Source organism: Hyalella azteca, unplaced genomic scaffold (assembly GCF_000764305.2).
Source record: "Hyalella azteca isolate HAZT.00-mixed unplaced genomic scaffold, Hazt_2.0.2 contig5630, whole genome shotgun sequence".
NCBI lineage: Eukaryota > Metazoa > Arthropoda > Malacostraca > Amphipoda > Hyalellidae > Hyalella > Hyalella azteca.
This window is the reverse complement of record NW_025935813.1, coordinates 1-71,484: the sequence shown is the minus strand read 5'-3', so window position 1 is coordinate 71,484 and position 71,484 is coordinate 1. Positions and strand designations below refer to the sequence as shown.

General features: G+C 38.1%; 4 protein-coding genes across 6 annotated transcripts; 3 read left to right on the top strand and 1 right to left on the bottom strand.

The window, feature by feature from the left end:
- Nucleotides 1-3,413: 3,413 nt before the first annotated feature.
- Nucleotides 3,414-23,821, top strand: LOC125177917 (probable G-protein coupled receptor 158; the record flags this gene model as incomplete). Its single annotated transcript, XM_047880584.1, has 11 exons — nucleotides 3,414-3,534; nucleotides 8,264-8,404; nucleotides 11,560-11,628; nucleotides 15,248-15,393; nucleotides 15,440-15,637; nucleotides 16,582-16,718; nucleotides 17,326-17,630; nucleotides 18,568-18,717; nucleotides 21,941-21,964; nucleotides 22,450-22,476; nucleotides 23,014-23,821. Coding segments are annotated over 11 exons (1,483 nt in total), but the record flags the coding sequence as incomplete, so codon positions are not given.
- A 5,647-nt stretch (nucleotides 23,822-29,468) lies between these two features.
- LOC108668325 (mesencephalic astrocyte-derived neurotrophic factor homolog) lies at nucleotides 29,469-36,714 on the top strand. The gene is made up of 5 exons (XM_018155515.2): nucleotides 29,469-29,643; nucleotides 32,669-32,767; nucleotides 33,677-33,784; nucleotides 34,820-34,978; nucleotides 35,814-36,714. Exons 2-5 carry the CDS (start codon nucleotides 32,671-32,673, stop codon nucleotides 35,978-35,980), a joined length of 531 nt encoding a protein of 176 aa, XP_018011004.1. The 5' UTR covers nucleotides 29,469-29,643; nucleotides 32,669-32,670; the 3' UTR covers nucleotides 35,981-36,714.
- Nucleotides 36,715-37,005: 291 nt separating this feature from the next.
- Nucleotides 37,006-54,835, bottom strand: LOC108668323 (serine/arginine repetitive matrix protein 1). Of its 3 annotated transcripts, XM_018155511.2 has the most exons (16): nucleotides 54,555-54,835; nucleotides 51,081-51,170; nucleotides 49,025-49,150; nucleotides 47,074-47,244; nucleotides 46,355-46,434; nucleotides 45,810-45,989; nucleotides 44,988-45,398; nucleotides 43,691-44,473; nucleotides 42,819-42,966; nucleotides 41,686-42,014; nucleotides 40,688-40,762; nucleotides 40,116-40,181; nucleotides 39,576-39,725; nucleotides 38,921-39,206; nucleotides 38,443-38,550; nucleotides 37,006-37,615 (listed from the first exon to the last, which is right to left on the bottom strand). In XM_018155511.2, exons 1-16 carry the CDS (start codon nucleotides 54,576-54,578, stop codon nucleotides 37,472-37,474), a joined length of 3,171 nt encoding a protein of 1,056 aa, XP_018011000.1. In that variant the 5' UTR covers nucleotides 54,579-54,835; the 3' UTR covers nucleotides 37,006-37,471. The 3 variants fall into 3 exon arrangements, with proteins under 3 accessions (XP_018011000.1, XP_047736541.1, XP_018011001.1); XM_047880585.1 differs by lacking the exons at nucleotides 51,081-51,170; nucleotides 54,555-54,835 and adding an exon at nucleotides 50,825-50,840; XM_018155512.2 differs by lacking the exons at nucleotides 49,025-49,150; nucleotides 51,081-51,170; nucleotides 54,555-54,835 and adding an exon at nucleotides 47,933-49,015.
- A 3,011-nt stretch (nucleotides 54,836-57,846) lies between these two features.
- On the top strand, nucleotides 57,847-63,259 carry LOC108668324. Its single transcript, XM_018155514.2, has 5 exons — nucleotides 57,847-57,870; nucleotides 58,788-58,859; nucleotides 60,361-60,483; nucleotides 61,176-62,836; nucleotides 63,115-63,259. The coding sequence occupies exons 4-5, from the start codon at nucleotides 61,239-61,241 to the stop codon at nucleotides 63,215-63,217; spliced, it is 1,701 nt and encodes a 566-aa protein (XP_018011003.1). The 5' UTR covers nucleotides 57,847-57,870; nucleotides 58,788-58,859; nucleotides 60,361-60,483; nucleotides 61,176-61,238; the 3' UTR covers nucleotides 63,218-63,259.
- Nucleotides 63,260-71,484: the final 8,225 nt, after the last annotated feature.

The following is a 71,484-nucleotide window of genomic DNA, read 5'->3' as shown; positions in this document are numbered from 1 at the left end:
CCTCTCCTCTCCTCTCCTCTCCTCTGCGTAGTAATCAATAAAGAGAGCAGCGCGCACGGCCGAGGGAGAGGGGCACAGCAGCGGCCACGGGCTGCAGTCACAAATAATAAACATGATCGTAACTTTGCTGATGATTAAAATTTATTATTTGATGTTGATCAGTGAAAATAATATTTAACTTAAAGCGAAACCGCATTTGTTTTTCAATGAGCTTGAACAATGATCGCTCACAGTAACTTTCTCTATGTCGTCATCGGCAGAGCGTCTTTGATGCCTGTTTATAACTGGGTTAATAATTAATCTTAGGGATAAATTATGCCTAATTTTTCACAGTAAAAAATTTCACTGTAAGTTAAAAATGTCCCTGCTAGCTGGTACGAGACGTGGTTGAAGCAAATTTCAGATCCTGTAGTGAATATTAGAATAATATCTAGATTCTGTAAAATATTTAGGCAAAACACTTCATCACCGTGATTCTGTCTCATTATAATGATAGTGTTCGAATGTCTCATATAATGTCATTTATATGTATGTTATTTATATATAATGTTAATGTTATGTTATGTGTTATAATGTTAATGTAATGTAAATAATGTTATTTATATATAAGCCTGTTTAGAGTTTCCCCAGCTGTGGCCTCAATGGAAACGTGCAAATTTTTTTACATAATTTAAAATTTTTACATAATTCATTTTTTCTAATAAAATTTTTTCAAGTAACCTGGAAACGAAGGTTATAGTAAATTTTTACAAAATATTCTATCATGTCTTATTCGTATAATTGGTTGTCTTCTTAACTGTACATTTCGGGCCGTGAGCTGTCTTTGCGTGCAAATGTTTACTTCTAGCTCCAACTGAACGATATTCCTATATAATATATAATATATTGAATATATATGTGAATTATATATAATATAATTCATATTCTATTGCTATATTAACTATTGCTATATTAACTATTGCTGTTCTGACTATTGCTCTATTGCTGTTTCAATATTAACTATTGCTATATTAACTATTGTTGTTCTGACTATTGCTCTATTTCTGTTTCAATATTAACTATTGCTATATTAACTATTGCTGTTCTGTAGCGCTGCATATATACGAGTGTTTGGCAGCTGTAGAATAAATTGCAACATAGTGTGCAATATTATAGTATTATTTGGTATCTTATGCTAGGATTATAACCGTGTTCAATATTCATATTATAAAAAATTTAATATTGTAAGTAATGTTACATTTTACTTGTGTGATATTCCATGGAGAAACGATTATCGAATTAACTGAAAAAAAAGATTATTTTCTATACTTTTCTTACGAGCAATTTTCTTTATAAACTAATAATCACAATAATTTATGAAAAAAAAGCGGGCGAAACACAATTTTCCAGCTCTCCACTGAAGTTTCATACACGTTTATTCGTGAACGATTCTCATTCGTTCAAAGCATTTATTCTATATTTGGTAAATTTCCTTTGAAGCGCCAATAGTTTAAAAGCGAAGTTCGCAGCTTAATTTTCGTCCCAACGAACATACGAGACTTGCCCCGTCTCTCCATCATTGCATTTTAACCTTATCATTAACCTTAATCATCATTAACCTTAATTTACTCTTTGTCAGACACAATAGTAGTCTGCCCAGTTCCTCTTTCCTTGCCGCATGCAGTATGCACCCGAGTTTTTTCCAATTATTTTATTCCTATGAAGCGTTTATTTTAGTAATTTTGTACTAAATACGCTTTAAATAATGTGAAAATGTATTTTAAAAGTGCAAGAATTGAGCTTGAAATAGCATATTTTCGGAGATGATGATGAGGTTGTAAGATGCGTGTTCCTACGAATTACCAATGATAAAGTGAACTTCTCATTGGGATCTCAAAGTTAATTTTGTTTGACCAGCCGATTGGTGCTGGTAAAAAATCTCATCTAATGGAACCATCGATTAATTCAAATCATCTTCCTTGTTAATTTAACATTATTTCAGTGGCTGCTACTTAAATGCTAGTAGTCAATACCGTATACTTTCATTCACTTTTTTAATCAAGTCCTTTCATAATAATGAAAGTCGGACATTTCCACTCGTGACTAAATGTTCTCTTCCTGCAATAGTTTAACCTACAACTATTACTTTCATAGAGGTGACATTAGTGTTCTCTGATCACCAGTAGCGACTCTCATCAAAGTTGTGACCTGCTATGTCGAGCTCTTGTATAGACGATAGGGGCCATACGTTCAAAACTCGCTAAGTGAACGTAAGTACTTACGCTCTATTTTCTTATCTAGGATTGGTGAATTTTGCTTGAAAGGACGTCAATGATTGGCGGATGAACTTACGTTCTCTTAACTTTTTCTGAAAGTATAGGCCTAAGTCATCAACACGTCCAAGTATAGTGACGAAAACTGTTAGAAATGCCGCACTGACCACGTGATGACCTGGGCCTATACTTTCAAAAAAAAAAAAAGTTAAGAGATCGGAAGTTCATCAGCCAATCATTGACGGCCTTTAAGCAAAATCCACCAATCATAGACAAGAAATTAGAGCGTAAGTACTTACGAACACTTAGCGAGTTTTGAAAGTATGGCCCCTTGTCCCTAAAAAGACGTGACCATCGAGTGAATGAGCAGCTTAAAAACGCGACTGTAAATTTATTTCACACAAGCGGCACTCGTTTGCAAGTTCCATTATTCGTTCAATTAAACCAAGACAATGCAACCTAAAGTGAAAACTGTACCTGCATGGCCAATATCCAACTGAAAAATGTGAAAAAGTGACATATTATTTTATGGATGCAGATTATACGTCTTAAATATATTGCTCACTTTTTGTTGTACAAGGGAGTTGAATGATTTTTTATGAAGAACGAGTTTGAGATGGCCTGGTAGTAGCTGAAAATGCGATTTACAGCTTAGGCATAGGCCTATAATCTCTGATGGGCTGCATTGTCATGGCAATTGAGAGACAACTAGGGTAGAATTGGTCTACTGAGCTCTGTTGGTGGTCGCTGCGTATTGGGCTTATTGTATTATATTTATTTGTAATGTAATTATAGAAATTATTTAGTGGCGGGACTCAATGTACGATGGCTATCTATATTGCATTATTAACTTTCTTGATACCACATGGCCGCGCTTCTGCTTTACGAATGTCCGGTGATGGCGAAGAATATTCTGATAAATTGTGTGCACTGATATTTTCTGTAATTAAAATAACCCTCCCATTCGTGGCTGCCACTCCTAGCTGCAGGTACACATTGTGCTGAAAACTCATCTAATTCTAAGTCATTAGATTTCTGTCTTTTTAGTAACTGCAGGAGCGATTGTGGAGGTTTAATGGCAACAGCCTATCACTTATTTAACAAAACTTAGCAATGTTACTTTGTTATAAATAATAATTTTCTTCATTATGATTGTCGCAGGGGCGTTGTGGTGACAACCTACCCCCTTCGGCTGGTGGACATCAACCAATGTGATGCTGCGGAGGAGCTGGGGAGCTTACCCCCCTTCACAGGCACCCACACTTGCCCCTCCACCACCCAGGTGACATGTAGCTCTTAGCTGCTGTTCCCTTTACTCTTTTGAAAGAACTTCCTTACTGGCGGGAAATTTAAAGTTTGAGGTTCCATACTCCTTTGAAAGAAATTCCTTACTGGCGGGAAATTTGAAGTTTGAGGTTCCTCATCCACGTTGAGTTCATGTGAGTCTCTAATAATTTTGATGTTCCTTGTCTGCGAAATAATAGAATATCATGTAGAAAGTTTGTGCAATCTTTGGAACCATGTTAATGAGATCCTGGGCCATACTCTCAAAACTGAAAGTCGTACATTTTCACTCGTGACTAAATGTTCTCTTCTTGCGATAGCGTAACCTACAACTATCGCTCTCGTTATGGTGACATAAGTGTTCTCTGATCACCAGTAGCAACTCTCATCAAAGTTGTGACCTGCTATGTCGAGCTCTTGTAGACGAGGGTCCATACTTTAAAAACTCGCTAAGTGAACGTAAGTACTTACGCTCTATTTTCTTGTCTATGATTGGTGGATTTTGCTTGAAAGGCCGTCAATGATTGGCTGATGAACTTACGATCTCTTAACTTTTTTTGAAAGTATAGTGAACGTAAGTACTTACGCTTTATTTTCTTGTCTATGATTGGTGGATTTTGCTTGAAAGGCCGTCAATGATTGGCTGATGAACTTACGATCTCTTAACTTTTTTTGAAAGTATGTTCCCCGGTTATTCATCGCGTTCGCATTACGTTCAACAAGGTATTCGCAACTTACCGTTTATATGTCTCGGCTCAATTTTAAGCGTTTAAACGATAACTTTTATTTCCGCTGATGTAAGTTATAGGCAGCGCTGTAATTTTTCTGGAATTCAAAATTTAGAATTACTCTCTAACGAAATTTTTTCATCAGCCAGAAAGTCACGCAATCCAAATAGAATCCGTTTGAAGCTTTCAGTGCTAATATGATTGTCGTAGTAGGGGAAAAATTCTATTGATAGTATAAGTTTAATCTATTTTATATTTAATATTGTCTCGCTGATCTTTTGAGTGACATGTGAGCACGGATAATTGAACAATGCCGATAAATCTAAAAAAATTAGATTATTATAAAAATTAGTTGTTTTATAAAATTTTAGGTAAAAATTAGGTTTAGCAATAAAATGCTTGAACCACACGAGCTCATTGCAGTAAAATTGAAATGGAAATCCTCTATATTTTTGTGAGAGTAAATTCCCCTGCACAGACTCCAGTAGAATTCTTCGCTGCAGCACTTCAAACAACAGAAGTGGCGCGTCTTCTATTAGTTTGGACGCTAAACTCTGATTAAAACTTGGCGAAAGTTTCAATAGCTGAGATGACTTGCAACAGGAATATCTCATTTCTGATGGCTGGACAGCTATGTTCGATGATGTTCCTGTATGTGACGACAACTTTGGTGCAAGTTATGATAAATTTTGTTCTAAGAAGTTTGTGAAGGTGAGAAGCCTAAGGTGATAGTTGATGAAACTTTACCTCCGTAGTCCGTATGTTATGTTTTGCAAGTTGGAGTCGAACTGTGCAAGTTCATATAAAATGCAAAATGATCAATTTCTCCGTGGTACTATTGATATGTATATCTATTACGCTCAAGATATATAGTGGTACATTAATAATAGTCTGTACAACACCATATTACGTATTTAAGACTATTTTACGACAGGAGAAGGGCAATGCATATTGTGTTACTATTGACTATTAGATCGATGTTGCTATATATATGCTGCACTGCCATTCCGTACGAATAAGGAACGAGATGAATGTTTTTGATGCAATGACTTTATTAATGAGGATGATGCCTCGGTTGGTATTATAAATGAATAGTAATGGAGGAGCAACGAACTTACCGACATAAAGTTTCATTCATGTCCGTAATTGTGATAGAGTGTGCCGTTCAAACACCGTCAAATCCTAGCCTCAGGGGTACACGTATATATGACAGTCCTTGCTTTGGTCTCTTGCTGCCTCCTTCCGCAGATCAGGGGCAATACTTTCAAAATTCGCTAAGTGAACGTAAGTACTTACGCTCTATTTTCTTGTCTATGATTGGTGGATTTTGCTTGAAAGACCGTCAATGATTGGCTGATGAACTTACGATCTCTCAACTTTTTTTGAAAGTATGGGCCCAGATATCGTATCGAGGCACGTATGATACGATACGATATTTGATCATATCGAATGATCGCTATACGAAGCCTGATATCGATCAGGCTTCGTATCGTGGCTGGTCGGACATTACATTATACGCAATTTTTCCCAAAAACTCTAATTAATCAGATATTGATTCCGGTGCCAAGGCTCTCATCTCAGTTCAATTCTGCATCACAATGAAATTGTAATGATAGTGGCAATCATAGTTAAGTAGGTAGATCGAATTATGTTTTAAAACATCATTCCTTAAAAAAGTCTCTCCTGAGGAATGAAGTTTTCATCTAAAATTGAGATTCTTTCGAATTGAGTCATTTTGAATGAATGAATACATTTATATTCAACTTATAATCGAAGATGGAATGAACAAATCCATTTAATTTTTTATTTAATCTTAGGTCTCTTCAAGGGATTTGCCATTCTGGAAATATGGGTCGATATACTCACCTTTGACAAATTTATTTGATTTAAATAACATTCTGATGCGGACACTTTACGCTCCAGTTTGGCATAATTTAGCCAAAATGTCTACACGAGTAAAATAAAATATTCTAAGCATATGTACTTTTTAATTTTTTAATAGACAAAAAATTAAATTAAAAATTAATTAAATTAATCAATTAAAAAAATATGTTTTTTATTGACGACTTCAAATGGATCCTAACCCAAGTCCAGGGCCTATACTTTCAAAATTCGCTAAGTGAACGTAAGTATTTACGCTCTATTTTCTTGTCTATGATTGGTGGATTTTGCCTGAAAGACCGTCAATGATTGGCTGATGAACTTACGATCTCTTAACTTTTTTTGAAAGTATGGGCCCAGGCTCACTGACCGGGCAGCGCGCCTGGCTGTCTCGTGGCTGGCGATCAATGCTGTCCGTATATACGTGTGATATTTCCCGGCTATTCTGACCGAGACCGGTCCGGCGACCAGAATAGCTTCTATGATTCGGCTAATTAAGTCAGGTCATTTATCAGGCTTTGCTGAAGAACGACGGTCTCGTCCTGACGCTGATTACTCCACAAACACGAGTGATGAGCACAGTTTGTTGCTCCTAAATGTTAGGATCGTTTGTTGCTATGCTTGTTGTGCGTGATGATCACAGTTTGTTGCCCCTAAATGTTAAAATCGTTTGTTGCTATGCTTGTTATGCGTGATGATCACAGTTTGTTGCTCCTACATGTTAGGATTGTTTGTTGCTATGCTTGTTGTGCGTGATGATCACAGTTTGTTGCCCCTAAATGTTAAAATCGTTTGTTGCTATGCTTTTTGTGCGTGATGCATCATGTGTTAGTGTACATATATAGTGTCATGTGTTGTGCACTGTTCGAAATTATAACGAGAAAACGGTCTGACAGCCGTTCTAATGGCTGACCGGCCTATTAAAATATACCGTTTTGACCGTTTTTTTACAAATGCAGTACAGGCTTATGGTGTTAAATTAAAAAAAACGCAACACGGCGTTTTTTCACGTGATGGCTGGGCAAAAAAAATGTCCTTACGACTTTTACAACTACTTTTCGAAGAGAGTGCGTGCGGTGTCTATGCGGCTTCAGGTGTTATTGTACACATTAATGTCATGTGTTGTGCGTGCTATATTTGTTTATGTCATTACATATTAATGTATTGTGCGTCGTCACCAAACTGCATACGAAATAGCTTGGATATTTTGAAATTTCAGACAAGTGGTGTGAAATTGAATGGTGTGGTTAAGTCTTTAAATGCTGCAGGAGTTCAACAAGGCAAGTTCAGTAGGTTCTGCGGAGGATTGAAACGTTTGGGCTTGAGCTGCCTTATAGGACTCACTACTCAACTGTTAGCTTATCATTTATAGATGTGTGTTGTGTGCACTACCATACACGTGTGTTGGTAGTTATCATGCAGCACATGTGTGCCTAGTTCGTTACCATACATTAGGTTTGCTATTCAAGTTTTATCCATGAACAATGCGATATTTGTTAATATTTTTAAGACATTCGTATTCGGTTGTTCATGGAGACGGTCAATGTACGTAAATATGTAAATGAAATAGTTGCTGCATAAAGGTTTTACCGCCCATTGGCCTCAGTAATCCAGAGTCCATATATAGGCGTTCTCTCCTTAATTTTGTCTTCAATTGCGCTATGAGGTCATGACCGGAGGACTTCTCTCATATTATAGAAACAGAATCCAACTAATTAACCATTATATAACCTTACCGTTGACTCCTATGGTGGACAGTGTGAGACGGTGGTCAGTCTTCTCCTCCAATATTACAGCAATAGAATACATTTAAATAACCATTATATAACCATGTTGTTGACTCTTATGGCTCACAGTGTGAGGCGGTGGTCAGTCTTCTCCTACAATATTACAGCAATAGAATACATTTAAATAACTATTTTCAATAAGAATAACCATACTGTTGACTCTTATGGTGGACAGTGTGAGACGGTGGCCAGTCTTCTCCTACAATATTACAGCAATAGAATACATTTAAATAACCATTTTAAATAAGAATAACCATTCCTACATTATTACAGCAATAGAATACATTTAAATAACCATTATATAACAATACTGTTGACTTATGGCTGACAGTGCGAGGCGGTCTCAGGACTAGGGTTCGTACGTGGGGGCTACACATGCGTGTGTCGCCAGGGCTACTACAGGCCAAACAGCACACGTGTCGCCTCGCCCCCCCACCACGCTCACGACAGGTGCGTGCCACGCTCACGACAGGTGCGTACCACGCTCACGACAGGTGCGTACCACGCTCACGACAGGTGCGTACCACGCTCACGACAGGTGCGTACTAACGCATTTCAGGCTCTTGAATATTATTTACTGTTATTGTATCTCGTTGAATTCTGTATTTCTTTTATGCTTGAATATTTCAACATGTGTGGATTTATACACAAGTTTAATGATTTCGTCCAGTGATTATTGATCGATACCTGTTTGTTTATTTCGTGTTCAATTGGTCATCTTCACCTCTTTGTTTACACTAGTTCGAATTGTTCGACTGTTTTGAATGGCAAAAAAAAAGATAAATTTGATGAACTTTTACTGAGAGCATAATTAGGTATTGTTTTAAGTAAGTATCTTGAAAATATGGAGCCCAACAGTGAGAGAGAAGTTAAAGTGGAGTGGAGTTTGGTGTTAAAACTGAAAGACTCTCTCTGGAAAAGAGTACAAAAATAGCTTAGCCAAATATGCTCTGATCCTAAAGCTTTCTAGTAGTGTTCGCAACATGCACTGCTAATGTACTGTTATAAATGAGTAATTTTTCTGTTTTTTTGACGATTGATAGTCTCGTTGTGAAAACTTAACAATCTACTATCTTATAGTTTGCATCCGTTTTTTTCAGGATTTCCTTCGTAATCTTCTCATAGTTTTCATGACCTTATTCAGTCATGGAAATCATATTTATACGATAAAATAACATTTGATTACCATTTCAATTCATTGTCGCCGAGCTTGTTCACGACTCTGGGAACAGATATACTTGAATGTTTGTGGCGATCTCCGTAGATTTTTCCTTGAAGAGTATGTATAAACATCAATACATTGTATAATGCACAGTGTACACTCAATGACTCTAGTAATTCAGCTTACTACATGTACAAAATAATTCTCTCGGGCTTCATAAGGCTGTTGTGTCTTGATGCTTTCAGTGTACGTTGCGGTAGGTCATCATTTGTTTCATACATGAATCGATTTTAATTCCAACTGATTGCCTGTATTGCTCTAAAATGATTACATCAGCATCAAACTGATGAAAATCATCACTTTTGTTAAAATAGAATCTAAAATTTTTTTTTATTTTTCCAGAATATTTCAGGTTTTATTCTAATAAATAATTGTTGAAAACTCCGTTCCCAGGAAAAACTTCTCACCGCGTTTGTGTCAAATTTCATAAAAAAAATTTAGTTTCTTAAAAAGTAGCAAAATTTTTTGCTCTCATATATTTATAGTTAGGTATTTAATCTGTTATATATTGATAAGTTTGTGTGTTTGAAGCCTGGCTATGGAAAAATGAAGAGGGCGCGTGACAACGAGACTTACCATGCATCATTTTTTATTTTTAATTATGACATCGAATTATGAGATTAGCAAAATTCACATTTCATTAGAATGTCAACCTCGTAGTGAATTGGGAATTGGAGTTCCGTACTAAATGTGAGGTGAAAGAAGGCTTTTAACCTGTGGACAGGGTTCGGTATATGACAGAGGTCTGGATACCGGGATTCAAAATGATTGGATTTGGACTGACGAGATGCTGGTTAATGGATTCCGGGTAAATGAGATTAGGAACTACGGCAACTGAATGCTGAGTCGCGAACAAATGTCTGAATAAGTTCGGAAAATTTTCAGGTAAATCTCGGAAAAATTTATCGGGCAAAATTACTGCAAATTTTGAGACTCGCCAAAATATGCTTAGCCGTGAAAATTTTATGTGCCTTGCAGGATGTGATAAATTCAGGCAATTTAACACTACCGACGACCCCTGCTAATCTTAATGTGCGTTGAATGAAGTGATTAATACAAATTTTTAAAAATTTATATAACATAAGATAGAAATAATTTTATTATTGGTCCAAAAATCGCTGTTAAATTCACACTTGGGAATTTCTGGTGGAACGTTGATGGTACACATACTGTACAATTTTCTTTAGTTACTCGAAGGTATATGGAGTTTCAAACTCTTCTTTCTAAAGAAAACTTCAACCAATTAGGTACCTTAATTGAAGTAAGTCGTGAACAGCACCAACGGTCGACTGAAGCCGTCATTATCAGAGGTTCCAATGTTATTTCGTCTCTATAATGTAGCAGAGGGAGAGCGACTAATTCAGTGAGATGAGGGAGCCAAATCATACATGCAGTGTCGTAATAATCTATTTGAAACTTTTTTATAGATGTTTACCTACAGAAAAATAATTCATTTTATGGCTGCCTTGATCTATAAAAGCCTATATATAGCAGGTCATCATTCCTGCCGCATTGTTACGCCTAATATGAAATAAAGTATTCGACGGTACACTTGTCACTCAAAATACATCGTATTTCTTTGTTCCATTCGTATTAATAGCAATAGCTGTGTCAGCGGTGATTAGGCTATTAGACCTGTCGCCCAATAATTGACTAGCTGTATTCCACTGCCATGAATATTTGTTTTAAGGCTTCGTTCACACCACACTGCCGGGCATATGCCAGTCACGGTCCGTTCCCTGCAGGTGCATCACATGTTCAGTTCAGTCACGGTCCGTTCCCTGCCAGGTGCATTCACATGTTGAGTTCAGTCACGGTCCGTTCCCTGCCAGGTGCATTCACATGTTCAGTTCAGTCACGGTCCGTTCCCTGCCAGGTGCATTCACATGTTCAGTTCAGTCACGNCCCGAAAAACCCTTAATCTATGGTTTTCAAACCATGGGTTTGGCTTTAAAACACCGAAAAACCCTTATTCTATGTTTTTAAAACCATGGGTTTGGCTTTAAAACCCCAAAAAATCCTTATTCTATACAAGTCTTTCTTACTGAACTCATTTTGTTCGCTACTCTTGCTTCGGATCCTATATTCTCTTAATAGCAGGTTATGGGATAGTGATAAATTTTGTATGAGACATTTACTGATTTTCTATACGATCGAACCAATGCTCCTTTTCTATGCTCCTTATCGAACCCGGTGGAAGTCTAGTAGCTTCTTCAAACTATCGTCAGTCATGAAAATATCCGGTCAAATGACACGAGTTTAGATCTATGAACAAGGCACGAAAAGGAAAAGAATCGACGACAGGCCACATCAGGCCTACACTTCAGCGCCGACATCATTATGTTATGTTATGTTATGTTATGTTATGATATGATAAGAACTCACGTCTTGTTCTCTTTGCTCAGGTGATCGCTTCCTCTATGTGGTCCATGCTGCTCACGATGATGCTCGGTGCTTGCCTCATATACTGCACAGTGAGTCTCCTGCTACATATTCTTTTAGGAAAATAACTGAATTTCAAATAAGTTGCAAAATTATAGGGCCGAATAAATTAATAATACATATTTTTTAATTTATTCTTATTATGTGTCTCAACTTCGATATCATCAATTTCAATATCATTTATTTAATTTATCTTGAAGCGAAAATAATTATCCTCGTATCAGTTAGATACACTGAACAGGCCTAATAAGGCCAGCTGCTATAGTCCATTAAATAGCTGGGATCGAGAGAAATAAATTGATGATTCTCTTAATTTTGAATGTTGTACATGTATGTGAGCTACGTTCATTAACGATGTCTGCAGACACATCGATGCTTCGGCTTCCGATGGATCATAACATAATATACATGTATGTACACAAGTGGTTCTCCAACGATGGTCGAAAACTTAAGAGGCTGAGGTTTTCAATAAAAGACGAAGATAGGAACAACTTCTATAGGATAAATAAAACTTCTCAATAAGAAGATATAGGGATGCGTCTTAACTCGACCGTTTTGCACGCCAATCGTCTCGATAAAAATAGTTACAAAAAAAACTCGGCAGTGTTGATGTTGCTGGCATATCCGGTGAAACGCTCCCCCATAACGGTGCCGCCGCGTCTCACTAAAGCGCAATTATCAGCAAATCTCCAGACAAATGGAACTTGGGTTCTTAATCTGCGTTCAAATTAAATTAGAACTCTTTATCCGCGCTCCGAGGGAAGTTTTCAGAATAATTTGGGGGCTAGAGACGCCGTGACAATGAAGAACGTTATGGGTTAAGTAAATAAATTTCTACTTTACGCACTTCCTAAACGCTCGAAAACTTGCAACATGTCTTTCAGAATTCCTCGGAAAAAACTCGCATTGCTACATGGAAATTTCCCGGAAAATATAATATTGTAACCCAAGTGTCACAATGCAAATATTTGAAAAAAATTTCAAAGACTCATAATTTTGCTGCCATGATGGGAGACTGAGGCAGTCTCCCCCACTACTCCACCTCCGCTAGCCCCCCGCCTCTGGTGCGGGCCTTTGTTCTCGCTCCGGCTTCTCTTTGTCTCCGCGATTGAGGCTCCATTACGACCAGGGTGTCGGCCACCATTAGAATCTGATTGCCGGGCGCCAGCTTCATTTATACGCGGGCAACTGTTGGTACACCATACCTGTGTTCTCAAGCTGTACAGGTGTGTTCTCAAGCTGTACAGGTGTGTTCTCAAGCTGTACAGGTTTCATTTCTTGAAGGAGCAACCATGTTGCTCCTTCATTTTTCTTCAACGTCTTTCTCCCTAAGCTATTAATTAGATATAGTTTAAAATTTATTTTTGTAAGTTTCTATTTATATTGTTCCCTACGACCGTGCCCAGTAATGTTATTTGATCGTGGGATACCATTAAATGTGATACCATTATTCCAAAAGAAATGTTAGTTAATTAGCAAAAATTACGATGATTAGCAAATTTTTAGGAGTTACATATATCCATAAGAAAATTACTCGTTGAGATCCCCAATCTTCTTTCATATGGCCGTTTCTATCTTGCAATGCGTTTCGTGCAATAAAATCTTTGTGCATTTCGACCAGACATATCAGTTAGGAATAATCCTCGCAGAACTGCTGTCGGTTAAGTAAACTTACTAGTTTTACCCTCTATAAAATCTTATCTTAAAATTCCCATTTATTGGAGCTTCGGCTACTGTTATTTCGTCTTAATTCGTATGCAATTGCGATACAGAACTCAATTTCAATCAAGTTCATATCGACTTATACCGATATCGCAAAAAACTTCTTGTCAGTATGTTGATCATTGTAAAAAATTGAATAAATTATGATTAAAATCATTGTAAACGATCAAATGAATCATTAAACTACATTGTTTCATTTATACACTTCATAGTTTGTATAATTTCAAGCCTGCACGATTGCTTGAAAATTCAAGTCTTGCAATTTCTCTTAAAAACTTAAAAATCGGCATGAAACGCACTAATTCCACAGTTCCCTCTTCACTTCACTACTTCTTACTTCAATTTTTCGTATTCTTATCGAGTAATTAAGTTAATGAGAGAGCTTATGTTGTGTGACCAGTTATATCACTTCGGCTTTTAAATCCATTTTTGTCTAGGTGACGCGAACACGTGTCATGTATGTGAACACGCGTCCAGCAAACTTATTTCAGTGTGAATATACAGTTCTGGTGTGATTACATTTCATATTATAATTGATTTTATCATGTTATAATTCATTTCAATTTTAATGTTATAATTCATTTCAATTATAATGTTATAATTCATTTCATGTTATACGGTAATTCATTTGTATGATAAAATGATCATCTATATGTCATATCGCCCTCCCATTCGCCCTCCCATCCTTCAATGTGGCTCAACCAACAGTAAAATTTCAATCTGGATTTATATACATTCACCTTATCCCCCATTAAATATAAGCTGGCTTGCTCAACTCCCGCTTTTCAGATGCGAAGTGCCCAGTAACTGGCGCTTGGTTGCTGCTTTGGTGGCCAGCAGCTCGGCTAGAGAGCGTTACTGATCCATTGGAATAATTTATGTGGCGTTAAGAGGTTCATTTGTCGGTCTTAGGGCAAAAGTTTGATCTGCAAAATGACCAGTTGTGGCATTGCAGGCCATGAGATCGGACTGGCGCCTCGTTAGGCGCTCGATAAAGCGGTAGGCTCAGGCTTTTTGAGGCCAAGTTCATTTAGCAGAGCCTGAGTCAGCATTTTCTAACTCATATTGCAGGAAACTTTTCATTTTCGGCTTAGTAATTGAGAAAGCTCCTAACTGGACACTGGCGGGCGATGCGAGCACACTTTTCTGTGGAAATATTTCTTAAAAGCGAATGTGCTCACAAAAAAATTAATGATAATATTGAACTAAGTTTCAATCATGGAGCTGCTGGGCAGACACAGCGTGAACACGATACAGCCGCCAAGAGTCTTTACTTTATGGGCGGCTGCAGCTGACCGAGATGAAGTCCCTTGATTTCTTTTGGGAATCATTAAAGGCTCTGTACGATTCCTGAAATTTCCCGTTTCTGGCAACCCTTAGGATTGCCGGGTCATGACCTCGTACAGAATGGTGATTGCGGCGCAAGCAGCTTTCTCTTGACAATTCCCGCTTGTTTTGGGGTCGGCCAATTGTTACATTCCATGACCAAAATTCTGTTGAACTGCTTCATCTCTATTGGGATTGATTTAAGCATGTTTTTTCTTGCACTGCTTATTACTTAGCATTAGCAGTTTACAACTGTGAGCGTGAATGATGTAATCTTCATGACTCGCTTTTCAGTGCATGATTAAATAATTTCTTAACTATTTTGAAGCCATTGCGTGTGAGATCTTTGCCCGTACAAAACATCGCTAATGTAGCGGCCAAGCAAGTAAGCCGAGGAGGGTCTTGTTTCCTTTCTCTATTTCAACCATCTTGAGTGAAGAGGTCCTAGGTTGAAGGCTCTGATGATGTTGGAACATTGCCCGTGCTGATCATTCTTAATGTAGCCCTGATACGACCATGTTGCTGACGATATTGGAACTTTGCCTACGTATGTCATCGTTAATGTCTGTCTCTTATACACATCTAGATGTGTATAAGAGACAGGTACAGGTGTACAGGTGTGTTCTCAAGCTGTACAGGTGCGTTCTCAAGCTGTACAGGTGTTCTCAAGTTCTCAAGCTGTACAGGTGCGTTCTCAAGCTGTACAGGTGTGTTCTCAAGCTGTACAGGTGCGTTCTCAAGCTGTACAGGTGCGTTCTCAAGCTGTACAGGTGTGTTCTCAAGCTGTACATACAGGTGCGTCCTCAAGCTGTACAGGTGTGTTCTCAAGCTGTACAGGTGTGTTCTCAAGCTGTACAGGTGCGTTCTCAAGCTGTACAGGTGTGTTCTCAAGCTGTACAGGTGTGTTCTCAAGCTGTACAGGTGTGACAGGTGTGTTCTCAAGCTGTACAGGTGTGTTCTCAAGCTGTACAGGTGTGTTCTCAAGCTGTACAGGTGTGTTCCTGTCTCTTATACACATCTAGATGTGTATAAGAGACAGACTGTTGGTACACCATACCTGCGCTGGGCTAGCTAATTGTGTATGCAACTATAAGCTTCATTCACAGTATGGCGCCAGCTTCATTTATACGCAGGGCAACTGTTGGTACACCATACCTGCTTTGGGCTAGCTAATTGAATAAACAACTATTCTCATGGCCTTTACAGGAATACTTAAGGACTACATATAACACAAAGCGAGAACAAACATCAGTGGCCATGGTTATAATCTGAATAAACTGCATTGCAACTAAGTACGATCGTGTATGACTGTATGTGAATGTAATCACGATTGTGTTAGTGAATGTATATGTGCGATAGTGTAAGTGAATGTGACGACATTTATTCTGCTTTGCGTCACCGACATGTGCAACAGACTTGCTGCTCATATAGTTATAATGACCGAATTCATGAGTCAGAGTATGACCGAATTCAAGAACATACTTGACGTTTTTATTCGCAGTCGGTTGTCTCGGCTACTACGCCTGATGTATACTGAATCTGTCTGATATGCGCGGTCCCGGTGAAAAATATCGGAACGAATTCGCGTCGCCGGCAAAACACTTATTTAAGAGCACTTACACTATCGTAATTACATTCACTTACATTATCGTAGTTTCATTCACATACACGATCGTCCTTACATCCACTTACACATTATACGATCGTCAGTAAAACAAAATAACAGATTGCTCGAACCTACAATAGTTGCAGCTACGTTGATGGTGACAATTGTGTTGGTAGGTTTTCAACCTACAATAATGTTATCTACGTTGATGGTGACAATTGTGTTGGTAGGTTTTCATCCTTTTATTATTATTATTATTATTATTATCATTATTATTAATATTATTATTATCATTATTATTATTATCATATACTGCCGTGGCACACACCAGGTACATGGCAGCAGGCACAGCCTTCATCCTGCAGCTGCGGACGGAGGGTCGCTCGCTGTTGTCGGAAGCCACCACCGCGTCCGGCCACCGCTTCTCCTACTGCCAGCCGCTGTGGTGGGAGGTCGTCACTGAGGCGGGTCAGGATCATTAGTTAAAATAGGAAATATATAGCAAATACAATCTTGATGTAACTTCTGTACACTATTTTTTTCACTGCAATGTATTTCGAAACAAGTAAAATATCATTAACTAAGGTTTATCTACAATTAGTGATATTCGAGCAATTACGTGGAAGCTGTTGCTAGGAATTCATTCACCGTCAGAACTCATGACCTGTATTGCTCTCGTGACTCGTCTGAGAACGTTGCACAGAACAAGATGATGTTCTCGCTAAATACATCGAAATACATTACAGAACAGCTGCCTTATGTGCACGTGTCCCGACAGAGGAGCTGCTGTTCCTGGTGTTCGGGCTGTACCTGCCTTATGTGCACGTGTCCCGACAGAGGAGCTGCTGTTCCTGGTGTTCGGGCTGTACCTGCCTTATGTGCACGTGTCCCGACAGAGGAGCTGCTGTTCCTGGTGTTCGGGCTGTACCTGCCTTATGTGCACGTGTCCCGACAGAGGAGCTGCTGTTCCTGGTGTTCGGCCTGTACCTGCCTTATGTGCACGTGTGTCCCGACAGAGGAGCTGCTGTTCCTGGTGTTCGGCCTGTACCTGCCTTATGTGCACATGTCCCGACAGAGGAGCTGCTGTTCCTGGTGTTCGGGCTGTACTTGGCCTTCCAGCTGCGCGGCGCCTCTGCGAGGTTCATCGCGTCCATGGGCGGCCGCTGTAACCTCAGCAGCGAATACAAGGCCCTGGCTGTGGAGCGCCGCGCCCTCACCGTCGCCCTCTGCCTCGAGCTCCTAGTGTCCTGCGTCCTCTACGTCATCAGACACGCGCCCCACGCCATCAGCTCCCTGCATCCTGACCAGCTCTTCCTGCTATACTTCGTGCGCGTGCATCTCACCATCACGCTCTCCATGGTGCTCATCATCGGTCCTAAGGTGAGCATCACCCTCTACATGGTGCTCATCATCGGCCATAAGGTGAGCATCACGCTTTCCATGGTGCTCATCATCGGTCCTAAGGTGAGCATCACGCTCTCCATGGTACTCATCATCGGCCCTAATGTGACCGTCACCCTCTCTGTTGTGCTGAACTATGTTAGTGATATCATTTCTGAGCCTTCAAGAACATTTTAAACAACATTTGTCACCCAGGCACCCGGACATCCCTACTAATCTACATAATGCATCACATCAATCAGTGCACCACCAGGCATAGCAGTGCAACTTCGAAGCCAGCACAGTTGCATCATAAGCTGCAGTTATTTACGATTTATACTCGGGTTCCCCATTGTTTCCTGTCATTTTTCGATCAGCCTGCAGTTAAACCTAACAACAAATTTTAACCCACAATTTAACCCAACAAACCTTCAAGACACAGTTTACCCCAACAAACCATTACGACAGTTTGTCCCAACAAACCATCAAGACACAGTTTACCCCAACAAACCATCAAGACAGTTTGTCCCAACAAACCATCAAGACACAGTTTACCCCAACAAACCATCAAGACAGTTTGTCCCAACAAACCATCAAGACACAGTTTAACCTAACAAACCACCCAAGCACAGTATGTCCAAACAAGCCACCAAGGCACTGTTTGTCCCAACAAACCACCAAGGCACAGTTTGTCCCAACAAACCACCAAGGCACAGTTTGTCCCAACAAACCACCAAGGCACAGCTTGTCCCAACAAACCACCAAGGCACAGTTTTGTCCCAACAAACCACCAAGGCACAGTTTAACCCAACAAACCATCAAGGCACAGTTTGTCCTAACAAACCAACACACCAGCTGTCTCTGGGGTCTCTTGTAAAAATGAGACCGGGGATCCACAACAACAACAAACCACCAAGGCACCGCTATTGCCCGGCAGTTGTGTTGTCGCGGAGACCCGCTGGACGCTGCAGGAGAGCTGCAAGCGAGGGAGGTGCCCACAGACCTGCACTTGTGTGAGCAGCTTGCCAACGGCGACGTCGAGATCAACGATATCAGCATCAACCAAATGGACCCTGAAGAAATCCGGGTAAGATCATGTATGTACTAAGGACATTCTTCAGTTGCTTCTTACCTTCAGTTCATCCCGCTTAGTTTATAGACTTCGCCTTCTGCCAGTTCGTTCCTTTTTAGTTCTGATATTGTGTTCGGCCAGTTAGCCAGTTCTTTCCGTTTAGTTCTGACATTTCGTTTTTTGCCACCGATTATTTTTATTGATTCTTTTGATTCTGCCTTTGGTATTTAATCTCGACCATTTATTTGATGAGAGCTTCTTCCTTAAGTTTGAGATGCACGTCTCTATTCACGGATGTTTTGTTGCGTTCATCTAAAAGTTTTCTAACGCTGGTAGCAAGGAAATTATTGCATGAAAACGCACCGTACTGAAGATGCTTAATTTTCTGGTCCAAATAATCATCGAAATCCCGAAGAGGAATTCTACCTAATGAGTCAATATATATTCTAGAACACTTGTCCTACAATTCAGGGGCGAAGTCGTCGCATAAAGTTATCGACAAAAACATGACTGTCTGAGCTTATTTGGAGTCAAGTCAAAATTTCATAGGCTGTTAATTTTATTTCTTCGTGAATCTTATAAATGCTTCACTTAACCCTCGATTGCCAAGGGTTCATTTTGCTCACCTTCTTAATTTACTGGTCAACTTGAATATGTTTTTTTGAAACGCAACAAGTAGCATCTAAAATTAATTTTAGCTCCTAATTAGAAAAGAATGAACGAGTTGTTTGTTTACTCACTATTAATTTTCTTTATATCAGTCAAAAATATTTCTGAACCAATTCTTTTTTTGAAAGTTACTGTTTTTACCAACTATGAATCGATCTTGTGTCTCATTTCGAAACAAACATTTTTCAACCTTTTGGCTTACACGGACAAGAATCAAATAATGGCATGAAACAATGGGATGATCCTAATAATGTGAGAAATGAAGTAGCGCCCCTACAGCAGCACCCCTACAGCAGCACCCCTACAGCAGCACCCCTACAGCAGCACCCCTACAGCAGCACCCCTACAGTACCACCCCNCCTTATTCGGCACGTTTTGTTGATCTCTTTAAGCTAGAAATTTTGCGATATCCGATGGCTTTCAATCTTTCAAAAAATTAATGATAATTTGCGATACGGGCATTAAAGTGAGCAATCCAGGTTTAAATTTACTGCATTTTTTGTTTTTGATCAAATATTCCAAGGGTTTTTCACTACAATTAATGTACCTTAGCAGTATTTACCAGTAATTATACCACGATCGTTGTTGAAACAGGAACTTTTTTATGAATTTTATATAAATATAATAAACAAAACTATTTTATAGATATTCACCGCCCTCGTTGGCTTTGGATCTACATCTTAGGAACTTCCAATTGCAAGCGCGTGGTGACTTCCATGCGCAGCGACATGCAACTTTGTTCCGGCCTCATGCGCTGCTGTATGACCAGCTCCTGCTGAAGCTAATCTTTGAACTATATTTTTATATATAGTTCTTCTAGCAATTAACCTCATGGTTGAACTAAATAAGGTTGACAAACGAGAAGTTCAGTTTCAGTTCAGCTTTCTTGTTACGTCACTGAGATCGAGAAACGTAAACAATCCCTTCTATCCCATGACGGGTTGGTTGACTGGTTTGAACGCATTGCGGTGATTGGTTCAATGCCTGTGACGTCACTGAGATCAGTGACGTCACAGGCGAACAACGAACTATATCCGCAAAAATGGGCTTCTGATGGGTCAACCTTATACTAGTTCAACCATGTGCTGAGTGTACTTCATCTACTAAGTGTACTCCATCTACTGTCTTATTGCTGTACATATTTATACGTGCAGGATATCTTCTTAGAGTTTCTCGTCTGTCTTTATTCGTGGAGAAATACAATGCGACAACATATAAAAATATTTTTATTCCTTTCACTCCTCTGTTAAGCATTTGAACTAATTTAGCTTCTCTGATTTTTTCCTGTGGACTTCATGACGCTTGGGCTGTCTCTTATACACATCTAGATGTGTATAAGAGACAGTACTTGTAGCTATACCGCTTATAATACAGTACTTATAGTTATAATACTTATAGTTATAACACTTATAACTATACCGCTTATAATACTTAAAGTTATACTACTTGTAACTATACCGCTTATAATACTTATAGTTATAACACTTATAACTATACCGCTTATAATACTTATAGTTATAATACTTGTAACTATACCGCTTATGATACTTATAATTATAATACTTATAACTATACCGCTTATAATACTTATAATTGTAATACTTGTAACTATACCGCTTATAATACTTATAATTGTAATACTTGTAACTATACCGCTTATAATACTTAGAATTACAATACTTATAACTATGCCTCTCTCAGGTATATAGTTATACCGCTCTCAGGTATATAGTTGTACCGCTCTCAGGTACATAGTTATACCGCTCTCTGGTACATAGTTATACCGCTCTCAGGTACATAGTTATAACGCTCTCAGGTACATAGTTATACCGCTCTCTGGTACATAGTTATACCGCTCTCTGGTACATAGTTATACCGCTCTCTGGTACATAGTTAGAGACACTCAGACGCTCTCAGGTACATAATTATACCGCTCTCAGATACATAGTTACACCTCGCTCTGGTATATACCTAATCATGAATCGCTCAGATATATAATTATAATTCGCTGAAATGTAATTATAAATGGTATTTTTGTGAAGGAAAAACCAGTTCAAGAAATGTTATTGTCGTGCTCAGGCCATTGATATTGTGCCGTTTTATCGATAATTGAACTAGCACAAAAAATAGTTTAATTTTGTGCTTGATGTTGCGGGTAACGCGGCCGTGAGAAACACTTCTTGACTATAGGAATAAATTGTACTTTATAATCAATTTTTTACAGGAAATTAAAGCTTTAGCGTTACACAACAATATTTCGACTACAGGAAATGGAGTAGCTTTAATATATGTATTTAAATTCATCTTCTCCATGTTGCTCTCGGCTCACATAAAATATAGATGCTGTGGTTGTTATTGATTTCGTTTCCTAGTTTCTAGATCCTATATTGTGCTATATAATTTGAAATTATTTCTCAGTTTATAGCTGAAAAATATTTGATAAAAAAACATAATGTCTTTTGTTGGGATGGTTTTTCAAATTTGCGTTAATTGCAATATTTGCATTGCATTATCACACGCTAGTTTACAGTGAAACATATTTTCTAACTCAAATTTCTTTATTCCGCAGAACCGCAAAGGCAGCAAAGACAAGGTGAGCACTGCAATAAAGGCAGCAAAGATAAGGTGAGCACTGCAATAAAGGCGGCAAAGATAAGGTGAGCACTGCAATAAAGGCGGCAAAGATAAGGCGAGTACTGCAATAAAGGCAGCAAAGATAAGGTGAGCACTGCAATAAAGGCAGCAAAGATAAGGTAAGCACTGCAATAAAGGCTGCAAAGATAAGGTGAGCACTGCAATAAAGGCAGCAAAGATAAGGTGAGCACTGCAATAAAGGCAGCAAAGATAAGGTGAGCACTGCAATAAAGGCAGCAAAGATAAGGTGAGCACTGCAATAAAGGCAGCAAAGATAAGGTGAGCACTGCAATAAAGGCAGCAAAGATAAGGTGAGCACTGCAATAAAGGCAGCAAAGATAAGGTGAGCACTGCAATAAAGGCAGCAAAGATAAGGTGAGCACTGCAATAAAGGCAGCAAAGATAAGGTGAGCACTGCAATAAAGGCAGCAAAGATAAGGTGAGCACTGCAATAAAGGCAGCAAAGATAAGGTGAGCACTGCAATAAAGGCGGCAAAGATAAGGTGAGCACTGCAATAAAGGCGGCAAAGACAAGGTGAGCACTGCAATAAAGGCAGCAAAGACAAGGTGAGCACTGCAATAAAGGCATATTTACCATTTACCTCGTCAATATTTACCATGCTAAGCTATCTCTTTATCTTATAGTCCAGTAGGTACTGTGCTTCACGTGACAAGCAACATTTTTTCCCGGTAATGCGAAGCTTAGAAATTTTGCTCGCCTAAATTAGTATAAGTCACCAAAGCAATAAATAAATTATTGATGAAATCGATGTTATATGTTATGCCTAAATTAGTACGAGTCACAAAAGCAATAAATAAATTATTGATCAAATCGATGTTATATGTTATGCCTAAATTAGTACGAGTCACAAAAGCAATAAATAAATTATTGATCTAATCGATGTTATATGTTATGCCTAAATTAGTATAAGTCACGAAAGCAATAAATAAATTATTGATCAAAAATAATAAATTAATGGTGTTAATTTGAATGGACGTGACGTACAGACTCAGGCGCGACATCGGGGCGCCGTGGCGATGGACTGCCTGGAGGTGGAGAACCGCACGCCCGAAGACTCGGTGTGCTCCATGGAGGGACCTTCGGGCGTGTCGGTCTACGCGGACTGTCCCTCCAACTTCTCTGAGATCAACGAGATCTCTTATAAGATGTAGTCGTTGTATATAACAGCGTCTTAATTATTAAATAGTGGAGCTTGGAACACAAGGATAAGATATTAACGAGCCGCAGATCTCTTGTAAGATGTAGTCGTTGTATATAGCAGCGTCTTAATTAAATGGTGGAGCTTGGAACAAAGCAAGGGTTAAATGAAGCAAGGGTTAAATGATAGAGCAAGGGTTAAATGAAGCAAGGGTTAAATGATAGAGCAAGGGTTAAAAAGCAAGGGTTAAATGAAGCAAGGGTTAAATGATAGAGCAAGGGTTAAATGATAGAGCAAGGGTTAAATGATAGAGCAAGGGTTAAATGATAGAGCAAGGGTTAAATGATAGAGCAAGGGTTAAATGATAATTCGGAGAAGCAAGGGTTAAATGATAATTCGGGCTATTTTGCTTATGAATATAGATCATTGAGCAAAATGTGGAGCCAGAAGTATTACTATAAGATATTGAGCCATAGATATAAATATGTTGCAGGGCTTATTACGTGCTCGTGGTGTACACCCATTTATTTTTCTGAAATATTAATTCGATGCTTAAATTTAATATATTTAAAGATACAAGAGAGCGGCGAAATTCTGCAAATGCTGAGTACAATGTGTTTCAAAACAATTGGCTGATTAAATATGATATTTCATAATTTTTTCAGAAATTTTGCGATAAATTTCTAAAAAAACAAATATAATCTTAAATGGAAACTCATTAAAATTTAGTTTCATTGACGCTTCTTCATTGGGCTTGTGAGCGATGACTTGAATAGAATCTTAAGTCGTGTTTAATGTAAGGTATTCATTGTTACAATTTCTTACCCGTGACTCTGGTACATAGTTATACAGGTACATAGTTATACAGGTACATAGTTATACAGGTACATAGTTATCGTCTGGTCTTACTTAGACTGGTCTATAAAATATGATTCTCATTATTTGACGGTACAAAGAACAATTATAAGTTTAAGTTTATGTTTTAACATGCATGATAAAAGTTTGTAAGGTGCATCCATTCATTCTTCTTTTCTGAAGAATTTTTCATTCTTCATTCTTTTTCAGCGCGAACTGAAAGGTTCTGTTAAGTAGAGGTAATTATCTTCATTGATATTTACATGAAAGTTCTCTACTTACTCCAATGTTTATTTATTTAAGCGAAAAGTAAAGGCTCTAGTCTTGAGCGCATGACAATTTTAGTTTAGGTTTGTTTAAATTTTATAAGTTAGCCGGACTTTCTTTGTTGAAGGTCGTAGCTGACGCTGCAAGATTGGAATTACGTTTTTACCTTACCTGTTAACAACTGACGAGAAGCTCTTCCAAGTGTTGTGAAAAGGTTCGTATGCCGTATATACAGGGTGCGGCGCGGGAACTTACTTATTTGAATTGCGCGCCACGTGGCGGCCATTAGTCCTAGGAAGGTGGCGCCATGCGCAATATGGTGCGCGGGCTATGAAGTTTTTCGTCCACTCAGTTCAGTTGCGTCAGCATGGAGGTCACCTACAAGATGTAATATTCAAGAATTAAACTTGTAAGTAAACCCAACGAAACTTTAAATGTAGCTCTTTGTAAAAAAGAAAGAATTAAAACGCTATCTTTAATACTTTTTACTTTGTGATTTTTTTAAAAGAGTAAGTTCCCACGCCGCACCCTGTATGTTTATGACCTCATGCTTCTACCGATACCCTCTACACTGCAAGCCATAATGTTACACAAAAACAATAAATTCTCAAAATTGCTCTTTTTAGCACGAGTCAGCCATTTCTTACTACTGTAGTCATTTGTCATCTCTCTGTGTTTTTTTCGTGACCTTACTTACTATCTAAATGGTGACCTTTACTATCGAAATTAGTTTTATGGTGGCAAAATTTCAAATCGATTGAATGACAGGCATAGAAAATTGTCCTCTTTAACAAGTTTATAGGTGAACTGCTATAACCCGACGTGCGTTTATAACGAACGGAATGTTACCCTCTAACGAATGGCGTGCTGACTCATAAATGATGAAGTATAGCCAACTTAATGATGAAATTCATCTTACTATCATATAATTAATTTCTTTGTTCATCCCTGTGTTGGTGTCACGAATAAGTCAGCTCACCGTTCTAGTTCTTGCGTGATTTGAAAGATTTCCTCAGTGGCGCGAAATTAGCCGTAGTTTGAGGGTCGAAATGCTTTCTTTTAAAGTTCATTTGTGGTCACTACGCGTAACTCAAATACAATGGCACAATATCTCTGTTCTGATAATGACCGTCTCTGATTACAATCAACCGGCTGCTTATTTTGTTTTCATCTCTGTCATGATCAGAGAAATATTCAATTGTTTCGATGAATATTAAATTATCTTACTTGAACACGAAAATTATGTTTATAATCTTGATAATTAGATTTATTAAAGCACGTCTCGTTCTACCCAATGAAGAAAAATATTTGATATCCAGAATAAGTGAAGACTCGCTTGTTAAGAACTCATCTCTTGTGATGAATTTGTTTATGGATTATGGATCTCGCAAATAGATCTCTTTCTTCTCTCCATTTTGATGAACTCTGTCTGTTGAAAATGTACCATAAATGAATGTAAAAAGTAAACAATTGTTCAAACAAATGTGTTGGCAAGGTTAAGGGCTGCAAGTCAGTTTAAATCGAATCCATCACACGTATCAATGTCTTGTATTTGGCTAAATACTTAAATATAACTACTCTCACACAAGTTACTCACGTTGCTAGAGAGTCATATTACTTTTGTCACACACAAGTTACATATTACATACGCAGTTACATTGCCATTGATGAGAGAAAAAGCAACTTCTTTATAGAGATCTACAAATATTGAATTGAGCAAAATTTTCTGTCTAAGAGGACGTAGATGACCTGTTGAGCTACAAGTATTTTTTAATTTTCCTCATACAATTGACACAAACTTCAGTGGACTTAGTACTCTTAATTTTTTTATAAGCTATATTGTATGTTTCCTTTGAAACCTTGAATTAGAATATTTCCACTGTATTCGTAGAGGCAGAGCCTCAAGATAAAATACTGCTCAAAAAGGTTCCCTCTAGCGGAAACTTATGCCAAGCTTCATTTAAAAGTTGTGCATAGCAAACGTAGAGTGCAACCGCGCCAGTAACGCCACTATAGTTGATGTGGCAGGGTGGCCCAGTGGTTACAGTTCAGAGTACCAAGATTGGAGCAGAGAGGCGCGGGTTCGATCCCAGCTCTGTGCGCCAGTTTCTGGTCAGAATCGGCAAGGAGGCCGGGCGGTTAAGTACAGCAGAATTGTAGCAGTGAGTTGCGAGTTCGAGACCGCAAAATGCGGTGAATGTTCTGCGATCTTCAGAAACGGCGACAGGCCTACGGCCTACTAAGCGCTGAAACCGCTATTCTAGTCTATTCTATTAGTGGCATAAACTCTGCCAGTGTTAATTTTCTCATCACAAATATTTGTTAGCACTTTGTTCGGTAATCAAAGCCAGAATATTTATTGTATTTTGTATGATGACGTAACTGCGGTGCTGTATCAGACGGAAGACGTGTGACTCCATGGCGCCCCATGAGCTGTAAACTCTCCATCACCAACTCCAAACTGCAAGAATAACTATTATCGAAGCCGTTATCTTTGTTCGTATCATTAGCATGTTAAATCTCAACGATTCTAAACAACAACATCAACAATTGTGAATGATATTTTCATTTCATGGCTTATAACTCGAGTTACTGGATCTAGATAGAGGGTTTAATACGAGAGAATTTTTTGGTAAAGCTTGGTTATTGCCTTATTCGGCACGTTTTGTTGATCTCTTTAAGCTAGAAATTTTGCGATATCCGATGGCTTTCAATCTTTCAAAAAATTAATGATAATTTGCGATACGGGCATTAAAGTGAGCAATCCAGGTTTAAATTTACTGCATTTTTTGTTTTTGATCAAATATTCCAAGGGTTTTTCACTACAATTAATGTACCTTAGCAGTATTTACCAGTAATTATACCACGATCGTTGTTGAAACAGGAACTTTTTTATGAATTTTATATAAATATAATAAACAAAACTATTTTATAGATATTCACCGCCCTCGTTGGCTTTGGATCTACATCTTAGGAACTTCCAATTGCAAGCGCGTGGTGACTTCCATGCGCAGCGACATGCAACTTTGTTCCGGCCTCATGCGCTGCTGTATGACCAGCTCCTGCTGAAGCTAATCTTTGAACTATATTTTTATATATAGTTCTTCTAGCAATTAACCTCATGGTTGAACTAAATAAGGTTGACAAACGAGAAGTTCAGTTTCAGTTCAGCTTTCTTGTTACGTCACTGAGATCGAGAAACGTAAACAATCCCTTCTATCCCATGACGGGTTGGTTGACTGGTTTGAACGCATTGCGGTGATTGGTTCAATGCCTGTGACGTCACTGAGATCAGTGACGTCACAGGCGAACAACGAACTATATCCGCAAAAATGGGCTTCTGATGGGTCAACCTTATACTAGTTCAACCATGTGCTGAGTGTACTTCATCTACTAAGTGTACTCCATCTACTGTCTTATTGCTGTACATATTTATACGTGCAGGATATCTTCTTAGAGTTTCTCGTCTGTCTTTATTCGTGGAGAAATACAATGCGACAACATATAAAAATATTTTTATTCCTTTCACTCCTCTGTTAAGCATTTGAACTAATTTAGCTTCTCTGATTTTTTCCTGTGGACTTCATGACGCTTGGGCTCCCAAAAGTTGCAGTGGGATCCTGATAGTTGCTTTCAATTTGTTAGTAAATTTATGCGTTTCTGCCGGTTTTTAGGGTAACATTTAACTCAAATTGACTTTATTTCATTCGTTGAAGATTAGTCTTTTAAATTACTTATTAATTGAATATGCAACAATTCATTGTGCAAAAACCACTATTTTTTTAATATACTTATCAAAACATTCATAACAGATCGGCAACGAAAGCCAAGCACTAGTCTGCGTTCTTCAATAATCAGCAATTAGCAGCCACTTTAATGGTAAAGATTCATTATAGAGTTTCCAAACCTGTGAGTTATTTCCTCCTGGAAAAAGTGTGTCATGCCTTCTCTCGAGTGGGTCGTTTCACGCTCGACTTTTCTCGTCACGCTAAAACTATTGAAACATCACAATACGTTAAATTAAAAACAAAACAACTATCGTAATATTGAAGGCTGTATGAAATTAATAAACTGAAATTAGGTGACGAGAAATTACCAATAAACAAAAGTAAACAGTAAAGGTAATTAACGAAAAAGTGTTTCGTTTGCTACTTGTGCATAGAAAAAGATGACGGCTTCAATAATTATTAATGCCCTAACACATTGGAACTTCATGCCACATTTGCAGGGTACAGACTTTATATTCACAGCTGCAGCGAATAATTTGCCAGGATTCAGGAACTCTTCTTCTCTTGTTGGCAAAAAGCGGCTACAGATACCGTAGTGATCCATACCGGTCGGACAAAAGCGCGTGGGCGTTAGCGTGGGTTACAGCGTGGGCCAGCCCGGCCCTGAACCTGCCCTATACCAGCTTCCGACCGGTGTGAATCACCCATCTCGTTGCCGTATAATAGAAAACGTTAGAAATGTTTTAATAATAAACCATATCGATTTATAATACAAACTTATCCTTTGACCATACATATATATAATACAAATAAAAGTAACTATTAACCAAATAGATTTATAATACAAACAAAATTATCAATAAACCACAGAGATTTATAAAACATAGACAAACTTTTACTTGAATAAAGTTGGTCAGACACTTCATAACACCGTAATTTGAATAATTTTGTTAATTTTTTAATACATGGCAATGTCGCTCAGAAAAAATTACATGGCAGGAGTTGCAATCAATTTTTACAGAAAATATGCGATGTTAGCAGCTGAACCATGCTCAACTCCTGCGATTATCATTGCATTAATATCTAATCATATACGCACATTTCTATCTACGTCGAAGTATCTGTGACTGTATTTGCTGCACTTAACTGAAAAGTTTTACAGGGTGGTAGGTGTCAGCTGGACAACAATTTCTTCACAACAATCTAAATGTATCCGAACTTGCTTCTTCTATCCCCGCGATATGACTTTTTTTTCTATTTTATGTGTTCGTAAAAAATAAAACTTGGAATAAATTAGCTTATGTGGACTCAAACTACTACTTAATTTCGTACGATCTAGTCGTTTTTTAGGACCTTTATAATTAATGATTGTAAATATCTTGCATCATCTAGCCACGTGAAGGTAATCGAACACGCTTTCTAGTCTTCTCTGGTAGCGATACGAACATCGCTGCCGGTGTTTCAACCAATTACAGCTCGCCAACAGTAAAGCAACGTCAGGCAAACGAATGGACACGTTTTAGTAAAGAAGCACCTTTCGTGTGTGGTGGTGCGTGTGAACAGTGCTGAAGCATCGTTTACCTACTAGACGTTTCGTGCGAGACTGTCACTTATCAACTCAGTAACTGGTGAGTTAGGAAAAGGCAGCTCATGTCTAAGTTATTTCTTTCGCAAATTTGTTTAGTAACTCAGTTGTATTTAAAGCTCCTGTTTTCTCTTACTTGAGCGGAAGTTGAGCCTAATATTGATATAATTAGGTAGCGTAGAGTTAAGGCTCTCTTCAAACGTCAACCTAGACTGCTAGTCTGTGTACCGTGAAGGTACCTAGTATGGTACGAAAGGTAGTATTATCGTATACGTACCCAGCTTCTGATCTAGTACTTCTTAGTACGTAGTAGCTAGTAGTAGGTGATAGACTGATAGAGCTCTGAGCGTAGAAGTAGGTATATGCGACTGTATCTTAGCACAGATACTTTCATCATTGGTTATGGAAGCAAGTCCCTACACAGGCAAACTGAGGCAATGTGAGTCTGAGGAGTCTCCAAGTCCAGGGACCATTTTTTGCAATGTCCTGTGGCCTGTGCTCCTGTAAATTGACAATTTTGTCCTATGTTACCTGTGGTGACTAGCAGTCTGGCACTGGCCACAGTCCACACTGCAAAGTGACTGTGTCAGACTGTCAGTCACAGTTGACACTCACTAGACAGTTAAAGCTGTTGAGTGCTATGATAATACTGATATGATGTAATTCACTAATTGCAATTTACTGTCCTGAAAACTAGATAAAAGATATGTCTTTGAATAGTGACTACAATTCTACAAATACAATGTCTACAAAATGTTGTTGTTAGATTGTCAAATTAAGAAAATGCCAATTCATAGTGGCAAATATATATATACCTAAGAAATTTTTTAGAAAGTCGAAAGTTAGAAACCAATTCATTTATAAATAATGACTTCCTAATCTAGTTTGAGATTTTGTTCAATATTATAAATTTGTATTTTAATGCTGGCATCAATGATTGGAATTTTCTTACCATAAAATGGGGTAACTTAGACCACTTTTTTTTTATAAATGATGCCATTTTTTTACTAGCTAAATTAAACTTGAATTGAAATTTGCAAAATACAGGTCTATACTCTAGCTTCACTCACCATAAATGGCTGGCTCCTGCCTCTCATAGTTTTTATGTAATTTCAAAAAAAGTTATGGTCTTTGTTACCCCAGCTCTTGGGGTAACTTAGACCGGGTGGTAAAATCAATTATATTTTTTTGTAAAATAACTCCAAATAAATCCAGGTTTTGGTGCATTGTAGTAAAACTCTTATAGTTACATATGCAAATGAAAAACTTGAGGAAAGTGTCATAGTTTGCAAATGGGGGGTCCTGCCCCCCAGGTGGTCTAAGTTCCCCCAAACGGGAGAACTCTGACCACCTAATGGCAGCCCTGACAAGGTTAACATAGACCGGCCTGGAAATTAAGTTAAATTACCATATATAAGACTCTGTAGAGTCTGAAACCTAAAGAAAAAACATAAATAGGCTGTCAAACATAAAATATGTTATATATGGTAATTTTATATTAACTTTCAAGCCGGTCTATGTTACCCCGTCAGGGCTGACATTAGGTGGTCTAAGTTACCCCATTTGGGGGCAGCGCCCCCCATTTGCAAACTATGACACTTTCCTAAAATTTGTCATTTGCATATGTAACTAGAAGAGTTCTACTACAATGCATCAAAACCTGGAGTTATTTAACCAAAAAATAAAAAAATTGGAGGGGATACTCTGACAGGCTTTAAATAATAGCTTTTTTTCATGGGTCACATTTTTAACTTTTTAACCTATTAGATATGCAAACTTTTCAAATCTTTCTCTTGTGTTATGTGGCCTCAGTATTAGGCCTTTAATGCCCATTGACAAAATTTTTCTATGTCAAATAGTTTTTGAGTTGTGGGGGTTTTTGTTAAAAAAACGAAAAGTGGTCTAATTTACCCCGCCGGTCTAAGTTACCCCATTTTATGGTACTTGTTATTGAAATTTTATGGCTCCAAACCAAATAATGGTCAGTAATAATAAATGATCCTCCAAAGTGACAATTTTTTTATACAAATAGAATCTTGCTGCCTGATCATGCACTTTAGTTGAAAACTTGAAATTGAAAACTTTGGTATAGTTTGGCAGAAGTTGTTCTTTAAATCAAGTAGAAGAATTTTGTCAAACTTGAGGCTAAAATTTTGTAATGAGATTATCACAGCTGTAGGATATTATGGATACAGATTGAAAATCTAAGCTTGGCAATCTAAAATCTAAGGTGGCATGTGTGGTGGTGGCTCAAAGGCATCCTGGTCAAAGTCAAACCAATGTAATTTTCATTCTAGAGAAGTCTAACTGGCAATTGGGCATCTATGATGCTTTCTGGTCTACTTTATTTGTAGGACTAATCACTGAATAGGAAAAGTCAACAAAATAGTCTCGTGTCAATCAATTTGTGCAAGTAAGTGCAACTACCAAATACCAATTCAGGGTAGAATTTGGCTTATTTGGGAATCAGGAGGGTTCATATCTAAACAAATGCACATATATTAGATCTAAGAATCTGAAACTAGTTTTTCTTTTAATATTTTGCTAGTGATTGTTACTATGTTGGAATCTAAAACTGATTAAGATACCAGGCTCAGCAAGATCGATCAATCTTAAAATAAATCAGCTGGCAGCTGTCATTGTGATCCTTCAAGGGACTTGGAGCACTGTAACTCACCAGCTTAATATTGCCTAATGACTGTTGCCTCCTTTAATCAATTGAGAAGAAAATATATTGAGTTAAATATTCCATTTACTGCTGCATTTTTATATCTAATTACTTATTATGTATTGAACATTGTCATGAACACATATAATTCACTGATAATAACTTTAATACCATTTTGAATCTGTAAATATCTAAGCCTTGAAGCATAACTTATGGTCAGAATTAATATTCTATTTATAACTCAATTTATTCTCTGGGTGTTAAAAACCTAAAGCTTTTCTTTTGTAAAACTTGCCTCATTTGGGTTAGTGGGCAGCTTTTGGACCTAGGAATATTACTAGTAACCTAGTGCAACCCTGAATTTATTCTCAAACGCTAATGTTTTGTAACCTTTGTGCAGATATGAAGTCATTATTTTTAGCAGCCTGCCTCCTGGCAGTTTGGAGCTGCATTCTCAGTGGCCAGAATGTCAGAGCTGAAAGTGATGGTGATTGTGAAGGTAAGTCTACCTCTTAATTAGCTCTTGACCTCAAGTAGGGCTCAAATCTTTAATGAAAGTCTAAAATGACTTGAAATATTATTACTTGAAAGATTGAACATAATGTTCCTCATAAATAAGCACAGTAGTGAATAACCTCCTGTAATTTATGTCTTTCTTTATAAATTATGTGTTCATAAGGTGCCATATTTATTTTTCTCCAGCAATTTATTTTATTATAGTAGAAAAATATGGATGGATTTTTAATAAAAATGATGAATTAATTATTTTCTTATATTTACAAATTGATATGAAGTTTTATATATATATATATATATATATTTATTTATTGTACTTTTGAGACTCATTTGAATCACTGACAATTTACAAAACTATACTTGTATATGAATATACTCAACCCTCTGGTGGGCAAGTTACCATAAATGGCAACTTACCATAACTGGTAACTTGCAATCTAACCACCAAAGAAGTACCATACTCCACATCCAACAGCTTGTGTTTGAGGCTATCTTACCATATCTCTGCCAATCACCAATAATATGTGTTCTGAATAGTACATTACATTAGTCCCATTGAGAAGTGAAGTGATTCAAAGAAAGTTGTATAGCAGACACTAAAATCAGGAGAAGCAATACTTCTCCAGTTGATAATCTGTATGTTGCTTGTATTTTACATCATATTCAATTTAAAAAGCTAAGTCTAAGTAAAGAATCAGCTAACATATCATTATTTATTCCTTTTATGTACAATATTTAAATAATAAGCAAACTTGTCTCAACAATTTTCATTTTATGTTAATAATAATTTTAAATTTTCTGTAATTTTTCTTTGCACATGCTTGAGTCAAAACAGTTTCTATGTATATTATCTGCAAAAATAAATGACTTTAAGTTGAATTTTTTCTTGCAGTGTGCATTGGATTCCTGGAAAAGTTTGCCGGCACGCTGACAGAGGCTGAGAAGAAGGACACAGCGGCCATTGAGAAGAAATTCAAGGAACTGTGCAGCACTGCCAAGAGTGCGTACCAGATGTGGCTTGAAATTGTGCACTAGTTTTGTATTGGCTAACAAAATTTTTCTCAGATAAACATAGGATGACTAAGATGATTCATATGAAGGTTATGGAAAAGTATATTGTTCAGAACGGATATATATAACATAGGATGACTAAAATGATTGTTATGGAAGCATATGTTGATCAGCACGGATATTTTTAACATAGGATTACTAAGATGATTCATATTGGTTATGGAAGAGTGGGTATATTGATCAGCACAAATATATATAATATTATGATGACTAAGATGATTCATATTGGTTATGGAAGAGTATACTGATCAGCACGAATATAGGTATATAATATTATGAAGACTAAGATGATTCATATTGGTTATGGAAGAGTATAGTGATCAGTACGGATGCGTTCACACTAAAAACTATCCTAATATCATGATATACAGTGATGAAAGTTTTTCTCATTTTCGACAGGATTGGTAAGTTGGTGTCTTTGATGTCACTTGCTAAGCTTTTACTTCTATGTGCACGCATAATTACAATAATTTACAAATTTAGTTACAGATTTTTTGTGTGGCCTATCGTGAATAATTTCTTGTTATTCATTTATGAATGCTAATTAGCCAAATCTATTCACAAATTTATTTCGTAATACAAACGGTGTTTCGTTTAAACTTACTTCTTTATTCTTTATGAATCATTACAGATACGTATAAAATCTTTAAAGTTGCATTTAAAATGAAAAAATAGTTTAAAATAAGTAAAATAGGTAGTAGTAGATGTGGAATGAAGACAAAGTTATTTCACGCAACTTGCCTTGACTGCAAGTTGCAAAATATGATTACAGCAATTGACCTGGAGTTGTACTACTATAAAAAATTTTAGCGTCTTTGTACACGAAGCGTCCGTTTTTTTTTTTTTATCCGTCGACTTGTGGGTTTTGATATGAAAGCTGTTAGTGATTGACTGACGGAGTTACAAACACATAAATATTTGTAATAGAATGGGCCCTGGTAATGAATAATGTCTGACTGTGCAGGCCGGGAGAACCGCTTCTGTTACTACGTAGGAGGCTTGGAGGAGTCAGCTACAGGCATCCTTGGCGAGATGTCCAAGCCCTTGTCCTGGGGCCTGCCTTACAACAAAATCTGTGAAAAACTTAAGAAGAAAGATTCACAGATCTGTGAACTTAGATATGGTGAGTTACTCAGTACAATTATTAGCTCGAGATATGGACTAAGCAATTAACTCGAGGTATGGACTAAGCAATTAACTCGAGGTATGGACCGAGCAAGCCTCTTGCGAAGAAATTGAACACTGATCTATTTGGCTCAGACATGTTTGGGTGGATCATATTTTCGCAGCTTATTATTTTTCACTGTAAATACGTTGCTCTCACAACTCTCTGTCTTAGTGACCCAGATTCATTTTTTCTTCCTTCAATGTTCAATTGTATGAAGAAAGTTTGTGCCTCAAATCGAGTCTAACAAATACGTATTCAAATTATTTAGAAAACGATCATTTTCGTAACCTATAACGACCTACTGCTTTCATGCTGCAATGTAGTCTATACCAGAAAACTTACTGCGCTGGAGCGTGATCAATTTAGCAATCATCTTGAGTTATGGGAATTGAATGCTGCAAATTTAATGAAAAATATGACTTCATATTCGATACGCCCCATGCAACACATTCTTTCATTATTTAATCACGCAAATCTCACTAATTTGTAATTAAATTTACTTGTACTGATCTGGTTAAATCTCATCGTCACATTTTTACCATTGTCTGTAATGCATGCATAGAGATTTGTGCAATGATGTACCCTATGTTGGAATTTATAGGGCTAAATTCGTAAATAACGTTATAAATCATTCGTAAATTCAACGTGTAGGTGCTGAATATATTTGCTGAATACAAAGTTCAGTGAATGTTAATATTCACTGAACTTTATTATCAAAGAAAACGCTGAGCTCGTGAGTCTGTCAAGTATTTAAGCGAGGTAATGATCAGGATTTTCTTCTTGATTGCAGAAAAACAAATTGATCTGGGAAGCGTAGACTTGAAGAAGCTCAAGGTTCGAGATCTGAAGAAGATTCTACTGGACTGGGATGAACAGTGCGACGACTGCCTCGAGAAGAGCGACTACATTCGCTTCATTGAGCAACTCAAACCAAAATATGTCAAAAATGAATTGTAATACTGGCGTATTTTAGAATATCTCGTACTGTGTTAGCAGAGTGTTTCAAGTGACCTATTTTATAAGTAGATGTTTGCTGGAAGTTGCGTACGCGTGTTTGTGTGCATAAGTGAACGTCAATATATGCTAGTGGGCAAATGCATTTTAGTCAGAGTACCACGTGTCTTATTTTCTGTTATTTAAAGAAACTGTTGTTAACATAGCATTTTTTCTTAATAACACTTCTGTGAGAATGATGAACATCAAATATTTTCCACTTTACTCACGTACCCTGCCTTCAGATAATATTTTCGTAAGGTTTGACTAGATCATCAGCGAGGCCATGCAGTCAGTACTGGCGTTTTGGTTGGACCAGCTAACGTCCCAGTCCAGTATCCTGCAGACTAACAACAATCCAACTAATAGTTAACAACTTCTGAGTAGCAATATAATATCACTTCGGAATTACCTTAGCGTGATCGAAATGAGCGAGATGTACCAGGAAAAACTGAAACTTAGCGTTCAGTATAATTTTTGAAAGTTATCCGTAATTTTATTTGAAAGTTATCCGTAAAAGTTCATTCGTCTCGTCTTACAAGCTGTTATTTATTATTTTTTGTAAGATTTTGTTGTATTCTTCTCGATTTCTTTTTGCACAAGTAACGTTTGAACGAGAAATGTAATTTCTCACGTGACTATCTAAAACGATAAGTGTTATTGTCATACCAGTATTTTGAGAAGAAAATTCATCCTGATGTTTATTTTTTGGCCCTCTCCGAACTGCAAAGGAACCACTTTGCTGCTGACCACAAAAGCGCTTGCTTGGTTTTCATTTCGAGCTACTCTGAGGCAGGGGAAAACAAATTCATCTTCTCTCCTGCACCTGTCATAAACATGTGTCATGCTCCAGGTTCTGGAAGAGTATATTAAGCATCAACCCCGCAGCCTCTTCAGGGAGCATCAGCTTTATAGAGGCTAGTGGTGATGAGACTATTGGTGTCACACAATATCGCGATAGGCCTACCAAGGGATAGTGATCTAGGTACTAGCTTCAGAGTTTATTGACACGAATTCAGAGCAGGGGGGCGGCGGCGAATAACTGAATTAGAAAACTATCGCGATAATTTTTCACTACATGAAAGTAAAGTAAAGCACTCTACGTTCAGCACACAAAAAATAGAAGAAATCTAATGCAAAGAGACCTGTGATGCGTAGAACACTTTTTTTATGCAAGAGGAAACGTAAAATCGGGCATATGCAACAAATGCTCAATTAAATAGACCAATCCCTGCACGCAACGACTATTTGTCGACACAAGAATTCGAACATACCTTCACTTTAGTACCATTGCAGCGCGATACCGAGTTCAGAACCTGTTCAGTAATTTTATTTCTAGCGGGATTTTTTCATTTTAATTCGTTTTAAATTGGAAATATCGCACGGCGCAGCATGTCATTCACCGTCATTAATGCGTGTAACAGTACATCAAAGATAGTAAAGAATTTGAATGAATTAATCAGAATCCGACGCAGATCCAGCAGACGATTCTTTGGTCTCCTGGCGCTTCATGCTGCGCAGGGCCTTCTCACGCAGGCGCCTCTCGAGCTCCTCAGCTCCGGGGCCGTCGCCATCTTCTTCTTCATCGCCACTGGAATCCTGATAATAAGCACAGGCTTGTCAATATAACTATATTCTATGATCCGAACGAACAGCCAAATGGCTGCAGCATCTTCTAACTTCACAATGAGCAAGAACATTTTTCTTTACTTTCTTAATCCAAGTTTATTCACCGATATTACCGAGCTAAATTCGCTTACTCGGGTTGCATACAAGATAGCACATACATAACATATATTGTATGTTGCTGTGTAACATTTAAAACATGTATACTTTTTTGTAATATTGAACTTGCAAACTTCAATACATTTCGACCAAAGCGTGCAAATTTATCATCAGCTTAATCACGCTTTTCTAGAATGACTCGCGACTAGACGAAGTCGTTCCCCTACGATGAACTGGTCATTCTAACGTTTCATTACTGGTATTTAGGTGGCTGCTTAACAAATTAAGTCACAAAGTCAAATGAATTTACCATTTTCCACTGAAATATAATGAATTCAATTATATATATTTTTTCTGATCAAATTTTGGTGACATTACGAACCAAGCAAATAAGAAACTAACGAGTACTAGTGAGCAAATTATTGATCAGTAAACAAGACGAAGAACAAATTGATAATCGACTGTACTTGTACACACTAAAAATTATACATTCAACATATTACAACGAACACATTATTTTCTGTGAATCATGAAGGGCGATCATACATATATATACCGTTAATGAACTTATTTCATGCGGAATATAACGTCGACGAAGGTAGCATTCAAGACAACGGGTGATACCGACAACTGTTATCTATTATAACAACTGTGCTCATGCAAAGCAGATGAGCATAAGCTACTAAATTACAAATACAAACCTCATTACGTTGTTTCTTATGCTTCTTATGTTTCTTGGTCTTCTTGTGCTTCTTCTTCTTATCCTTCTTTTTCTTCTTCTTCTTTTTCTTCTCCTCGGCGTCCGATTCCTCGATAGGAAAAAATTTCAGTTAAATAACATATGCAATACAGAGAAACAAATGAATACTCGAGCACAAAAACGTTCAGGCTGTCAACGTTGCCTAACACTTTTTTCACATGGGAATAAGTTTATGTACGGTACATCGTGATAATTTCCATTAAAACACATAATAGTTTACAATGTTCATTACTTAATAAGATCACTGTTCAAGTTATGGGTTGAGAGCGTATATAATGCATTCATGATGGTCGGTATGTAACATGAATATTGCATTTAAGAAAGGAAATTGATCAGGAACTACATCACGAATTAATAAGAAATACATCCCTGATGTACAAGGAATATGAATCGAACACAATTTTTTTTCAAATATTCACCTCAGACTCTGAAGAACTGGGAGCCGCCTTCTTCTTACGCTTCTTTTTCTTCTTTTTATCTTTCTTGTGGACCGGAGAAGAGACACTCGAGTCAGAAGACTGTTCCTCCTCCTCTTCCTCAGAGTCCGAGGATTGGGATTTGCGTTTCTTGCGTCGCGGTGGAGGTGGCGGCGAGGCTTGATTTGAAGCCGAAGATGAAGCAGAAGATCGACGGCGCTTGGGAGCCGCGACGCTCTTCTCGGCTCCAGAGTCTTCAGAGTCGCTGGATGATCCATCGCTGGGAGGCCTGCCAGGAGAGAAAAAAACTTGTTCGTTTATATGGACGCATATTTAACAAAAAGAGAGGCTAACGCATTCAGATGAGAGAGTCCATAACGTTGATACCCTATACGCAAGACATGAGAAACGATCCTATAATTTACGTTGCGAGACAATTTATACAAAGAATTATTATAGTGTTTTTAGGTAAACACTCAGGCACATGGCTGAGGCTGCAGAATTTCCAGGTGAAAACTGCATACATACAACTTTTGTTGCACGATTGTATCACAGTATTAATGTTCTTACTGCTTCTCTTACATGGATTATTATTGATTAATTCTTTAGCCTGTTTATTATCAAGTCAAATGAATTTTTTCTTTGTTTTACGACAAACCTGGCGGGAGCAGAAGGGGCGGCACTAGCCGACAGTTTAGAGCGGACCTCCTCTATGGTGTCGGCGCCGTAGTTGGCGAGGGCCATGAGGCGGCTCGCGTTGTTCAGGTTGTGGGTCTTGCCGTCCCTGCTGGATGGTGGCGGGCTACGTCTGCACACAACAAGGAACGCTGTAGTGAGAGCTGCGTACTGAAACAAATACTAATTGTCGGAGGTCAAACAGAGGAATGCTGGCAGAGTAGAATATGTATAAATATATACGACCTTGGGGCAGAAGTGGGTATAAGAAGTGAGACAGAAGATGGCGGGAAATACGGTAGAGAAGAAGGAAGACAGACGCGAATAAGCGGCAAGACGGCAAATGACAAGCAGGAAGACTTAATAAAGAAAAATATTGCCTATAATTATAGGATTTAATATTCAATATTTATATATTAAATAATAATCCAATATGATACGATTAAATATAAATTTAATAAAAAAAAACTGAACAATGATATTAGCTCCTCTGCAGCTTCAGCACATACAGGTATTCACGTACCTGATGGGAGAGCGCGAGCGCCTGTGAGGGTAGCCTCCAGACCCTGCGTTGCGTGGCGACCGGCTCCTGCGGGACAATTAAAAAAATATATAATTAGTTTAACGATAAATAATTTCACACAGAATCATCTAGTCAAGATACGCTCTAATTCACAATAAAACTTCAGCCAAAAACATTTATACGCAATGTCTAAAATTATTGCTTCTATTAACAATAGGAAACATCATTCATAAACTGTAGCTTGGTATTAAGAAACTTGGTTTAAGTAATCACATTCTATGTCATGAAATTGCGACAAATCCAGAACAAGGGAATCTTAACAAGCGCACTGAGTTACAAGTAATAATAATAAATGATGCGAGTGCTAACCGTCTCCGCACTGAGTTACAAGTAATAATAATAAATAATGTGACTCCCCACCGTGAGCGCACTGAGTTACAAGTAATAATGATAAATAATGTGACTCCCCACCGTGAGCGCACTGAGTTACAAGTAATAATAATAAATAATGTGACTCCCCACCGTGAGCGCACTGAGTTACAAGTAATAATAATAAATAATGTGTCTCCCACCGTCTCCTCAGTCCAGGGGGCGGGGAGGTGTGTACGCTCATCAGAGGAGGCGGGCGTCGGGGGGACCCGGATGGGCTGTGCAGTAAAGCAAAGAATAAAAAACATGCTCTGGTCTTCAATCAAACTTGCATAAAATAACGGCTGCTGCCGAACTACACCAATTAAAGCAAAGAAATGCACAAGAGGTCAAGCGGTGTCATTTAACACTTATATAGCTTAAATAAGATAGAATATAGTTATGTAAATACTGTAACCAGTGGAGGGCTCAAGCCCCGGCTACTGATACATTATACTTCACCGACTCTAAATATGAGCTACTGTTTAAATACATATATAAAATATATGTACTTATGGAATTTGTTTGAAATCGCCGACACTGAAGATGAAAATTGATATTGATGCGTTATATGTGGTCATAATAGGTAAAAGAAGGGGTGGGATTATTTCAGTATCTTGCACAGGTTGTTAACCACTTGCATGAACATTTTACCGGTAATTTGAAACCATTCAACAGTAAAAAAATTAAATTTTATCATGTCACTGACATGACTTCCATCGATGGAGCTGCTTACATCAAACTAAAATAGAAGAGAGGTGCCACTAATGAACGTGTCTGGTGTAGAGACGCGATTTACTATCATGGTGGTCAGAAATGACGTTATTCACGGTGCGACATGCCGAGGATTTGTGATGCTGGATAAAATGGCCACATAAAACTAGAGAACATCGAACGTACATTCAAAGTACCGTATTTGATCACTTGACCAGCAAGACAATGACGTAGCCCATGATTGACACTATGAAAGCTCTTACAATCGTGCTTTGTGCACTGAAAGACTATAAAATGAAACCAAATTAAACTTTCATAAGAATAAAATGATTGATGAACTAATAAGACTGAATTAGAAGAAGGATTGAAAAAGCCAAGATCTACAAGTAAAAAATCTTTAAGAGGCACCACGCGCTATACACAAAAATAAATGGAATTCACAACCAACCGGCGACGCTGTTGTCCAGGAGATGGAGGTGAACGCCTTCGTCGGAGTGGAGATGGAGACCTTTGGTCGCGTCTCGGGGACGAGGGCGGCGAACCTCGACGCTGACGAGGTGACGGCGATGACCGACGAGGGCGAGGTGAGAGTGGAGACCTGCGACGACGAGGAGATGGCGAGCGGCGCTGACGAAGATGAGGAGAAGTAGGAGATCGACGTCGACGAGGTGACAGTGGAGACTGGCGGTGACGGGGAGAAGCTGAAGAGCGGCGGTCGCGGCGGTGAGAGACTACGCCACGGGGTCCACTGGCGCCTCGCCCGCCCCGACGAGCCGCCTGAGAAATAGAATAGTAGGGAACAATTTAAAACATCTTTGAACGAAAAGACATAAATATGCTAAAACAAGGGCCATAAATATATTGAACAGAATGGCCAATAATAAATTGGAGGGTCATAAATAAATTGAAGAACAGAATGGCCATACATAAACAAGTTAAAGGGAGGGCCAAAAATAAATTGAACAGATGGCCATAAATAAGCCCAACAAAGAAGGCCATAAATAAACTGAACAGATGGCCATAAATAAGCTCAAGAGAAGACCATAAATAAATCGAACAGAAAGCCATACTGATGCTGATCTACTTTTATGCAGGTTATGCCACCAGTTTTCCGGAACCACTGAAGCAATGGAAATATTAAGAAAAATATTTAAGAAAATTTCATATGATTGAAAGAAATCAAGCAAATAATTTTGTTTGGGCATTCAATTTGAATCATGATAATTTCAAACAGTAAATTCAACTAAGAAGCAATCGTATATTATATGTAAGATTTACCATCGCATCTTCTATAAAGCGAGCTTACAAATTAAAGTATGTAATTAAAATTACATACTTTCTGCGATTACATATTTTTCTAGATACACCAAAAAACTACTATTTTTATATTCATTTCATTCGATCACCTTTTCATGTTTCTATTCCTTTCAATGCATAGAAATAACACGAGAACGGCCTTAGCTGTGTCTTTGTGACCACCAGACTTGCTTTTGCATGTGGCAGACTCTCTGAAAAACCAACACCAAAAGATATATAAGATCAAGGGGAAATGTAACAAAATAAATGATTTTGACTCCTTACTGTGTCTTCGTCGGAGCTGCTTTGGTCACGGTGAGCCCTGTACTGGCGCTTCTTGAGCACAGAGTCTTGCTTGCGTCGCAGCTCGAACTTGTCTTCATCGCCGCTGCTGCTGCTGCTGCTTGAGCTGCTGCCCGAGCTCGAGCGTGATCTGCAAACAGCCAAGTAATTATTAAGGCTGGTATATGGTATGGAACTTGTCTTCATCGCCACTGCTGCTGCTTGAGCTGCTGCCCAAGCTCGAGCGTGATCTGCAAACAGCTAAGTATTTATTAAGGCTGGTATATGGTAGCAGGAGTGCGGCGAAGTCCGGGAGCGAGGAATTCGATGTGGAACTCAACGGTGTGGAACTCTTGTTCAGTTGTTCTGCCGTCAGATCAGCAAGTTGCTACGCTCGAGCTTGTTGTCTCTATGATATATCTGAGCCAGCACCCATCTTGGTGCTACGGCCGGCTTTTAGGTTGCCGAAGAATGGCCTGCGGCTATATTTAAAAAATTCTTATGGAGCGATAAGAATTGGAAAATATGGAAAGAATCTTATGGAGCGATAATAATTGGAAAATATGGAAAGAATTCCTATGGAGCGATAAGAATTGGAAAATATGGAAAGAATGCTTTTAGAGCAATAAAAATTGGAAAATAAGGAAATAATTCAATTCTTATGGAGCGATCAGAATTGAAAAATATGGAACGAATGCATAAAGGCAAATGCATAAAACCAAAAATTTGGCAGAAAAAATTATTCCTTAACAGGTAATGGCAACAATCTATGAATCACGTCATTCTCTCATTTTAAAAAATAACACATTCCTTCTGTTTTATAACACATTCCTTTTTTTTCTTGTCTGCAATGGCACTGAATACAAATTAATCACCTAGAAGAACCTGACGATGAGCTAGAGGAGGAAGCTCGATGAGGCCGCTTCCTGGGAGGAGACTCGTGACGTCGCTCCTGCTCTCTGCGCCTGCGTGGCGACGGAGAACGCCGACGGGGCGATCCTGAGCGTCTGCGAGGCGAAGGAGAGCGCCTGCGAAGAGGTGGTGAATGTCTTCGTGCTGGCGACGAGCCTCTTCGTTGAGGAGATCCTCTTCTTATGGATGGTGAGCCTCTTCGTGGAGAAGGTGACCGCTTACGAGGGGAGGGCGATCGTTTTGACCGTCTGGGAGAAGGCGATCTTTGGCGCAGAGAAGATGACCGCTTCCGAGGTGAAGACTTGCGCGGGGAAACCGAACGTTTCCGAGGCGGAGAATAACGCTTACGGGGCGAAGGAGAACGCTTACGGGGCGAAGGAGAACGTTTACGCACCGAAGTAGAACGTTTATGCGGGGAAGGAGATCGTTTCCTTGGTGACAGAGAACGTTTCCGTGGCGATGGAGAACGTTTACGAGGCGATGGAGAACGTTTACGAGGCGAAGGAGAACGTTTACGGGGCGAAGGAGAACGTTTGCGTGGGCTGCCAGAACGTCGGCGCGGTGACGACTTTTTGCGAGGAGAGGCCGACCGTTTTGTTCGAGGACTACGCGACCGACGACGACGAGGCGATCGTGATCGACGCTGGCGGGAAGGCGACGAGCGCTTACGACCTGGCGACGAGCGGCGGGCTCTTGGTGAAGCGGTGCGGTCACCGCCGTGACGAGAAGACCGGCTGGGGGACGACCTGCAAGCACACAAGAATAGTCTCCTCAAGACGCACTAGTGTTGATATGATTTGCGAGCACGATGAAAAAAATATGATTGATTAACGAGCACGATCAAAAAAATGACTGATCAATGAGCAAAATGAATGAAAAAAAATATGATTGAATAACGAGCACGATGAAAAATATATGATTGATTAAGGAGCACGATGAAAAATATATGACTGAATAACGAGCACGATAAAAAAATGACTGATCAACGAGCAAAATGAAAACTTGTCAAATGGCATCTAAGTGAAGCCTATAAAATGACGATTCAAAGCATGAGATAATGTCATCAGCAGGTGAGGTTTGAAATACTAATCTTAAATAATTCGATCAAGCCATGAACAGCAGTTCAGGCGAGAGAACAAGAAATTATTTATTTCAGACCACATATCCATTCACTCAACTGTATATTCATTGCTAGAAAAACTAACCCGACAATGAACGCAGCTAATATACAAATAATAGCGACTTTTAGCACATGCTTACCTCCTATCTTTACGCTCGTCTCGGGATTTATTGCTTTCATCCCTGGATCTTGTGCTCGGAGTGGGAAGGGGCAGTAGAGGCGCCATGTTGGGCGTTGGTAACAAGGCTTTACCCACGTTAGCAGCGCTGCTGCCGCCGGTATTGATGGCCGCCCCAATCACGGGGGGCGTAGCTATCAGGGGTGATTTTATGGCCCCCCCTTCGAGGACTGCTGCAGACACGGCGGCAGCTGCAGCGGCCGCCGCTGCCGGGATATCAGAGTCTTTCTTGCTGTCGTCAGCGTGACCGTTAGCAACTTGCTTTGCAGGTGATTGGGTGTCAGGCTTCTCAGAAGCTTCGTCTTTGTCGCCATTATTTGACGATGATGTATCTTTGGATTTGAGATCTGTGGCGTCATCTTTGTCCTCATGTCTTGGAAGTGAACAGTAAGAGAAAATAATATAGATTGCAACAGAAATATTTCAACAAATAAGACATGAACGCCAAATATAGATAAGATTTCTGATACCAAGGCTGAAATATAGGTAAGGCACTACACTCAGTTGAACAGCGTTGCTTGGCCAATTCAATGCAAGAAGGCTTTAAATACACTCAGTCTAGTCAACATTTATTGACAAGCAATGATCAACACAACCAGTACAAATTAATCTTAAATTCAAATATCTTAAATCTACCCTGTCATATGCACAATTGTAGAATTCACTTTTGATCTCAAGTATCACCACAAAGTTGAGACATATATCAATACTTCACGTCAAGACTTGCTTCTATAAACTATACATTTTGAAGTTTTATTTTTTATATAGATATATATGTACTCACTTTGCAGGAGATTCCTCTTTGCCTTCTTCCTTCTTGCCGTCCTTTTTGCCGCTGTCTTTACGCTGGTCTTCCTTGCTGGACTTGTCCTTCCTGTGGCGGTCGTCCTTGCGATGGTCCGGGGACGAGGAGCGGTCACGACGAGACGAGCGGCCACTGCCTTTGTCGCGACTGCGGCTGCGTCTGACGAGGTAGACAATTTTAAGAAACTAAACAATAATTGCTAGGAGACTCTTGAACTAAAGATCCAATGTTGTCTTTCTGGTGATTGCATTGGGGACTCTTGAACTAAAGAGCTCTTCAACAGGATGCAAGTGCGCTGTGTGGAATGAATGAAAATGAAGGTTCGGATATCAATTCAGATGTGATAAAGATCCAATGTCGTCTTTCCGGTGATTGCATTGTCAGCCGAACGTGCCGCACTTCAATAATTTCTAGTTTATCATCAACAATTGAAAATATAAAAAGAATCAATCTATTTACAAGACCATAGAACTTGAAGACTTGCAGCCAATACTTACGGCGTGGCTGTCAGACAAGACACTCACCTGTCCCGCCTCTCCTTGTCCCTATCGCGGTCTCGCTCACGGTCGCGCTTCTCACGCTCCTTCTGCTTCTCTTCTTCTTCCTGGCACGACATCTCAGCAATTATTTAGAAACTTAAATCGATTTCAGGCTATAATAAAAAAACATCCATACGGCTTCAAATGAGAACGAAAATTCTAGCTTTTTCTTCATTCAGAATTGATATTTGATGATCCAAGTTCCAGTTTAACCTTTTAGGCTGAAGGAATTTTTTCTATGGAAATTACCTATACATACATAGCAATAAGCCAATACTTTCCAATGACTTGAATATACGCGCGCACTAGTCACCATTAATACGAGTCGCAAAACCAGCAAGCTGACACAATTCAGTATTAGCAAAATTTAAATATCAAACATTATTCAGCTCAATTCAGGGTTAATTATGAAACACGTGCATTCTTATCAACTGTCACCTTATTACTACCATGCAAAATTTTTGCACTGCTTTTTACCAAAAATTACTGACGGTATTCAATCTTTTCAATATTACCTAAGGGGTTACTGGTCATTAGGCTACCCAATATTTCCTTCAATAAAGAAACTCATCTAAATAAGTCATCTTACGCAGCAAACCAATTTTTCATTTGCGTTAATTCTTCAAACAAATAAAATTTAAAAAAATTATTATTACATTGATATTTTGAACACAGCATTGTTGATAAAAGCCTCATTTACTGACCATTTTCTTCTTAAGTTCCTCTTTCTTCTGATCAAGGAAGAGTTTAGGGATGCCAGTAGGATTGCTCTGGGCAGACACTAGCAGCTCCCACAGCGCCGACATGAAAAGCTTGGCATTCTTACCATCAAGGAAGCCTGTCATCATGATCTGCATCTTCTTGGGGTCTGGATTCTGCAAGTTACACACAGTCCGTGAATAACATTACTTAACTTCATATTAATAGTGTTAGGCATACCAATTGTCACGCTGATGCTATGCAGTAATACCGAGCCCAAGGAAGGGCTTGAACATTGTGAACTAAATACTCAGGTCCAGGATAATTGTTCTGCGCAGATCTCGCAAATGCCTCATTTTCCTGAAGAAGAAAACACGAATGAAACTTACAGCATTTCTTACTTTTATTCTGGCATTAATAAAGAAACTGAAGACAAAATAACTTTTAGAAAAATCCCATAACAATTCCATTAAATCATTACAAAACAAAACTGCAACTTTCAGTTCATTGAAATGAAGCACTTGACCCGGAAAATCATCGAAAAACTAAACTCAATCAGAATTTTCTCTATAATTGGATATCATTTAAAATTAAAATAAAGGTACCAGTATCACCAAAGGGATTGAAAGCAGAATTACCAGCCCTCTTAAAAAACTAAATTTGAACCCTAGACATTACAAAATTTAATTTTACTGTCACTCCACAGGAGCTTCGTAAATATTCATTAAATAGATCAAAGTGGATTAATCCAATAGTCTGTATTTCAAACAGAACGTTTAGAACGTTTCAAGAAGTACAAGAGCTGAACACACGGCAATAAGTTGTATAGTGGTGACGCCCGAGAGATGCTTTTGTATTACTTACACAAATGAATTCTGTTCAACTGCATTTGGATATTAAAATGTATTAAAATGTATGTGTTTTGTGTGATGAATCATGTGTCTGGAAGACTTCATCTCCGCAGGAGGTTTGCAGGCATGGAGGCAACTACGTGAGCATGTAACAGCCTCAGCTGCCAAGTCAATGGTGCAGATCTTTGTTCCAGAGCCAGTCTGGAGTGTCCGGCGTTCGAGTTGAAGGGCCGTGACGTTCATGAACTCTGAGAACCCATGACCTCTCAGGTCAGGGCTCAGAGCTTCGAAGTAACGGCATTTAGCAGCCATCAGCGTGCGGGGAATGAGGGAGGGGGCCAGGATGGTGTCAAATGTGATGCAGCAGCAGCAACAATGTTGGTGGTGTTGGTGGACATGGTATGGGTAGTGGACGGGGGAAGGTAATGTGGGATGCGCTGATGAGAAGAGGCAGATTTCATCTACCTGCTCCCAAGCATCTGGCAAATGTAGTAGTTGCAGCTGGGTACTCAGACACGAGCTGAGCCCTTCAGAAACACAGAAGTGTTCCCAAGAGGCACATCATCATAGAATGTGATGGCAGTGGTAGCCTCCCACTCATGCACTAAGCACAAGCAGAAGAGAGCCTGGTAGGAGCAGGCAGGAGGCTACACTCCTCCAGGAGGCGGTACGCACGCAGTCAGGGAGTGAGAGCCTCACAGCTTTACATGCTAGATTTTGGGAAGATTTCACATTATCAGCTCACCAAGCTCACAGAATGTGTTCCTATAGTATGAGTTTGATTAACTCAGTGGAAGACAGGATAGCAATTTTTTCAATGCTCTAAAATAATTTTGAAAAATTTAGTCCTCAGAGTAGTTTAGTGCTTTATTCATAGCCAAAAAGCTAAAATATATTTAGAATGAACCAATTTATTAAAAAATTAGTATTATACAACGAATTTCCCACAACCCTGGCAGTGAAGTAGCTACCTGCTTTGTAGCATTGTTTGCCATGCAACAACCTCTCCTGATTCACACGTAATGAGCTGAAAAGAGGTTCATATTTTACACAGGCATTCCAAAAAAGAAATACCAGCATCAGGAAATTCACACATTTAACATACCTTCTCAGATTCAAGCTGATTGAAGACAAAGTCAACAACAACATCATCATCTACACCAAGCATTTGAGTGATGCGTTCTGTCACCCATGGCTTGATGACATCAAGTTTGATCTTGCTGATGTCAACCTGAAATTATGACAATATATTATGAGCATAATATCAAAAGTAATCTCCTAATAATGGCATGCTATGAAGACAGAAGGCTGTTACTGTGATGCTAATAGTGTTATGTGTAATTCAATATAAGTATCAACCCCCGATATTAACAAAATAAAATAACTTAAAATATATTGCATATGATGAAGGAATTCAGGCTCTGATGCATTCATATTCAACAGCTATGGCTATGTGATCAGCAAGAATCACAAGTTAGTAACACAAGACAATTCATTATTCAGTTTGTGCTATGGTTATGACACTACCTATATACCGTAGAATGGGGTAACTTAGACCGGCGGGGTAACTTAGACCACTTTTCGTTTTTTTTACAAAAACCCCCACAACTCAAAAACTATTTGACATAGAAAAATTTTGTCAATGGGCATTAAAGGCCTAATACTGAGGCTACATAACATAATAGAAAGATTTAAAAAGTTTGCATATCTAATAGGTTAAAAAATTAAAAATGTGACCCACAAAAAAAGCTATTATTTAAAGCCTGTCATAGTACCCCCTCCAATTTTTTTATTTTTTGGTTAAATAACTCCAGGTTTTGATGCATTGTAGTAGAACTCTTCTAGTTACATATGCAAATGACAAATTTTAGGAAAGTGTCATATTTTGCAAATGGGGGGCACTGCCCCTAAATGGGGTAACTAAGACCACCTAATGTCAGCCCTGATGGGGTAACATAGACCGGCTTGGAAGTTAATATAAAATTACCATATATAACATATTTTATGTTTGACAGCCTATTTATGTTTTTTCTTTATGTTTCAGACTCTACAGAGTCTTATATATGGTAATTTTAACTTAATATCCAAGCCAGTCAATATTACCCCATCAGGGCTGCCATTAGGTAGTCACATTTCCCTCATTATGGGGTGGCGCCCCCCATTTGCAAACTATGACACTTTCCTCTAGATTGTCATTTGCATTTGTAACTAGAAGAGTTCTACTACAATGCACCAAAACCTGGAGTTATTTGAAGTTATTTTACCAAAAAAAAATAATTGATTTTACCACCCGGTCTAAGTTACCCCAAGAGCTAGGGTAACAAAGACCATCACTTTTTTTGAAATTACAAAAAGACTATGAGAGGCAGGAGCCAGCAATTTATGGTGAGTGAAGCTAGAGTATAGACCTGTATTTTGCATGTTTCAATTCAAGTTTAATTTAGCTAGTAAGAAAATGGCATCATTTATAAGAAAAAAAGCGGTCTAAGTTACCCCATTTTACGGTATCAAGTTCAATTTCTGGACAAACAAAAATTTTCTATTTACTCTTTCAAAATCCAAACTCAATAAGCTTCCTGATTCATGTAGAATTGTTCCAACATTTTCATAAGAGAAGGAAGGAAATAAAAATGTATTTTCAAAATTATACAAAATACAATATCAGTTCAATGGAATCTGTGTCTATTAAACTTGCAGTTTATATCTTGCATTTGATCAACTCCATTAACATTTTTATTATATTCTGATAAATACTAGACTAAGGAGCTCTAAGCAATCCAAATCTTTTAAAATTTGAGACATGAAAACTTACGATACAAATTTTAAAGAACTAATTATACATGTTAAATTTAATTACTTCCATAATGAAACAATAATGAAAATTTCCAATTTCCATAGAGCAAACCTTTTTGGCAAGACAATCAGTAAAATTTGAGATATGAAAACTTGCAATACAAATTTCAAAGAACTGATTATACATGTTAATTGCTTCCATAATGAAACAATAATGAAAATTTCCATAGAACAAACCTTTTTGGCAAGACAATCAGTAAAATTTGAGATATGAAAACATGCAATACAAATTTCAAAGAACTGATTATACATGTTAAATTTAATTGCTTTCATAATGAAACAATAATGAAAATTTCCATAGAACAAACCTTTTTGGCAAGACAATCAGAAAACTTCATCTCCCTCATGAGCTTCTTCTCCTTGTTGCTGAAGCGGTTATCCTGCTCAGCAGACGTGCCCTGCAGACAACATAGAAATATTATATTAATTATGAGCAACAATAACCCAATTTAGAATTCTATATAATCATATAATTCAATTAAATGCTTTAATAAATGAAAAATTTTAGGGCAAAATCATTAAAGTCTATACATCAATATCTTTATCATACAAAAAATGCTTTTCTTCAGATCAGGTTGATTGAAAGTTTAATTTCAAATAGAGCAGCATTTGGCTAATTATTTCATACTTGTAAAAATTGGTAGGACTGTGGCTAAGCCGCTAAAGCTAACAGCTGACCCGGTACAAGATTTCAAGATACACAGAGGTTAGGAAGAGGGCAAGAGGCTGGCTCAAAATACAGTTGTAAATGAAGTCTTATTGTTCTCAAATAGAGCTGAATAGGCTGATGATGAACAGACATGACATGGGAGCAAATTTATCAAACAAGGTTGACAGGGAACATGGAATTATTTCAAGAAATTAGGATGGTTACCTGCAGGGTTGGCATAATTAAATCAAACTGATGAAATCATGTGATTAAATCACTTGATTTTTTTATAAGAAACTGTAATTTTTTTATTTTTTCAATTTTTCCGATTTTTTTCATAGATATAAATATATTGAGTGGCAGTCTTTAATATTTATTCAGAGGTATTGTTATTCATGATTTAGTATAAATGTACTATGACCAATTGGAATATAAACCTGTTGGCTTTACTGTGTATTACGTTCCAATGAATTGGATGTGTTTGGTACAGAGGCATCAAGTGTTGCAAACTTGCAATACATTGTACATATAACATAGATAGCAGCTTAGCTAATTCTTAGAAGGCTATAAGTAGTCTTTAACTATTTCACCATTTGTTATATATTAATCACTTTATATAATTTACATGTTTTAGCAAACTTATATAAGAAGGGTTGGTTGAGATTGTATTGACCTTTTAGGGATTTAGAAAGATTTTCCACTGTAATATGAGTAATGAGTATTCTAATTAAAATATTTAATTCCAATATTTTAATACGTAAATTTATAACTAGAAACAAAACAATTACAATTATAAAACTATATGTATGTAAAATAATTAAATGCAGTGAATGTAAATAAAATGTTTGAATTGTGTACATGTTTATTTCAAAGAGAGTTAGCTATCCTCATACCATAAGTCTGGTTTCAAATTGTTTGAGGTTTGTTTGGTTGTTGTTCAGTTTATGTTTAGTATATATTAGTTAATTGATCTGAATCAAATGGGAACAGTGCAGTCAGTTACTCAGTCACTACTCACTAGGTACTAGTTGGTGCGTTTAGAGGGTAGAGTCTGGTAGATTTATAGGACATAAAACTATTAGATCTATTGATAGTGTTGTGCAGTGTGCACTGTGCTATCAACTACCTATATGTTATGTGACTCTTCAATGTTTAGAAGATCCACATTCCTGAAGTGTTGTTGTATATTGAAGACAGTTAAATGGTCAATATTTAGCTCGTTACATTGCCCCATACAAACTTTACAAAGCTAATGAATAGACTTATCAATAATTGTTTACCCTAAAGTCCCAAAGTGTTAAACACCACCTTGGCCATTCTTGAAAACAAAAACTGCCTTTTTTAGCCATCTGTATATGGTTATTGTTAGTAGGCTAATTGCAAAATAAAAAATAACATTTAAAAAAGACACAAAAGCTGAAAAAATAAAAAAATCAATTAAAGCAAAAAATCCTGCCAAAATAGAAAATAAATCATTGATTTTTTTTTATTAAAAAAAATCACCAACCCTGGTTAGGTTAGCCTAACCTGCCATTATGCTAGTCTGGAAAAGTCCTATTTTTGTCTGAAATATCGCGGCTCTAATATCATATAATTTCAGTAGGTATGAAATCTCGCGGCTCTAATATCATATAATTTCAGTAGGTATGAAATCTCGCGGCTCGAATGTCATAAATTTTTGTTTGATTAAAAAATCGCGGTTTGCACTTCGCAAACATGTCATTTCATAAAATTTTCAACTTTCACGGCTGGCAAATCCATAAAACCACGGCTTGAAAAATTCAGTCGCGGCTCGCCAAGTAGATATATTCCATACTAGCCATTATGCATTATGCTCCTATTGGTATGCAAAAATGAACTGATTTTTAAATAACCTTTTTTTTACCACTTTGCTTGTCACAGACGAATCAGCAGAGAATGCTCATAATTCTTTGCTTTTTCAATGAAAACCATATAATATTAGCTGGAAGTGTAATGTGCATGTCAGCATTTGCATGGATGATGGATCATGCATCAATTGAATGGTTCAATTGTCAAATAATTATAGCTTTAATAATTGCCTTTATTAGCTTAATTGTTGGAAAGTTGTGGCTCAGTTTTATTTAAAAACTCAATGCCAGACAACCACTGCCATTGAAATAATCAGATGATTCATTTCGGTATTATTGCAGATTAACTACATCCAAAAAAAGGGTGTTTTTTTTTTTAATTATATGTTTTTTGGGGTGTAGATTACGAATCTGAAATCCATTTTTGGCGGTCGGCATCGGAAAACCGATTTTTTTCGCGACTTACTAACATGGGGGTTACGTAACTTACGTTACCCAATACCCACTCACCTTTATTTACTAACATGGGGGTTACGTAACTTACGTTACCCACTCACCTTTATTTACTAACATGGGGGTTACGTAACTTACGTTACCCACTCACCTTTATATAAAGGGTCAGATTGTTCATCGAAATTTTACAAAAAGCTCTTAGGTTGAACTAAGTCAGCCATTCAGCCAAGTTCCTTTTTTTAGATAGCATTTTGATCTAAAAGGAACCTGGGCAAACCAACCCAACCTGCGAGTTGGCGTTAGGTTGTGATCTCTCGATGTGGCAATGTATCTCCAGATTTATGGACAAAGAAGACGAAAATGTTACCCGTTGCAGTGCAACGGGTAACATTTTCGTCTTCTTTACCCGTTGCAGTGCAACGGGTAAGTTTCATTCAAGATGTCGTGCGCTACGTGTGATCTCTCGATTTTTGGGTCGGAAAAAAATCAGTTTTCCGATGCCGACCGCCAAAAATGGATTTCAGATTCGTAATCTACACCCCAAAAAACATATAATTAAAAAAAAACACCCTTTTTTTGGATGTAGTTAATCTGCAATAATACCTTCATTTCATCATTGAATGATAGGCGCTGGCGCTGTGTAGCAATTCAAGTGCTTTTAAGATTCGAGTTAATTTACAATAAATGGCCACTAGGACTAGGCCTACCTATTTTTGCAGATCAACAGAAACCGGAATCCAAATATTAATTTAACAGAACTGCACCAAGCTATTTAGGTATTCATAGCTACTTGGGTACCTAATGGGTACTCTACGGTCTCTACCGACGTGGCGGGCATAAGGAAAACTTACACGAAAGAATCCTGCATCAGACATCTTTTCCGATGAATGCTCTCAAGTACGTCTTCCTTTCAAATTATCTCACTTATCTGGTATATTACAAAGCTACATTATTACAACTGCTGAATCAGAAAAAATTCAACACAGTAAGATCTGTTTAAAACCACGACTATAAATGTAGGTATACTATGAACTATGAATCAAACTGGTCTCGAGACTCAAGTAACCACAAACTTTGCCTCAATACTCAGGAGCCGTCAACCGCGTTTATGCTGAAAGGCGTCCTACCTTGGCTAAATTAACTTTGTCCACAGCGATGACGCACATTTTGCTCTAAAATGCATATTTTTACCCGAAAAACTTGAATTTAAGAAACGCTTGAAAACATCGATTTAAAGGTGTTGGTGATGACTGTGTACGGATGTTTGCTTCCATGAATCCTTATTGCTATTCAATCAGTAAATAACTGTAGATTTGTAGCAAGATATACTACAATTTTCTAATATACTTGGTAGCATCACAATGTACATATATGCTCATCTTGTGGCACATACCAACAAAGGAAAATAATTACTTCACATGTCATTTAGCAAACACAATCGGCTCAAGCAAAATTTTTGAGGGACATATTATTGACGTTTAAGGTGCCTTTCCACAAGGAAGTGCAACCGTTGAAACGTGGGCTACAAATTTGTGTCTTGAATCAGCCTGGATCCAACATTGAGTCTCAGAATGCAATAAAACACTAAGTCTTGGATGTAGAAGCAGCCGACAACGTTGAAGCATCGTAAAAACACCGAATCGACACTTGAGCGAACTCAAGCGCGAGCTCAAGAGGCAAACCTAAATTCACCTTCAACTTACCCAGTCATAAATCCATAAATACCAAACGGATTTCTTTCAAATTTGAGAGATAAGTAGATAATATTAGTAATTTGTGGACAGATTAATTTCAAAATTTTACATCAACTACTTTTTCATTAATACGGGAAACCTAACTTCATTTTCCACTCACCCATCCATAAATCCATAAATAATGAACGGATTTTATTCAAATTTGAAATATAAGTAGATAACATCTTTAATTTGTGGACGGAATTTTTTCAAGTTTTTACATCAATAACTTTTTCATTAATACGGAAAACCTAACTGAATTTTTAACTCCCTCAGCCATAAATCCATAAACAATGAACGGATTTCATTCAAATTTGAAATACAAGTAGATAACATCTGTAATTTTTGGCCGGAATTTTTTCAAATTTTTACATCAATTACTTTTTCTAATGCCACAAAATACTGGAACTTGACCTGACTAGTACCTAACCAGCGAGGTGAACGTGAAGTTAGGTTTTCCGTATTAATAAAAAAGTTATCGATGTAAAAATTAGAAAAAAAACTCCGTCCGCAAATTACAGATGTTATCTACTTGTATTTCAAATTTGAATAAAATCCGTTCATTGTTCATGGATTTATGGCTGGGTGAGTTGAAAATGAAGTTAGGTTTTCCGTATTAATAAAAGAGTAGTTGATGTAAAATTCTGAAATAAATTTGTCCACAAATAACTAATATTATCTACTTATCTTTCAAATTTGAAAGAAATCCGTTTGGTATTTATGAATGGGTAAGTTATAAATAAAGTCATGGTTTCCGTATTAATAAAAAAGTAGTTGATGTAAAATTCTGAAATAAATCTGTCCACAAATTACTAATATTATCTACTTATCTTTCAAATTTGAAAGAAATCCGTTCTTTATTTATGAATTTATGACTGGGTAAATTGAAAATGAAGTCACGTTTTCCGTATCAATATAGAATAGAATAGAATAGAAGTGTCGGCGCTGAAGAAATAGGCCCATGGCCTGTTGCCGATTCTTGAACTTTTCGTGACTTGATTCACAAGGGATCCGGCCTTTGGAACCCGATCTTTCCATAGCTGACGATTGNTTATATATATCGTGGTCGGCTGAATTGTCTGAAGAGACGTCGTGATCCAAGAAAATAACGAACACCACGATTGTGTCTAAACACTCACTGTTTGTCCGACTCTCTCTAACGCCGCCGCGTGACTGCCCGCGGTCGCCCGCTACCTCCTGTTAAATACTCCCCCGGTCCCGCGCATGCGTGCTAGGCGGCTCGAGCTCCACCCCTTAATTCAAACTCTGCATCTCAACCCCCAAATCCCCCTATTCTTATCTTATTTATTCCTATTTCTAATCAGTCTAACTACCTTATAGCCAATGAAGAGCACTGGGGATTTCTAGGTCCAATGACTATTCCCCTCTCATCACTGATGACAAACGTGGAGAGCATGCACCAATGGTAAGAAGAAAGAAACTGAAAATGAAAGATTAAGACAAGAATTAAATAATCATTGCTTAGTCCAGGTGTTACAAGCAGTCGGTGCATGACTTTTTCACCTTCAAACCGTCATCAAATCAAATTCTAATCTTGGAATTAACTTGATATTCCCTCCTTGAAAACTGCTAAATAAAGTGGAATAAATATGAGTGTTCCTATGGAAACTTTGTCTGAGACTGAGAGTGAGGCTGTAAGTAAAAGCCTAAAAATGACATCTGATCTCACTCCAGAAGCACTGCATAAATTTGTGAGTATTGAAAAAGTTGGTTACAATTCTTACTATGAAAATTTGGGAAGGGTTTATAAATAAAAAGGTACCTGTACATGTGAGTGTAGTGGCAACTGGCAAACAAAAAACAATTGATTTTTTAAACTCATTTTTTGTCTACTTGCCTGATCTTGTTTAAAATTTGTCTTGTCTATATGCCAAAATAGAAAATTGGCAGAAGTGGCCCATGAATTGGACAAAATCACCTACAAATCTGGCTCATTTCATCCGTTTGACCATTCCTATGGCTTTTTTAATTAATTACTCTTGTAAAAAATAGAAAAAAGCTGGTTTTTATGTGGTATTTATAAAAATTGCCCATGAAACAATTGTTGCTATTTTAGGAAATTTCAGCTGGATATTCCAAAATGGTTAATATGTGATGAAGTAATGTCTCATATTGCTTATTCTTGAGTGCATTGCAGATTTTTCCAAATTTGATGATATTGCTCCTGTGTAATTTAGAAATGTAACCAGTTTTAGTAATTTCAGTTTTTTTATCTGTGCAGTTATTGGCAATGAAAGGAAGCATCCAAATGGCACGCATCAGCATCATTCATCATCACGCCCGACTCATCGCAAAACTCAAAGCCCTGGTGAAAAAAAATGTTTCTTCGGAAGATCAAAAAAATTTGTCAGCATCTGCACTTAAAAACAAAAGAAAAGCAGTTAAATTGAAAAATGAAGTTAAAACATTAAAAGTAAGTCATTATTATATATTTTTCATTAGTACTACTCATTTTGGACAATTTATATATTGCATTTAGTACACAATATCACTTTATTTGAACATCTTGCTGCATAAGACAGATGAGAACTATTTTAATTGAAGCTTAATTTGCTAAGCATAAAATTTGTCTAATTAATCATACAAAGAAAAAATAAATGGAAAACTTTCATCTCTCTGGATAAATGCAATACATATTTTTGCCTGTACAAAACCCTTCTGAAGCAACATTCTGAATTTTCTTGAAAGCAGTAGTTAATTGAATTATTGAAGAAGAAGTTTAAGAGGCATGTCTAATTCATTTAAGATACATGTATTTTGCATAAGGGCCACAACATAAACATTTCCAGCAACTGATCTTCCTGTACTGATGCTACCATCTCAATAGTTCTCTCAAGTTAGAGATATTTCTGTGCATATTGATTTGTTTGAGCCTCAAATATAGACCATCCTACTGAAATGTGTTCTGGATGACATTGACAATAGGTATTCACTGCATCTTGAAGCTAGAATCTTTTGTTTATTGCATTACTTGTAGCCTACATTTCATTTAGACACCATCTAATACTCTATTCACTGCTGTTATTATATATAAATGATCAAAATTTGAAGCAAAATCAAATTGCTATTTCAAGTTTCAACAGCGTCTCTGAAAACTGTTAATATTACTATAACATTGATGTTTGAGAACACAAGTAACCTTCTATAAGATCTGAGATGCTGTTTAATGTGCCAACTGAAAAAATGGTGAGATAATTACAAATTTTTTATCGTATCTTGTTATGTAGTTTCTATTCTTGAAATCACTTCATTTAATTAACTATTCCTTTTTTTACCATGTTATGTTCCATGTTTTTTTTACCATGTTATGTGTCTCAAATTATGTTCCAGAATTTGAGAAATAATGATGTTGGGAAACTTGTCCTGCTAAACTCCAAAGACTTCAAAACTGCAACCAAGGAGGTATGGACATGGAGAACATCATTCATAATATCCAATCACAAGATCTTGCTGACATGGCTTGTCAAAATTTGTTGGAAATAAATTGGATGTATGCCATAGATGGGGTGACTGGGACTATCTTTAGTGCTGATACTTTTTGTTATACAAATAATGACGTAGTAAATTTATAAAATATACCTTCATTGCAGTTGTTGGTTATCTCATGGTACTTCTAGAGCCATCAACATAATTTTTGTAAGGCAAGAACTTTTTGAGTTATATGGTTTTATTTTCTAGAAATCAAAATGGTTCAAGTCACCCCATTTTACTGTACTCCTGACAGCCCTTACCTTTGCTATATAGTCTTGCAGAATAATGTTCTGTCTTGTAACCACAATTCACTTAATATTTGGAGTATTTTATTTTCCCATTTAGGTACAGAATTAATTATGCAGCAGTCATTTAGATTAATTATTTAGTGCCTTTTGCCATTCTTTTTGAAGGCTTTATCTCTCTATGTTACTGATTATTGAACTCTTTTTGCTTCATTGGGCTCTATAACTTGAGCTACATATTGTGATTGTAGTTTGATCCTCAAACTACTAGCTTGAATACTGATTTACAATATCATTATCATCCTTTAGATGATAAATAGACTAGATAAAATATTGCTCCTTTTTCCTATTGCTTTGATAGGAAAAAGTGAGCTTTATAGCGAGTTTTACTTTATAGTGAGCAAGTAGGTAATCATATACTTATTACATATCACTTGGAATATCCCCTCTGAAAGACCCCACCATTGCACCAGCTTAATTCTACATTACAATGCCTCTGCCACTTGCCATTCATCTAACCATCATTCCAAACATAGAATTACCCCCTTACCATAACCAAGAATTAAAATATTTATTCAATTAATCAGAATAACTGATAGAATTGAATCACTCAAAGAATTTTTTTTTTTGCATTATGACCATATTTTATTGCTTCTTAAACTGTGATTTTCTCCTTCAATATGCAAATTTTTTTAAATTGCATCAGAGTAAATATAGATATATCTTATAATTGTTCATACTTTCTACTACTTGTTCCAGGATTTCTGCATATATGAATTTCTACGATTCATTTAAATATTTGAATTTCTACCACTCTACTTGAATTTCAGCATATTTCTATGCTTGCCCAGAAAATGGTTAAACTGGTCTGCTTATGTTCACTCAAGTTATTGATCTGTCATGACTTCTCTTTTCGTTTTTAGCGCATTTTCTCATTTATGGAAAAAATGCACTATTGTGCTCGCCATGTCCGTCAGTCTGTCTGTCTGTCCGTCTGTCTGTCTGTCCGTCCGTCTGTCTGTCTGTCTGTCTGTCTGTCTGTCCGTCCGTCTGTCCGTCCATCTGTCTGTCCGTCTGTCCGTCCGTCTGTCCGTGACCTCAAGTTCTCGTCAACGAGAAAATGCGCTCTCTGTCACTCACTGCAGTGAGTACTGAGTTATATTTTGATGAGCATGTTTTATGTGCAGGGAGCTGGTGCCGGAGTGAGTGCCATCTGTCGTCTTGCAGAACACAAGGCCGTGGTGGAGCAGAAGCTGCTCTTCAGGAAACAATTTGGAGATTCTGTATCACAGCTACCGTTTTGTGTCAAGGTTAGCAGAACTTCCAGATATTTGGTTATGTATATAGTAGAATGTAATAATATCACTCGTTTGCTTGAATCGCAAATTCACTAAAAACTTAATAGCAAAGAAAACACCACAAATATTCATAGTATCTTTAAAGAAAACGTTTCGGAGTCCAGCTCCATCGTCAGTTCGAAAATTCAGTAAAACGTGGTAAAGGGAACAGTGAAAATTCACTGTTCAATTTAAAGATACTGTGAATTTTTGTGGTGTTTTCTTTGCTATTAAGTTTTTATAATAGAATGATCCTAAGTTTAATATAACCATCTGCTAATTTGCGTATCATGACACCTATTCCACGAGGAAACTCTATTATATTTGATATTCTTCCTTTCTATTTATTTTACTATGCAATCAAGCAATAGTTCAAGGTTGTATTAATATGTACTATGTGGAAATTATGTCAATTTGTTGAATGTTGCATTTGCATTTTCAAATAGTTTTTAATCAAATTTCTTATTCATTTACTCTTAAATTTGATTATAGCAAATAGCCTTCTCTGTTGTCATCCAATTGCAAATGAAATATTTTTTAGGCAACTTCATTTGATGAACAATTGAAACGTTCTAAAATTCTGATTGCTGGAGTTACCAAAGAATTCTGAGTTATTAGTCACCACATTTTTTTTTAATTTGTATTATTACATTAATTGTTTCTAGGTACTTGGAGCAGAGCGGCGCTCGAAGAAACTCCGACTGCTGAAGAATGACAAGAAGTCTCGCATGTTGGAGTACGAACGTCGACTTTTCAAGCTGTTTCAGGAAATAGGAGGTGAGGAGTTTGAAGCTGCCGAGCGTCTATATCTCAAAGTTGTCAAAATGAAGAAAACTCTTGAGAAGCGAAAGAAAAAGGAAAAAGCGTGGGCCTTGGCTCAAGGTCCGCTTGGAGACAGAAGAGCAGCATATGAAGAGTACCTTAAAACCCTTGATGAAGGGGAGGAAAAGCAAAGTTTTGCATCATATGTGGAAGAAATGAGCATGAAAAAGACTGAAGACTCGTCTGATACAGAGAAGACGACGCTTGAAGCTCACGAATTCTCGGATGAAGACTGCGCCTCTTCTCTTGATGATGAGGGATCGTCTGATGAAGAAGGTAATGTAGCTCCTAATGAAGAATCTGATCTCAAGCAACTAGAACTGCGGAATAAAATTTTCGAAAAACTTGATGCTAAGCTAGGAAAGTGGAACGAAGAAGACTCTTCTGATGCCGAGGATATCGATATTATGCCAGACACTACGAAATCATTATTTACTAATGATGGTAATGTCTCTAAACAACGCAAACATGTTTCTCAATCGGTGTCGTCTAAATCAAATGTTTGTGAATTCGAGTTTGCACGCTCACAAAAAAATATTGATAATCGGAAAAGGAAACGTGACAGTTCCTTGAACGATAGTGAAATAGATTTTTCATCAAATAAGAAGACTATTCTAAAATCGGATGAATTCTTTCCTAGCAGGGAAGCCTTGTTAAAACGGGATTCAGAATTGAAAATAAAAAGCGCTGACTCCAATAAATCGGCTGAACGCGACAACATTGCTAAGTCATCTGTGAACTTGTCAAATGAATACCAATTAGACTCGGGCGCTGATACTGAGAAAAGCCATCCTTCATTGTTTAGTTTATTTAAGAAGACAGGATTTACAACTAAAAGAGGCAAATTGTCTCCAGAAAAGAAAGCCAAGAAGCCAGATGCGTTAGATCTGAAAATTGTTGCATCACTGTACAACAAGAATAATAAGCCTCTTGCTAAGTCATCTTTCTTTGTTGCTAGTTTCAGTTCAGGCACTCAAAATACCAATGAAAATACCAAAGATGATGCAGCAAGAATCGATGATTCCGTTGTTCCCCATAGAGTTTTGGAGATGGAAACTGAGCTTGCTGAGATCCCTCGACCCATCGCTTATGAAAAAGCCCAGAAACTTAATAAGGAAGGTATGTTGGACGATGATGTTAGCGACGACGATCAAGATGAGCGAGCCAACTTTAACTCAATGTTCATCTTCGATAATGCGAAGAATTTTAAGCAGGCACGAGGTGAAAGTTCAAGAAATGGCTCCATGAGCGATTCCGGTAGAGGTCGCGGTGTTCGAGGTGGTCGGGGAGCTCGCCATGACGGACGGCCGCGTGCCAAGTGTGGTTCTGATGAAGATTTTGGCAGCACGACACCTGGCCGTGGTAAACACAACGGCAGATTGCCTGATGCAAAGTTGGTTGAAGGAAGAAAATTCGACGTTGGTGGCACAGGTCGAGGTGGGACACGCGGAGGCAAACGAGCCCAGAGAGGAGGAAGGAGCACAGCACCATACGCCGCTACCCGGTGAGTTACCACCTTCCAAGCGCTTATTGCTGCTTGTACTTTATTGAATTATTATCGCGTATATTTCAATCTTTAATGAATACGTGGAAGATGGAAATATGTAATTTGATCATTTATTTACTTTTCTTACTATGAGCTAATCTAAGCTATCTATTGGTACTGTTCACAAATGTGTAGTGAGAAGAAAACCATTACAGTTTTTCAATATAAACACGTTCATCAGCACAATTCTTTCTCAAAAATACTCATTAATAAGGTTCTCATTTCATTATCTGCAGTTCCAACGACGACTCTGAACTACTACATCCTTCGTGGGCTGCCAAGAAGCAGAACTCGGGAGCTATCAAGGGCTTCCAGGGCAAGAAGATCACATTTGATTGATGTCAAGAAGCAATGTGACAACGAGTGACTGTGAAATACACATGTTCGCGGTATCTTCTTTTATCATTGCTCCTCAGTTCTTATTTATCGCGTAATTTCTTTAAATTTTCAGTGATTTTGGCATCTACATCGAGCACTGTTCAACAATGTTTCGTTGTGGAGACCGCCATGACAGCTGTACTTTGGGTCGTACGAAATGGTCGACACAAATATTTATTCAAGAACCTCCGCTTACTTAGCCCGGCACCTATTTTTAGTTCCATACAGTTTTTTATCGTGAATTTGAGTACTTTGCGAAAGGTTATTGTGTATCTGGGCCTAAACTTTCAAAATAAGTTAAGATATCGTAAGTTCATCAGCCAATCATTGACGGCCTTTCAAGCGAAATCCACCAATCCTAGACAAGAAAATAGAGCGTAAGTACTTACGTTTACTTAGCGCTTTGAAAGTATGGCCCCTGATGGACATGGCGCTGTTATGAATCTTCTTGGCAAGCGGCATTGGTTGGGCCAGGTTGGCAGGTTGGTAGTTGCAAACTAGACGTTGTGGTGGCCGGGTGCCTCGTGTGTCGCCGTCCTTTCTGTATCATTGTTTTAATTATATATAGTTCGGTTCACTTCACAATGCTTTGAAAATATTGGCATTTTTTGCCACGGTTCAAAATGTCATCATCAAGTCGTTCGCTTAAAATATTAGTATCGAAATTTAAGTGAAAAAGTTCAAGTTCACAGCCTTAGTTTGAGATAGATTTACTTTAACAAATTAAATTAAGTAGTTCAATTCGACGCCTCCTCAAATAACGATAAAAATATCAATTATCTGAGTGAAATAATCGTCGCAGATCAACGTCAAACGAGGTAAGTTATTCCGTACGTTATGGCGGTTACAGTTCAGTTTGCGTCTGACGGTCTCTCCAAATATTCAAATTTCACATCATTAACTTTATCTGTAACTGAAGACGTGAGAGTAGCTCTAACTAAAGCTATCCTAGTGTCGCTAATAAGTTAGCAACGAAAAATTTTTAATGCTGAATTTATCAAACAAAATACAAGGAAATCATAAAAATCTTTGCAAAGTGGACAAGTAGAGTAATCTTACAACTTGATGCAACTTTCAACCTTGCAATGAAAGGAGTAAAAATTCCCCTGACGAGGAAGATCAATGGAAAAGTTAGGCTGAAGTAGCTTTGTCAAATTTACAGTTTTTTTATTTCGATGAATGCCCTTCATCTTCATCACTCTGCTGGCATTCTTGTATCTGGGTGTGTTTTTGACCGGTTTGATACCTCAGAATTAGTCGGATGACATTTTGTTGCGGGTCTTGAAAGACTGAAATAAATTTTAGTTGTTAGGTATCCCACCCATCCGAACGCAATTTAATGAGCGTCATCAGTTCCTCGCCTCGTCTCAGTGAGCTATAAACTAAATGAAAAAATTTAACTCGGTACTCATTGCAGTGAGTGATAGAGAGCACATTTTCTCGTCGACGAAAACGTGAAGTCACGGACGGACAGACAGACGGATGGACGGACATGGCGAGCACAATAGTGCCTTTTTTCCATAAATTAAAAAATGGGCTAAAAAACTGCGGTGCAACTCATCCATGCGATAACACTTCTTCTCGCTGCTAGTCACCGACATGTGGAACAGCCTCCCTGAAGATATTGTTGACGCTCCGAGTATGAACGCGTTCAAGAACAGACTAGGCAAGGCCATACAGCTACAGGAGCATATACAGTATGTTCAGTCTTAAAATGCCTCGTATCCTACGGAACAACTGAAATCTAGAAATCATTTTAAGCCTACCGTCCGTTGAAAAGATTTGATCAAAAGGCCGGTCTTTTAGATCTGCGAACTAGTAAAGAAAAGTACAAGAATTGGCGACAGGCATATCCAGGTCTATTCATCAATGCCGAAGATACTTTACTATACTAAAAAAATGAATCCCATTTTCCAACAAAAGATGCTCGTTTTGGTCTAGGCTTTCTTGAATATGGTATTTTTCTTCTTGGTCATATTCGCCCAGTTTGTGCACCGTATCTGGCTCATAATCGGGACTGCTCTACATGAATTATTTTATTTGTTTAAGGAAGACTTATTTATTTGTTAAGGACGTTTAAGGATTAAGGACGTATGAACGCGTTCAAGAACAGACTAGACAAGGCCATGCAAGAGCATATGTTTAGTCTTAAAATGCCTCGTACCCTACGGAACAACTGATATCTAGAATCGATTTTAGATCTACCCTCCGTTGAAAAGATCTGATCAAAAGGCCAGTCTGGTCAAGAAAAGCACAAGAATCGGTGACAGGCCTATCTCGGCCTACTCTTTAAATGCCGAAGATACTATACTATACTAAGGATGAGGGCTTTTACTGCTCTTCATTAATACGTCGAGGGCGGCATGACCCGCCGGTGAGGTGCTGGGACTGCAGGTCTTTTTCTCCGGACAAATTCCGCGATTTAGTTTTTTACGATTGCGTTGGCCGACAAAAATGTTTGATGGCAGGGGGGCGCAGCCGTAGGCCACAAATTTTACTCTTAAATAAGCCATAGAGCCAACGCCTAGCTTCACTATGCATTAACTTTACTCAGCCTCAGACCTAGAAGCCGCAGACTACGCTTGAACTCCGTAATCCAGACAAGCGACACACTGTCGAAAGATAATAGCGCCGTAGGTCTTAAGCCACTGCTTAAGCATGCTCGCTCATATGCAAGCAGTTCCCCATCCGGCTGTACCTACTCCGGCCTAACCTCTTCTGGCCTAACATATTCACGCTGTCCCAGCTCACAACCTTCTTGCAGCCAATGACTGGCTCTACCAGCGCACTTGGACCGCCTTTCTAACTTCTTGCAGCCAATGAGGTTAGGTTAGGTCCGCTCAGGTTTGTTTTGGGTGGAGAAAAGTTGCAGCTCGTATAGGTTAGGCCTGAAGAGGTTAGGCCAGAGGACGTTTGGCCAGATGCAGTATGGCCATGTTTACCTTTGGCAAGCTTAAGTTGCGGCTGTGGACATCCGGCACTATGGCTTTGAGCACTTGACTTCATAGGCCGCTATGCACTCTAGCGTTCTTACCTAGTGAAAGAAATATGAACTAAGTGTGAAGTTTAGCAAAGCTGGCCTCCGGCATGCGCCCCTGATGGCAGTACTACCTCATTAAAATTTAAAAAGTACGAACAAAAAACGAAATTAAACTTATGCACCGCAACCTACAAATCTACTAGTATATAATGAATTAGAAGCCTTTTTTGTCCGCGGACTTATCGTTTTGAAGCCATCTGGCCGCCCTGAGGGGTTGTGCTGCACTCGACGTGTTAAATGTGACCACGGCATAATAGCAACCTAACCTTATCTCAAGATGAAAAACGTGTAAGTAACAGATTGCTTCTTTTCGTTTTGAATATCCAAATCAGAAGAAAGAACACAACAAATTTGCTACTTAGAATGCCAAGAAGTGAACTCTCTTAATTGAGTGATGAGATAATTTTTAATCGACCATTTTTTTAATATGAATTTGTCGAAGCGGTGGTTCAGATTTTTTGACTGGGTATCGGCAATATATAGAAGATTAATCTCGTGTTAGGATCTTTAGCAGTCCTGCCTCAGTCAAGACACTCTACATCCAGATAAATTTTCCGCATTCGATTTTTCATGTGAAACACTAGATTTCTCATTACACAAGAATAACTAGCTATAAATCAGACAATAAGGCAAAGCCACGAGGAATAAAGAAAGTAGAATGTGTCACACTGGCACAGTAGTTAAGTACAATAAAGAGATGACTTAGAATACGGAAAATAGAATGTGTCTCACTGGCACAGTGGTTAAGTACAATAAAGAGATGACTTAGAATACGGTAAGTAGAATATGTCACACTGGCACAGTAGTTAGGCGCAACAAAGAGATGACTTAGAATACGTTATCCCCGCAACGATCACAGGCCACTGTAGCATCATTGACGTTAATCGAAACCAGCTTGCAAAATTTACAAATTTCCTCTCGCTCATTTTGCGATTTGATCTTCGCATTCGGTTTAACAGGACTGGAAGCCTTCTCAATTAATCTTTTTCCTCTCTGACCAGCCATCTTGAAATGCAAGAGCTAGATAAAAACAAGTTAAAAAACCGAAATCAAATTGAGTAAAAATTGTACAAATTGTTTGATTGTTCAAAATTGTTACAGACTTGAGAGCAAGCGGCTTTCAGAGAGCGGTGATCTCAGCGGCTTAGGTGTTCAAGGGAAGGGAATATAAAGGAAGGGAATATAAAAGTATTTGATGTAAAAATCTGAAATAAACCTGTCCGCAAACTACTTATATTATCTACTTATATTTCAAATTTGAAAGAAATCCGTTCGGTATTTATGGATTTATGACTGGGTAAGTTGAAAATGAAGTTAGGTTTGCCTCTTGAGCTCGCGCTTGAGTTCGCTAAAGTGTCGATTCGGTCCCGCCAGCTCTCATCCACCAGCCAGCTCTCATCGAATAAATCTGCGTGCAAAGCAAATGACAAAATAAATGAACATAATATACATGTAACAGTCACGATAATGATCGAGTGATAATTTCAAATTATTAAATTTGGAATACTGGAAAAGGCATGACAGCAAATGACCTAGTCGTCGCGTGAACCGAGAGAAGAAACTGACGTGCGAGACGTAGCGGCTAATGAATGGTTCCTAGAGTGTTGCCACTAGGTGCATGAAGAAAAAAAAATCAACATAAAGAGAACTCGATACTAAAGAAGAGAAACTTAATCCTGTTGCACAGGACACGTCCGTCGTGACGAGATGGACAGGCCACTCCGCTGCCATCGGCGATGATCCGCATGGTACTTTAAGTTAAACTGTTTAAGGCCTTCAACGAACAATAGGCCGCTTGCCACTCACGACCATTATTTCGCTTGCTATATAAACGATCCACATGCCTACACTTCAGCGCCGACATCACATCACTAAGAGCGTATGTAACTTAAGTTTTATTGACCATTAACGGCTTGACTAAATTATTACAAGCGCTTACCAGATTCAAATTTTGTTTGCTAATTCTAATGTTGGGAGATAAGCTTGAACCGTTGTCGAAAGAGGACGTTCATGTAGTGTAAACCTTTGTTTTCTTATCGTTGTAATTTGTGAAAGTGCTAAACGATCCCTCAATGATCAATTCATCAGAGGGTCAAGATCCTATTGATTCTGGAGCTTTACCAAACGCATCAGAGCTGACAATGACCGAACCGATTCGCAACTCAGACATTTATGCGAAACTGAGATTATTGGCGGGAAAGATTCAACTCCTTCCTCATACCCCTCATCCGCCCAGCAGATGATGACTCGAAAGTCGAAACGTATGCGGACCTCACCGGAGCCGGAGGACCGCCGACCGGAGCAGCTGAGCAGTATTGGAAGCGAAGCACCGCCTGCGTGTCGTGTTCTCTTCAACAGGTGCTAGAGTTAGGCAAGGCACAAGAGTTACTACTAGAAAGTTAGGCAAAGTAGTGTACTGATAAGGATAAACCGTGAAGCCCATAATTATAAAAAACCGTGAAGCCAAATGAAAAATTTATTGAGACAGCTAGGTATAACTCAGAAATCTGGCGTGGACTGTGGAGCGTGCTGCGTGGGGCCGCCGGCCGCATTGGACAGTTGGACTGGTCCTCAGAGGCAGAGGCTTCCTGCCATATTGCACTGCCTTTTACAAACGTGCATGTGGAAGATATACAGTGAACCGTAGATAAGGTTTGATTGCTGTCCAGCTATTGAATGGCAGTGAAGAGGATTATGATAGATATTGCTTTTCTTTTGCAAATGACTCAGCTTGGCCTACTGCCCATCATCATGCATAGGCCTAGTGGCAAAGCAGAGAATTTTTTAGACTCTCCCTCAAGTTCATTTTTGAGTCCTATAAGTAGACCAGTAAAGTATCATGCATAGTGGCAAAGCAGAGAGTTTTTTAGACTCTCCCTCAAGTTCATTTTTGAGTCCTATAAGTAGACAAGCAAAGTATCATGGATACCAGCATTATCATACATAAGAAATTGGTTTAAATCTTGAGTAAATGAGAAAAATTAAAAATGAACTGATTCTAAAAAATCTCTGGTTTGTCACTATGCGCCCATGCCCCATCCCCCATGGTCAGCAGTTAGGTAACGTAGGTTACTTAGGTGCTCCCAACTTAGCTAATTAAGATGGGTGTCTACCCTCCAGAAAAACTTCCACATTTACTAAATACTAATGAATCTTTCTGAAACTTCACTGTCTTCACACATACCTGTATGTAAAACTGAAATACAAGCAGATATGTTTGTATGTTTTTTTCAGAAAAATTAATAGAAAACTTGAAATTCACAGAAAATGGACAAAAGAAGGGGGTAGCCTACTTTAAAAATCTATCTCCTCCTAAAGTTTTTAAGCTACAGCATTGAAAGATATACCATTTCATTTGTTAAGACCATACCAATCGAATAACTAAGCCCAATTTTTGCCTTAGTTTTTTTACACGCTTTTTCCCGTTCTCATTTTCTTCAGATTTTCCCCTTCCCCCATTTTGAATCCAAACTATGCACAAATCTAGAAAAAGGGCTTTGTTACTCACTTACTCAATAGGTTTGTATGGCCTTTACAAATCGAATGGTATATGTCTCATTGCTGTAGCTTCAAAACTCTAGGAGATAGGTTTGCCATCAATGGCATGACAATAAGTGTGAATGTTGATTGTTGAATGACTGAAGAGTGAAGAGAGCGTGACAAAGTCCAGAGCACATCGCATGATCACAATAGGCACTCAATGTAGGGAGCAAGAATACAAAACTAAACATTACTGGAGCTTGATTCCAGAGTTGCCACTCACTCAATTTGCCAGGTGGAGATGACATCTGTAAAAGCTTCCTGAAAGCACTAGGGTATGAGCACCATGGATCTATTTTGACTTTATTCAATCAAAGCTTTCAACTTAGTATCCTCCCTACATCTTGGAAGGAGGGAGTTGTTCTTCCAATTCTGAAACCTGGCAAAGATCCTTCCCAGCTTCCCTTCCTTCATAACACCAGCCAATAACACTGCTGTCATGTCTAGGAAAGCTGCTGGAATGGTTGGTAGCTGCTCGTACATTGTTGATCACTTGGAACTCCTGTCAGCAACTCGTTTGGATTTTGACGATAACAGGGTACTATGGATGTTCTCATTAGACTGGAGAGACATATGCAAATTGCTCAAGCAGCATCTGATGTATGCTTGGTTGTTTATATAGATCTGCAGGGAGCCTTTGATTAAGTATGGATTGATGGACTTCTCTACAAGCTGGCCCAAGCTGTAATAAGTGATGTTATGTCATGATGGCTTCATGCCTACTTGAGTAACTTGACCTCTCACTCTGCTTGTGTTAGAGTGAATGGAATGCTACCACACCCACTTCCCTTGTTGGCAGGGGTGCCCCTGCCCCTTGGTGCTGTATTGAGTCCTCTCCTTTTCAATCTCTTGCTAATGGATGTTTTGCAGCTTGCAGGCATGGAGGTGTTGCTGTATGCTGATGATATCATCATTTGTTGCCAGAGCCCAACTACCAGTATGCATGCTGCCAAATCTCTCATGCAGAGATACTTGGGTCTTGGATGAATGTCATTCATACTGTAAAACATGGGGCTTTGTTGTGAACATCCAAAAAACTGTATTCCAGTACTTTACTACTAAATGACTGAAGGTACCAGAGTAACCAGACTACCAGTACTGCAGTATCATCAAGCCATCACATATATATACCTACGCCAGCATAAGTTGCTTGGAATGATGCGACATACGGATTTGCTCAAACACATGGCTTCCCCTAACTGGGGTGCCAGTTCCTGTTTCTTGCGCTTATTTTACTGTGCATTTATAGATAGATTACAGATTATTTTACTGTGCATTCCAAGATAGATTACAGAAGTACCATAAAATGGGGTAACTTAGACCACTTTTTTTTTATAAATGATGCCATGTTTTTACTAGCTAAATTAAACTTGAATTGAAACATGCAAAATACAGGTCTATACTCTAGCTTCACTCACCATAAATTGCTGGCTCCTTCCTCTCATAGTCTTTATGTAATTTCAAAAAAAGTGATGGTCTTTGTTACCCCTGCTCTTGGGGTAACTTGACCGGGTGGTAAAATCAATTATATTTTTTGGTAAAATAACTCCAAATAACTCCAGGTTTTGGTGCATTGTAGTAGAACTCTTTTAGTTACATATGCAAATGACAAACTTGAGGAAAGTGTCATAGTTTGCAAATGGGGGGT

Bases quoted from the DNA above. Each gene is read 5' to 3' on its own strand.
- LOC108668324 (XM_018155514.2), top strand. From the start codon at position 61,239: ATGTTGGAGTACGAACGTCGACTTTTCAAGCTGTTTCAGGAAATAGGA. The intron at 62,837-63,114 runs GTGAGTTACCAC...CATTATCTGCAG, and splicing joins GCACCATACGCCGCTACCCG to TTCCAACGACGACTCTGAAC.
- LOC108668323 (XM_018155511.2), bottom strand. From the start codon at position 54,578: ATGTCTGATGCAGGATTCTTTCGT. The intron at 49,151-51,080 runs GTTTGTTCTATG...TCATAATTTCAG, and splicing joins CTGATTGTCTTGCCAAAAAG to GTTGACATCAGCAAGATCAA. The intron at 44,474-44,987 runs GTAAGCATGTGC...GTGTGCTTGCAG, and splicing joins GACGAGCGTAAAGATAGGAG to GTCGTCCCCCAGCCGGTCTT.
- LOC108668325 (XM_018155515.2), top strand. From the start codon at position 32,671: ATGAAGTCATTATTTTTAGCAGCCTGCCTCCTGGCAGTTTGGAGCTGC. The intron at 32,768-33,676 runs GTAAGTCTACCT...TTTTTCTTGCAG, and splicing joins AAGTGATGGTGATTGTGAAG to TGTGCATTGGATTCCTGGAA. The intron at 33,785-34,819 runs GTGCGTACCAGA...CTGACTGTGCAG, and splicing joins ACTGTGCAGCACTGCCAAGA to GCCGGGAGAACCGCTTCTGT.